General features: G+C 40.1%; 3 protein-coding genes across 7 annotated transcripts; 1 reads left to right on the top strand and 2 right to left on the bottom strand.

The window, feature by feature from the left end:
• The first annotated feature begins 23711 nt into the window (after window positions 1–23711).
• Window positions 23712–26708, top strand: LOC147856678 (uncharacterized). Of its 2 annotated transcripts, none has more exons than XM_087328614.1 (6): window positions 23712–24088; window positions 24212–24423; window positions 24522–24688; window positions 24765–24877; window positions 25590–25847; window positions 25936–26708. In XM_087328614.1, the coding sequence occupies exons 1-6, from the start codon at window positions 23744–23746 to the stop codon at window positions 26458–26460; spliced, it is 1620 nt and encodes a 539-aa protein (XP_087184740.1). In that variant the 5' UTR covers window positions 23712–23743; the 3' UTR covers window positions 26461–26708. The 2 variants fall into 2 exon arrangements, with proteins under 2 accessions (XP_087184740.1, XP_087184741.1); XM_087328615.1 differs by having other exon boundaries at window positions 24765–24881; window positions 25594–25847.
• Window positions 26709–27799: 1091 nt separating this feature from the next.
• LOC147856677 (uncharacterized) lies at window positions 27800–29753 on the bottom strand. The gene is made up of 2 exons (XM_087328109.1): window positions 29032–29753; window positions 27800–28651 (listed from the first exon to the last, which is right to left on the bottom strand). Exons 1-2 carry the CDS (start codon window positions 29720–29722, stop codon window positions 27852–27854), a joined length of 1491 nt encoding a protein of 496 aa, XP_087184235.1. The 5' UTR covers window positions 29723–29753; the 3' UTR covers window positions 27800–27851.
• A 15077-nt stretch (window positions 29754–44830) lies between these two features.
• LOC147856676 (calmodulin-binding transcription activator 3-like) lies at window positions 44831–56997 on the bottom strand. 4 transcript variants are annotated; one of them, XM_087328186.1, is made up of 12 exons: window positions 56879–56997; window positions 55132–55257; window positions 54517–54632; window positions 54321–54406; window positions 54170–54215; window positions 53379–54035; window positions 51770–52300; window positions 47828–48519; window positions 46936–47524; window positions 45751–46056; window positions 45202–45324; window positions 44831–45066 (listed from the first exon to the last, which is right to left on the bottom strand). In XM_087328186.1, exons 1-11 carry the CDS (start codon window positions 56916–56918, stop codon window positions 45220–45222), a joined length of 3294 nt encoding a protein of 1097 aa, XP_087184312.1. In that variant the 5' UTR covers window positions 56919–56997; the 3' UTR covers window positions 44831–45066; window positions 45202–45219. The 4 variants fall into 4 exon arrangements, with proteins under 4 accessions (XP_087184312.1, XP_087184313.1, XP_087184314.1 ...); XM_087328187.1 differs by having other exon boundaries at window positions 44831–45027; XM_087328188.1 differs by having other exon boundaries at window positions 44831–45324; window positions 51770–51924; window positions 52138–52300; window positions 56879–56996.
• Between the last annotated feature and the right edge of the window lie 3951 nt (window positions 56998–60948).

The following is a 60948-nucleotide window of genomic DNA, read 5'->3' as shown; positions in this document are numbered from 1 at the left end:
CACATCTAGTACGCCTTCCCAACCTCTGTCCCCTCTGGTCAGTCAAACATGAATGCCAAATCGGGGGTAATTGTTTACAAAATTCAGAATCATTATGTTTTTGGCAATCTCTTACCTAAGTCAAGAGAAACATCTTTCCATGCATTAAGAACAGATGGAGCAAATTTGTTTTCCTAGTTTGTGAAATAGCCAACTTGTTATGTTCCATAAAACTCCATAAAAAATTAGGCCTCCAATCCCCAGTAGTTTTGGGACAAAACGTTTGCAATTCATATAACAACAATTGTTTCTAAGGTTTTGATCATGGTAACAATCCCCGAATCACCAATTTTGCAAGAAAAGCTTTGGAATGTTGTAATGGATCAATAATCCCACTCCTCCCTGATCAAGTGGCTTAACAATCGTGGACCAAGAGACCTTTGCCCTAGCCTGACTTCCATCATTACCAAACCACAAACAACTCCGGATCAATCTTTGTAATTGTCCCATACATTATCTAGAAAAAGTCTAACATGACATAATATACCAGAGGCTAGACAACAGAACTTGATTAACTACTACCACTCTACTCGCAAATGATAGTTTAGCGTTACCCCCACGCAATAGTTAGTTTTCCTATTTTTCAATAGTAAAGAAGCAACCTGAATTTCTGAAGAAATATTGAAGCCTACTTGGCATCCCAAATATCTAACTACGGTGCCCTCGGAAATCCATCGAAATTTTGGATTAGGACTCCATTGTGGAATAGAATTTGATGACACCCAAAAACCCATTGATTTATTACAATTAATTGATGCACTTGAAGCCATAAAAAAGTTTGCACTTCTATGCACATTTTCTACGAATTATTAACTTGACCATCGAGATACAAACTTGTATCATCAGCAAATTCTACATTGAAATGTTTGTCCCATCAAGGGGCATTGCTATTCCTTATAATCCACAAACCAAACTCATCACTTTAGCAAAAAACAGAAATAAATATGGTGCAAGTGGACAACCTTGTCGTGCACTGCGGGAACTTTGAAACACATCACCTTTAACTCCTCTTGACAAAATAGAACTGCCAGCTAAATTGTACAAAGTAGACACTCTGATCACCCATTTCTCCGGAAAACCAAGTCTTACAAGAGTACCATGAAGGAACTCCCAATCAACACGATCATATGCTTTTTCAAAGTCAAGTAACAAAATAACTAAATCCTCTTTTTTCTTGCGAGCCAAGGCAATGGCTTCCCAAAAAAAGAGCAAATTATCCATTATACTTCTTTCCTGAATAAACTTGTTTGGGTGATATGAATCAAATCATGTAGCAAAGATTGCAATCTCAAAGACAATGTTTTTGCGAAGATTTTATGTATTATATTTGTAAAGAATCCAGAATGATTCTGTGCAGCGGAAGAGATATGTGTGTGTGTGTGTGCGTGTGAGAGAGAGAGAGAGAGAGAGAGAGAGAGAGAGAGAGAGAGGGAGGGAGGGAACACGATGTATACAAAAAACAAGAAAATTGTATTAACGAGAACAAGAATGAACCAATAGTTACAAAGAGAAGGAGAAGGTGCTTATGTAGCCATCTTCTCTCTATGTTCTCTCATTACAACCACCACTTGAAAAGGAGGTGGAGATTTAACTACCTACTAAATATGTGTCATAGGACTTAACTTCTATGAGACTTAGTTAATTGTTCAAGGAGGTGGGATGTTCACACGCTTGGGTATTTCCAAGGGTGTGTTCCCACACTAGGGAATTGAGTTTAATTCTCAACACGCTCCTTCAAATGCAACTTTCAGTCGCTGAATAGTTGGTTTGGAGTGGTCTTCGGGTTGACTCTGGCTTCGGCTTCAGATGGCTGGCTCACTCCTATGTTCGTTCTGCTCCGTTCGACGTCACGTCAGATGGCTCCTTATTCATACTCCCCCTCAAGCTCGGCTAGTCGGTAATAGAAAAACCTAGGTCCATTGTGAATTGCCGCAGCTTGTCAGCTCCCAAGACCTTCGTGAAGATGTTAGTTGTTTGCAAATTCGTGTTGATGTGTTGCAGGTCAACATCTCTGACCAGGACACACTCTCGGATGAAGTGATAATGTACCTCAATGTGCTTAGTTCGAGTGTGGAACACTGGGTGCGAGCTTGGTGGATGTTGCTCATGTTGTCGCAGTAGAGGAGAATCAAATCCTTGATGGGAACGCCCAGATATTTCAAGATTCGTTTCAACCAAACGGCTTCACATGCCGCAATTGCCATGTCCTTGTATTCGGCCTCTGTGCGCGACCGTACGACTGTCAGCTGCTTCTTACTGCTCCACGATATGGCTCCGCCACCGAAGGAGAAAACGAATCCTGATGTTGATCGTCTGTTGGCTTTATCGCCTACCTAGTCGGCATCAGTGTACCCTTCGAGTCGAATCGTCAGGGTGGCTAATTTGTAGAGGATGCTGAAATCCATTGTCCCACTTACATAGCGTAACACTCGCTTAGCATAGTCCAGGTGAATGTTCTGTGGTGTCTGCATAAACTGGCTAAGGAGGCCGACCAGGTAGTTGAGGTCAGGCGAGTAATGGTGAGATAAATAAGGCTCTCGACAAGTGAGTCGACTCACACTCTTATGTTCCAAAATCGGCATCTAGCCTTAGATTTTGATCAAGAGGGGTAGTGGTGGGCTTACACTCTATCATCCCAAACTTGTAAAGAAGATTGAGATTGTAGTGACGTTGGGAGATCACAATGCTGTTGTTGTGCCTTTCGGCGCCGGATCGTTGCGTGAGTCGGGTGGGAACCGTTGGGGTTTTGGACTAGGAGGAGGAGAATTTAAGGCTGATAACAATATGAATAGATTGAAGAAAGATATCATAGAAATTCATGAATCCCATGAATATAGTAAATTAGTTTAACTTAATATTTAAAATCATAGTAATAAATTGAAATAGTTTGGAATAGATTAGAATAGATTGAGAAAAGAGATCAAAACTTGTGAATCCCACAAGTATTATATTAATCAATATTTAGTTCGTAATAAAAAACCCAAGAATCAATCCCCCATCAACACATTTTCTCTTTTCCCCTCCTATAGTGACGGAAGAGGCCAAGTATATCTTCCACATGGAAAACATCATGCCTTTTTCTAAAGTTTTCATGCACACTAGATGTGCATGAATCGCTTTTCCTATTATGCATTTTCTTCTAATAATAGTGTTCATGAATGTGAGATGTGCATGAATAACTTTTTTGATCATGCGTTTTCTTCTAACTAAAGTTTTACGCCTTCTATGTGTAAAAGTAGTTTTTCCTAAAATATATACATAAAATAAGTTTTATATGTGGCATATCTACTTTTTTAATATTTATGATGTGTTAGTATAATAGTATACACAAATTATTAACATGGAGGTACAAGGTTCAAATCTTGCCCTATGCATGTAACATATGTTTTAATATTTCCTTCTTTTCCTCCATATTTATTCAATTGGTTATTTTATACGTTTTTTACGTAGTGTACGAATTACATTACGACACCGTCAAGAGTCCATATTACTTCTATACCCAGAAAGTAATGTAGCTTCTTCATGTCTTTCATTTCGAATCGGTCGGAGAGTAACTTTTTGATATGTTCGATATCTGCTAATTGCGCTCCTCTAATGACTAAGTCATCCACATATATTATGATAAATACCTGCCCTCTAGAGTCGCTCCAAATGAACAGAGAATTGTCGGACTTGGACATTTGGAAGCCGATTTGGTAAAGATTTGGGTTATCTTCGAATGCCATGCTCTCCGTGCTTGCTTGAGACCGTAGAGAGGCTTTTTGAGTCGGCAGACAACAGTCGAATGCGTACTCAACTTGAATTCGGGTGGTTGTATAACTCGCCTCGAAGAAATGCGTTCTTTACATCCGTTTGGTGGAGGTGCCAACCTTTGGCTATTGCAAGCATGATCACAGTTTGTATGGTAGTCATCTTTGCCACTAGGGCAAAGGTCTCGTCGTAATCGATCTCGTGTGTCTGCACATACCCTTTCGCCACAAGCCGGGCCTTATACCGATTGACGGTGCCGTTGGCATTGTGCTTCACCTTAAATATCCATAGACATCCGATTGCCTTTTGATGGGGAGGGAGGATTTTCCCTAGCAAGGACGATCGATCTTATTGCGCCGAACCGAGGTGCTAAGCCACTGAGGCATATCTGCACCATTTTATTGTCATCAATGTTGACATTGATCGACCCGAGGGAGTCACACAACTCCTTGATCTTCAAGGTGTAGTTGTCAATTGATATATCCCTCTATTGTATGCTATTTAACTCTTGATGAAGTTGAAGCTTTCGGGTAGTTGTGTTGGCTGCGAATATCTTTTTGAGGTTCCCCCACGCCTCTTTTGGTGTTTTGGCATCTCGAATGTAGCCGAGCATGCGATCATGAATGCATGATGCAAGGCAATACAACATGCGACTCGCTGCCTGCTCCCAAGCTGGGTGGTCGACATGTGCCAAGTTAGGTTGATTTTCTTGTGCTCCCTCGACATAACCCCAATATCCTTGGAGACAAGGTATTGGTGCATCTTGTACTCCCAAGATGCAAAATTGTTTCTGTCGAGTTTCTCGATAGGAAGAGCGCTTCATATTTCAGTATTTGTTAGAGCTAGCTACTAATGTAAGCATACGATAAGGATAATATAGATAGAAAAATAAGAGTGGAGAGAGAAAGAAGGGTGTTGATCCACCCGACTACCCTCGAGCAAAGGGATCGAGATGGACTCGAGCCTCAATCGACATCCCATACCACCGTTGTGGCCTCGAGTTGTACCTGGTACGGGTGCTTGCTACAAGAGTTGACCACCACAAGGACGGTGTCTCGACGTAGTCGATAAGGTATCAAATGAGGGTAGCTAGACCTCATATTTATAACCAGACCTAAGGCCCCCAGGCAAGTTCACACTTGGCCTAATGGGTTGTCCCAATCCGAAGTATTAAAAGTAATCCTTCCCTTCTTAAATACACTCTCGTTTAACCCTCACACTTTATCCACATGTATAGAACACTATGGTAAAACTTACCATGGGATATTATATGGTCATGCTCGTAACAATATTCATGTTGAGTCTTCTTCTCCTCTGTGATACGAATTGTGCAAGTTGTTGCTACAACGATCGACCGGTTCTTTGTGAATGTGGGCTTCGCCACAACACACACAGATGGGCTTGGATCAAGCTACCATGCGCTCTATTACCATGTAAAGAATCGTGAGTGATTCGTGTGTGAGAGAAAGAGAGAGAGAGAATACAATGTATACAGAAAACAATAAAATTGTATTAACGTGAACAAGAATGAACCAACAGTTACAAAGAGGAGGAAAAGGTGCTTATATAATCACCTTCTCTCTATGTTCTCTCACTACAACCACCACTTGAAAAGGAGGTGGAGACTTAACTACCTACTAAATACGTGTCATAAGACTTAACTTCCATGACACTTCGTTTATTGTACAAGGAGGTGGGATGTTCACATGCTTGGGTATTTTCCAAGGGTGTGCTCCCACACTAGGGAAGTTGAGTTTGATTCTCAACAGTATTTAACAAGTTATTGACCTCCATTTTCTAATATCATCTAATATACCTTCACTCTTAGGTATTAAATAAATCAAGCCAACTGCCATTCTATGAGGCATAGACCCAATATCAAAAATTATTTGATAAGCTTTCCTTAAGTCTACGCCAATATATTCTTGTTGAGAATCAAGCTCAACTTGGTCTAGTGTGTGAACTCGCCTTGAGAGTGAAGAGACACTCCAACGGTCAAGAGTCACCATTATGTCACCACTTTTTATTCTAGCATTTAGTATGAGTCATAAAATCATATTCTATGACACATAACTTATGAGCTTTCACATTCCCCATTCTCCATGAGTCTTGTAGTTAATGAAGAGAGAGGGTGACTACATAAAGCACCCTCCTCCCACCTTGTATTATGTTGAGTCTTTCTCCTTTGTCAATATACTTTTACCTTGCGTATTCTCTCTGTGTGTGTGTGTCTCTCTCTCTCTTACACACACACATAACTCACATCTCTTCCGCTTCACAAGAATCCATCTCTTGATTCTTTAGATGGTATCAGAGCGATTTGGTAGCTCGATCTAGCCCATTCGCCTCATCGTGATCGTGTGTTGTGCTCCACGCCGACGACCAAGAACCGACTCATTGCTATCGTAGCTTCCCTACATAGCTCACATTCGAAGAGAGAAGAAGAAGAAGAAGAATCGACATAATGAATACTCAAATGGGGAGCGCTCTCCCTACCGAGAAGTTGGATCGAAACAACTTCGCATCTTGGGAGTACAAGGTGCATCAATACCTTGTCGGACAAGGCTATTGGAGCTACATCAAAGGAGCGCATGAAGACCGACCTGCCGAAGCGGCTCCCGGATACGTGACATGGGAGCAAGCCGCAAGCCGCATGATGTATTGTTTGGCGACATGTGTTCATGACCACATGCTCGGTTACATTCGAGAAGCCAAGACGCCGAAGAAAGCGTGGGAAAATCTACGAAAGATTTTCGCCACCAACACGATCGCGAGAAAGCTTCAACTCCGTCAAGAGTTGAACAACATTCAACAAAGGGACATGTCCATCACGACATACACCTTGAAGATCAAGGAGCTTTGCGACTCGCCCGACTCAATAAGCGTAAGTATAGATGATGATGAGATGGTGCAAATATGCCACGGTGGCCTCGCACCACGGTTCGGCGCGATGCGAACTGCCGTGCTAACACGGGAGAAATCTCCCTCCTTCTTCGAGCTCCAATCAATGCTATTGGTAGAAGAAAACCACGTGCGTACAAGGAGCAATGAGTTGGAAGGCCACATGCTCTACACGCACTCTAATGGAGGAAGAGGACGCGGACGAGCGAGAGGCCGATTCGGCCAAGGACAAGGCGGACGAGGTCCGACCTACAACAACAACTCCCAATTTCGGCCGCAAAACGGAGGCCAACGAGGAACCTTTGCAAGAAGGGGGAGCTTCCACTCTGGCCCGAGCCGTCAAAACGCAACCGAATGTGGATATTGCGGAAAGCTTGGCCACCACGAAGAAGAGTGCCGAAAGAAGATGCGTGAATCGGCTTCCACAAGCCGACAACTCACGAATTATGCGCACAATTCCGACTACGAAGAGTATAGCGGAATGTACGGGCACAACTCCGACTACGAGGATCGTGGCGGAATGTACGCATACAACTCCGACCGTGGCGGAATGTTCATGATGAAACATAGAGCAAACTCTATGTCGGGCTCTACCTCAACTAGTGCCCTCAATCCGGAGGACGTATGGTTTGTTGACTCCGGAGCCTCAAACCATATGACATCCCACAAAGAATGGTTTCTCGAACTTCGAGAGCCAGAGCGACCCGGTTATGTTGAAACCGGAGATGACACTACGCACCCGATTCGGCACATCGGCAATGTTCCGTTCGGCGAAAGAGGTAAGCAAACATACATTAAAAATGTTTTGCATGTTCCCACCATCACGAAGAATTTGGTCTCGGTCGGCCAAATGGTTGAGCAAGGGATGCAAGTATGATTCAACCAAGAAGGGTGCTTCATCGAAAAAGAAGGCTGAATCATCGCACGCGGAAGAAGAGAGGGCCGGATGTTCATTCTCGATTCGCACGAGATGAAATCCGTCATGTTCGCGAAAAGCACGAAAGCCGAATCCGACATAGAGCTATGGCATAAGCGAATCGGCCACATCAATCTCAACAAACTCAAAGCAATGAAATCGAAAAGAGTCGTCATCGGACTCCCGACATTCAAAGAGAAGGAGATTGAAGGTGTATGCGAAGCGTGCCAATTCGGCAAGCAACACCGACACCCATTTCCGAAGGAGCGGAATGTGAGCAAAGGCGTACTCGACGTAATTCATTTCGATGTATGGGGTCCGGCTCAAACGGCAACATTCGGCGGATGCCGATATTACGTGCTCTTCATCGAGGACTTCTCTAGGCACACTTGGATCTATCCGATGCGGCAAAAGAGCGAAGTATTCAGACACTTCCAAACATTCAAGAATGAAGTCGAGAAAGCCACGGGCTGACATGTATGTTGTCTTCGATCGGATGGCGGCAAGGAGTACTTCTCGGATGATTTCACGGCGTATCTCCGAAAGGAAGGAATTCGGCGAGAATTCACTTGCCGACACACTCTGCAACAAAACGGAGTAGCCGAGCGCAAAAATCGGCACATTCTCGAAGTAGCGCGGGCCATGATGAACGAGAAGCATATGCCCAAGTCATATTGGGCTGAAGCTGCAAATACGGCCGTCTATCTAATGAACCGATGCACAACGTCTGGCGTGCACGAGGTCACTCTGCACGAAAAATACTTCGGAAAGAAGCCGGACTTATCGCACATCCGGATATTCGGCGCGATAGCGTACGTGCACATCCCCAACGAGAAGCGTCAAAAACTTGACCCGAAGTCGGAGAAATGTATCCTCGTAGGATACTCATTGGAGCAAAAGGAGTACAAGTGCTACAACCCTTCAACCCGAAAATCTCGAGTAAGTCGAGATGTCATTTTTGACGAGTCCGCATCCTGGTACGCACCAGAGACAACTCCGACTCCGACTCCGTTCGACCCGGAATCTGCCGACCAAGAGATCGAGGATGAAGATCGCCCTATGTGCATGATCGAAGAAAGTCCGATCACAACCCGACTGAGCGGACCACAAGAGCCGTTGAGCGATCAAAGCAAATCACGGCCTAGCCCGAAGATGGACAAAGACAAGGCGAAAATGGCGGAATACAAAGACGATCGCTTCGATGACGATGAGTCGACTCACTCACTTGACAGTGAGTTCAGTCGCTTCGATATTCCAATCAGAGCTAAGAAAGCCCTCATCTCTGCAAATGAAAAGCTCCATCACTCCACCCGTGAAAAGAATCCGGTCAGCCGATTCGGCTACAACGACTACATGGCATATCACTATGCCTTTATGATGAAGGTGGCGACAGTACGCAAGCCGGAAACATTCTCCGAAGCAGCCAAGGATCCGCGATGGATCAAAGCCATGAACAAGGAGATGCAGGCATTACGCAAGAACGAGACGTGGGATCTCGTTCCCATCTCACCACACAAAAAGGCGATCGGATGCAGATGGATCTACAAGGTGAAGTATAACGCCAATGGCTCCGTAAACCGCTACAAAGCTCGACTCGTAGCAAAAGGATAAGCTCAGACGCATGGCGTCTACTACGAAGAGACCTTTGCCCCGGTGGCAAAGATGACGACAGTGTGGACCGTAATTGTGATTGCCGCGGCGAAAGGGTGGCACCTCCATCAAATGGATGTCAAGAATGCCTTTCTACAAGGCAAATTAGAAGAGGAGGTGTACATGACCCAACCACCCGGGTTCAACTCAAGCACTCATCCAAAAGCCGTATGCCGACTCAAGAAGCCACTCTACGGCCTCAAGCAAGCACCGCGTGCTTGGCATTCGAAGATAACGCAATATCTTCATCAAATCGGCTTCCGTATGTCAAAATCGGACAACTCCCTCTACATACGAAGCGATTCCGCAAGTCCGATCGTCATCATTTTATATGTGGATGACCTAGTCATTGGAGGTGAGCATCTCGTCAAAATCAATAAGGTCAAAGCCCTCCTTTCCGACAAGTTCGAGATGACGGACATGAAGGAGCTCCACTACTTCCTCGGCATCGAGGTAATTCGGACTCCGGCTGGAATCATGATCTCTCAACGGCACTACATCCTCAACTTGTTATACAAGTTCGGGATGGTTGAGTGCAAATCCGTGGCAACCCCGCTCGATCGCAATCTCAAACTAGATGCGAACTCCAGCACCAAAGCGTGTGAGCCGACTCAGTATCGGCAACTCATCGGGAGTCTCATCTACCTCACGATCACACGACCCGATCTTAGTTATCCGGTCGGTCTCCTTAGCCAATTCATGCAAACACCGCGTGATACTCACTTGGATTACGCTAAGCGAGTTCTACGCTACGTGAGTGGCACAATGGATTGCGGCATCCTCTACAAGACCGCGATGCCAATACGACTCGAGGGATACACAGACACCGATTGGGCCGGCTACAAAGCTAGTAGAAGATCAACCTTCGGATTTGTTTTCTCCCTCGGTAGCGGAGCAATATCCTGGAGTAGCAAGAAGCAGCCTACCGTCGCTCTTTCGAGTACAGAGGCGGAATACAGGGGTGCAACCGTAGCTGCGTGTGAAGCCGTATGGCTCAAGAGGATTTCGAAGGATCTGGGCGTACCCATCAAGGATCCGACTTCCCTTTACTGCGACAACATGAGCACTATCTATCTGGCTCGGAACCTAGTGTTCCACGCGCGAACAAAGCACATCGAAGTACACTATCACTTCATCCGAGAGCGTGTTCTGGATGGCGATGTCAACCTACAACACATTAGCACCAATCTTCAAACGGCCGATATCTTCACGAAAGCCTTAGGAGCCGACAAGCTATGGCAATTCATGACCGATCTCGGATTGACGATCCCTGACCTGCCACGCTTGAGGGGGAGTACTGAAGACACTACGCAATAATGCGTATATTCCACAACCGCGCACTACACAATAATGCGTGGATTTCGCAACCACGCAACAAAGCCGCGAAGAAAGATGCAAGCCGAAGCATAGACTTCGTAACCACGCACAACGCAAGCTGGAGCACGGATTCCACAACTCTGCATAAATGCAAGTCGACACAAGTCGATGCGGACTCTAGAACGCGAGTTGGAGTGGATTTCGGATACCGTCTGAAACCGACCCAACTTGAGCTTGAGGGGGCGTATTGAGAATCAAGCTCAACTTGGTCTAGTGTGTGAACTCACCTTGAGAGTGAAGAGACACTCCAACGGTCAAGAGACACCATTATGTCACCACTTTGTATTCTAGCATTTAGTATGAGTCATAGAATCATATTCTATGACACATAACTTATGAGCTTTCACATTCCCCATGCTCCATGAGTCTTGTAGTTAATGAAGAGAGAGGGTGACTACATAAAGCACCCTCCTCCCACCTTGTATTATGTTGAGTCTTTCTCCTTTGTCAATATACTTTTACCTTGCGTATTCTCTGTGTGTGTGTCTCTCTCTCTCTCTTACACACACACATAACTCACATCTCTTCCGCTTCACAAGAATCCATCTCTTGATTCTTTACAATTCCCAATATTTGAGGAAAACATGTGCAATAATTCCATCCTCCCCTGGACAAGACATAAGACTCAAAGCTCTAAGTGCAGTATGTATTTCCATAATTTCAAATGGCTTAAGTAATACAACCTTCATTTTGTTTGTGACTTTAGGCTTAATTTTGTCCTACACGCGTTTCCTACTTGTCTGAACAAAATCGGTAACAACTCCAACGGACAACAATTTAGTGTAATAAGTGTTGGGAAAACTAGTCCCTCAGGATGGGAAGAAGAGCCGAATCGGTCAATGGTTAACTCAACCGAGGCCAAAAAATTGATTAATTGATTTGAATCGGTCGAAGCCGACTCGGGGCTATAATTGTAAATAGCCTCAATATGTGCCCTTAGTGAGCTATATTTGAAAATAGCTCATGTAGTATATATGAGTATAAATATACATAGGGCAAGTGGTTATTTGTAGAATTATCATTATTGTAAAAGATACAATTACAGTGAGTAGTTGTCTCTATAACTAGAGTGGCCGAGTGTGTGAGTAACTCCATAGCCATCTATGACGAAGAAGAGCTCAAGGTCGTTGCCTTGAAGCTTCTTGTTGTATTCCTCCCATCATAGTGGTTCTGTTCGGAGTTTGTGGACTCCAAGTGGTTTTTCCCTTTTCGGGTTTTCCACGTAAACATATTGTGTCTCTGTGCTTTCTCGTTTTGTGTATTCATTTTTTGTTCTTTCACTTTACTTGTGAGTGAGAATCAGTTGTGGCGGATCCCCTTTACATCAATAAGTAGTAGCAATTTGTACAAATTTTGACTCATCTTCTGTTAAGGAGCCATCTTCTCTCCTTAACTGTTTAATCCCTAGTGCCGACCATTTCAGTGCAACTTGGAAAAAAACATTTTGTTTACTCGGTCACCTACTTGTGTCCATTTTGAAACAGAAGCTTGAGATTGAAATGGTAAAATGTTGTCCTCAATATTTTGTAATTCCCATTCTTCATTATGTAAAGCATTTGCCATCCATTCACACAATGAATCCCTTTCTTGAAAATGTTGCGGTGATGTCAAGGCATGGTGCATACTGATAATTTTTTGTGTATACCTTTCCCTTTCCGCTTGTGCCCAAGAGATTAGGAAACTACTAATATGTAATATTGCCAAGGCCACATTATCTTCCACATTTCCGGTTTGCAATAGGGTTTGTCTCCATATATACATAGCTTGTTTAGGCTGAAGGAGTGTCAAGGCTTTATGAGAATTAATGCTCATGCCAATAATGGGTAAGGTTGAATATAGTCGATAGGCCTTCTTGTGTTATATTGAACCCAACATTTAGGGTTGATGTTTATAGTGTAACATTGTTAATTTGTTTTTTTAACATCTTGTGACTTTTTCTTTAGTGGTTCCATTAATTTCTACATAATAACTTTATTTTTCATAGCATCACTTACAAGTTCTAAGAGATCTTCCACACCTCATATTTTGAACCGTTCATTTATGTCAACTACCTAACCAAAGGAGAGAATTTTGTGCTTGTGATTCTTTTGTATCTTACATCCAAAATTCCAAGCAAAATATGGTAATCTATGGTTTGGCATATTCTTGACTTTTGTAATGTATTTAATACACTCTATGATGCCAATATCTCAATAGGTTGAACTCATGTTTCTAAGAGCATAACCTAGTAGAAGGTGATGGATTTAACACCCAATCGTCTCCTTAAAAGTATTTTTTGAATCTTCTCAATCTTATTCCATGCATTGAGAGGGATAATGTCTCCCACACTTCTACCCCATAAAGTAAGACGTGTGTTACCATGACATTAAATAACATTAATTTCACTTCCCATCCATAAATATCACTTTGGTTGCGTTAATTTTCCAACATATTATAACTTTTCCAACTAGCTTGAAACCTAGATTGAAGGCATATACCCCATTATTTGTGGCGGGAACATTGATACCAAGATGCTTAAAGCTTTGTAAAAATTGTACATGTTCTCCTGTATATGTAAGCATTGAGCATTAGTGATGTTGGATTGTTCACACTACCATCAACCATCATTTTTGTTTTATTCACATTTAGAGTTAGTCCACTACTTTGCAAAAACGCGCATGTTGGATATGGAAGTTGATGTTGCAGAAGGTTGAGGACTTGTTAATGACTCTAGCAAACAATACAAGTAGCAAACAAGATAGAATTATGCATTGTGACAAGATTCATGAAGATGAAAGACAGACAATTGCATAGAGAGAGAGAGATAGATTATATTATCGTCTTTGGAGGTCAAACATGACCTCTGAGACAAAAAAAATTACATTTTCACGTGATATGTGTGAAAGTGAATAATGACTCTCGGTGTTAAAGAACTTTACCAATGAATGTTGCAATCCGAGAATGCACATTGTGATTGTGAGAGAAATCCGCGCAAGGATTGGGCTTGGTCGAAGATGTGTTGAAAGCATGGTCAAATATGATCAAAGGCAGAGCATTGTATCGAAGTGTGATACTCAGACTCTCAAAATATTCACTTTCGAGAATATTCTTATTATTCACAACAAAAAAGTCATGAATAATGAAAAAAAACATTCATTTTGTTAAAATTTTCAAGTTAAAAATAAAGATAAATAGTCAAATAAATTGATTAAAATGTTAGATGTCAGTCAAAAAAATGCAGCAAATATTTCTATAAATATTCAACTCAAATGCATAAACGAGGCATTTTCAATGCCATCAATTCTACTAGAGAAGGATGGAAGAAAGTAAAAGAAAATGAACAAATAAGGAAAAATACGAGATAAGAAGAATTATTTTGTCTATTTATATCTATGAATTAGCAAAAACAAAGTTTTCTTCCCCCATGGAACATGTATCATATCCATTAGATTTGCATATTTAGAAGTGCACCCACAATATCTAAGAAGGGTTTAAAAACGCCAAGAGTGCAACGACACTTTGACCAACCCGTTCAATTCTCCTAACCCTTCATTGACAACAACATCAAAGTCGTCTTCATTAGTTCATGTCTCGGTGGTCCGTCTCTCATCTTCCACACCCTTCTTGTGGATTCTCACTTTACAAGTGTCACTGTTAACCGGTCGGCTACCAAGAATCCAAGAGTTGAATGGTCGGAGTCGGACAAGTGTGAAAGAGAATCGGAATCGACAATGTCAACAAGAGTCGGAAAGTCGAAAGGACAAAGACATGATCAAGATATGAAAAGGATGAGAAATTAATATAATGTATTTTGCAAGTATAAAATATAGTAAGTTAATTAGGACAATTTTGCTATATTTCTTGCTGAATAAGGCAAGTGTAATCTTGGAAGAGATACTCTCGGATCACCTATAAAAAGGGACTGAGAGCACTCTAATATCGTCGTACTATTTTGATTAATATAAGTTTTGGTAGTTAGATTTAGTTGATGTGTAGATAATTACTCTGTGTATTTTCCATATCGACTAGTGTGGTGTATGTTTGAGTTCAATCTCTATTATATAGATTTTATTATATGTAATAGTCAATCAAGTTCGTACTCTGATTACAGTAAATTTATTTGTTTATTACGGTTCTGAGTGATGGAATATCATAGTCGACAAACACCATCTTTCCAACTACAATCATCTTGATAGAACAGTTCGGTTATAGAACGTTCGACCCATTGTGTCTGTCGGTTACGACAATTGGCGGTCGGCAAGTCAACGCAATATTTTGGCACGCTCGGTACGACAGGTAGAGGAGAAGAATGAAGAAATGGGAAAGTTCGAAGAGCTGGTGGTGTATATTCGAATGCACGAGTAGCATTATTCCGACCAAATTGCTCAACTAGTGCTCGAGAAGTCAGAAACGCATATGCAGTATGAGCAACACAAGTCGAAGCTCGAAATGGAGAAAGAAGAAATAGCGAAGAAGTATATGGAGTTGGCTAAATATGAATAGAAGCGATTGGCATTGTTCGTGGCCAAAGCAAAATTAATGTTCGACCAAGGATCGGCAGAAGCTCGACTAGCCGAAATGCGCAAAGAATTGGCCACCATGCAGTACAAAGTAAGCATGGGAGAAGAAAAAGTGTGCCTGATTTTATCAGCACACAAGGCCTGAATGCAGAGGATGGTGGTCGAATCCTTGGACAAGGGCTGGAAGACGTGGTCGATGTCACAAACACACCAACCATGGACTATGACGGAGCACAAATGATGAGGCTACAATTGATAAGGCTACGAACATGGAACTGGAAGTGATGAGGCTAATAACTCAAGAAGTTGTAAGTGATGAGACTATGAATTTAGGAAGCTATGGATAGCATGAAGATAGAGATGAAGAAGAAAAGATGGAATGGAACAAGAATACTAGATTGATGTGTCAATGACTGGTGTTGAATACCTTGAAAGGGACCATGGAGGTTACAAGTATTTATACATGTTCCGAGATTGAATATCTCTAGAATATACTCGAGAAATATCTGTAGAATATATCCATCTAGAATATACCGTTCAATATTTCTAGAATATACTAACGATTAGAATATTCTGATTCTGAAATGTACTATATGCTAGACTATAGAATAATAAACCATTATATACAAATGCATGTTCATATCGAAATGGTTGAGCATGACATGTTGTTGACGTGAGGTCTGGTGTAGGTTCAATCCTCACCAACTAGGAAAGTGACCAATTGTGACCCCCATCGGAACTAGAAGGTGAGCAATTGAAATTGATCCTCGTCAAAAGAAAGTGAAGTGAAATGTAGACCAAAATGACAATGGAGTGCAAGCGAGCAATGATTCGATCCCCACCAAGAAAGTGAGCGGTTGTAACCCCCACAGGAACTGGGAAGGTGAGCGATCAAATCGATCCTCGCCAAAGGAAAGTGGAGTGAAACTTTGTGAAAGTAAACGTCCGGAAGTGTTCGACAAACCGGCTTAGCCGGATAACAACAGAAGATGAGAAGGAAAAACTTAACACACACACACACACACACACACACACAAAGAGTACGCGTACGCAGGAGAGAGGGAGCAAAACATAAACTCTATTAAAGAAAAAAACACTCTATAACTCTGTACATTGAATGTGCTTAGAGAGCACTTTTATACAGAAGTACTGACAAGTATTTCAATGCTCACATGAGCGACTGTCACCTAGGCTGGATCCATAGGCCTCTAACGGCCTACCGGTTTCAATCCGATCCAGCTCTTGGTTCCGGATATCATCCGGACACCGATCCGGTTCTCCGTTCTGGATACCGATCCAGCTCTAGCTTATTCAGCCGATCCGGATCCGGGTTGAGCTTGCTCTCTCAACAAACTTGAATCGAAATGAAAATGGAGTACAAACGAGCAATGATTTGATCCCCACCAGGAAAGTGTGCGATTGTAACCCCCACCAAAGTTGTAAAGGTGAGCGATCAAAATCAATTCGTTTGATAAAGACAATAAGTGGTGTTGAAAATGATGATGAGGAAGCATCTCTAAAACCAAGGATGTTGATGATTGTAACTCTGGAAGCAAGGATTGTGATGATGGTAACTCTAGAAGAAGGGGCGATGACGAAGACGAGTGATGCTTTTAGTTGGAAGGGATTCAAACCGTCATTGACACATCAATCTAGTCTTCTCCTTTCATGCCATATTGTCTCCTTGATCTTCATATTTGTCTTCATGCTCTAGAGTTAATCCTAGCTTCCTAAGTTCATAGTCTCATCACTCACAACTTCTAGAGTTCCTAGCCTTGCCACTTCTAGTTCCAAGTTCTTAGCTCGTCGCTCGTAGCCCCATCATCCGTCCTCCGCCTGAGTTTGCGGTTGGTGTGTCCGTAACAGTTGGCACTGGCAGCTGAATTGCAAGTACTCCGCATCGACAGGGAAAATAGAAAGCAACAAGGAGCTAGTTTCTTCAAGATGGACGAAACAACCATAACTACATTCCAGGAAGAGCTTGCTAAAGATTTATATGAGCTTGCCACAAGCCATTGGGAGGAGATTAAACGCCTCATGGAAGACTATGACGACGACCAGATAGCCACTACCATCCAACTAGACGCTTATGAGAGAGATCGTCGGCAGTAGACTACAGAATTAGGGGCAAACAATGACAATCAACCCTCTCTAGCCAAATCAGGCCACACAATACTAGTGAGCGACGTTGAGCGCAACATCGGGCTGGAGGAGGCGGAGGCAGAATCAACAAGAAGACTAGAAGAGGAGCAACATACAACCGATGCCAACGCTCGAGCAAAAGAAGAGTTGGCATTGTTCGACATTCTGAACGAAGATGCAAATGACGTCGACGAAGACACCGACAATGAGGAGATCCACGACCAAGAGGAACGGGTGGGGTTTGACCGTGCAAGGCATTGTCCCACGAGCGTGCCATGTGTTAGCCGGTCGGCTACCCAAAATCCAAGAGTCGAATGGTCGGATTCGGACAAGTGTGAAAGAGAGTCGGAGTCGGTAATAATAGGAGTCGACAATGTCAACAGGAATCGGAAGGCCAGAAGAACAAAGACAAAATCAGAATATGAAAAGGACGGAAATTAATACAATGTATTTTGCCAAGTATAAAATATAGTTAGTTAGGACAGTTTTGTTGTAGTTCTTGTTGAATAAGGCAAGTGTAATCTTGGAAGAGAGACTCTCGGATCACCTATAAAAAGGAACCGAGAGCATTGTAATATCGTCGTACTATTTTGATTAATATAAGTTTTGGTAGTTAGAGTTAGCTACTGTGTCGATAATTATTTTGTGTATTTTCCATATTGATTAGTGTAGTGTATGTTCGAGTTCAATCTCTACTATACATATTTTATTATATCTAGTAGTCGATCAAGTTCGTACTCTAATTACAATAAGTTTATTTGTTTATTACGGTTTTAAGTGATGGAATATCATAGTTGACATGCACCACCTTTCCAACCACAATCATCTTGATAGAACGGTGCAATTATAGAATGTTCGACCCATGGTGTCTATCGACTACAACTGTCGGTTGTTGGCAGGTTAACATCAACTTCCTTGTTTGTGTATTGGTTTATTAGTAACGGAACAAAAAGTATGAAAATTGCTATATTAAGTTACGTAAAATTGTTTCCTATTAAGTCTATTAATATACTTAATGTTACTATACATTAAGGTATATGTCAATAAAAAATAAAAAATTTAAAGATGTGTCTAAAAATCTTAGATGCTTCCAAGCTTAAGATGATTTGATGTGTTGCATAAAATTTATTGACATATCTAAATATTAGACGCTTACAAACTTAAGATGTTTCGATGTGCTGCATCTACCATACCTCTCTTAACAAAGTATTTGGATGTTGTTACTCTTCAGATTGGGGTATTTCTATTGAATTATTGTATTGGGTTTTTGGGGTCTCCCATGAGCGGTTTTGGTTTGAGTCTAGTTGGGGTGTGACTCATCTAGCTCCAATCTTGCTCTTTGATGCACTCCTCCCAAAGTATGCCCAAGGTTATAACTTGAGTGTAATTTCAATATTATTGTTACAATTCAAATTCGATCTTCAAGGTTCAACTGGGTTGGTTTTTTCACTTGCCTAATGTGTAGTCTACAATTGACATCATGTGCAATTCCTCCTGTTGGGACAACCACCATCAAGTTTCGCAACATGGAACACCTTCACTCGCATTGCCATATTTGAACTCGATGAAGTTGTGAGGATCTCCAACATCATTCTTAAGATTGTGGATTGACGCCCCACACATCTCAAAATTATTCCTTTGAATCACTTTGATAGACACTTTCTTTTCTCCTCCATAACATGCCTCCTTGTTCTTTTCCCAATTCTTCTCAAACATTTTTTCCCTTCTCCTTCATATTCTTTTCATGCTTCTTTTCTTTTTTGTCTATCCCGTTTCATCATCTTTCTTCTTTCTTATAAACTTTGTTGCTCTTTTCTCCTTTTTATTTGTCCTCAAATTTTTGTGCTCTATCTAAGCTTCTTTTCTTCTTCCTTCCTACCTTCTTGTTTCTTGTCTTCTTCCTTGTCTTTAATCTTCATTTTTTCTTTCTTGCTTTCTTCTTTTTCTTTAGCTTTTTCTTCTTTCATTCATTCCTACCTACTTGTTTCTTGATTTCATGAAAAAAAATTATCCTCATTTTCTTCGTGTTATTTTGTTTTCTTGCGTAGTTACGACAAGGGTCCTTGCCCCTTTAGCCATGACTTCACCTAGCTACAATGCAAAATATCGTTGCCAAAAAACTCAACCCAACTATAGTGCAACAAACCTTAAACCTCTCCCTTGGCTTCTATTTTATGGGTTATCTAAATTGGGTCCTCCTATGATGATGTGACAATGAGGACACCCTTGTCACTTGTTAGTTCACATGCCTTCAATGGTGGATAGACCTCTATCCGCTTCTATTGCTTATTCTCATAAATGTGTGTATTATGTCCATTTGATTTTGTTAAAAAACATATCCTTCCATTAGTTTAAAAAAACCATATCAGCTACAAAATACAAAATGATGGAAAGGAGATGATTATCCTTCCCCAACCCGTCTTGTGTAAGACAATAGCTAGCCATGAATCCTTCTTTTGATAGACTTTATTGAACATTTCCTCAATAGTTGAAACATACCATGAATTTGCATATGTTCAAACCAAATCAATCTTCCTCATCATGTTCATATTCAACATTTCCCGATACCACCTTTGGGTCATCACATGCATCCAATATACCTTTGTGTCCATTTGCTTTGCTCTCTCCCACTTCCTTATATTCATACCTCCTTACTTAGGCTCATTCTTTTGTAGCTTTCAATCCTATGTGTACCACAACTTCACAACCATGGTTGACCACTTAGTTCCTAACAATTTTTACATGGTCATCATGGAATCATATGTTCAACTAATGCTTATTAACCGAAAAGAGGTATGATCATGGAATCATGTCAATGAACTAACTTACTATTTATAAATTAAAATGGATTTCAAAACATAACTTGAACTTAAAGATGATAAGGAAAAAAGTTTAACCTATTGTGAGACCAAGTGGCTAGAAAAGGAGAATGTCCACATGAGCCCACACACATAAATATAATGACAAGTTTTGTTTTAATTTCTATGCACTCTTGGGTTGATATACATATATACAATGAAATTTGGATAAAAGATTCATCCACACACCATAACATTTTCATAATAATAATAGTTCCTTTAAGGACTTCAATAATCTTTAGTTTGGTGATAGGAAATCTACATGATAGATGACATATGATTTAGGTGGTCCCTTTTTTTACACTTTTTCATGGCTTTCAATCTTATTCCATACTTCAATTCTTAGGTTGAGTAGAATGCAAAAATGTTATGGAGAAAAAATCCTACATGTGCGACAAATTTGCCATAACCATTTCTAGAGGAATGTCCTAATATTGTTTGTTCAAGTGAGTGGTTATTCCATTGGCTCATGGCCAAATTACAATACCTTAGCGATTGAGAATGGGAAAGTATATAATAATGGGAAGCATATATGAGCTTGAAATTTGCTTGCCTTGTATAGACAATTTCATGCATGTACCATAATTCCACCATACCCACTTCTAAAAGAATTTCTTAAATTTGTGTTCTATATCAATGGATGATTGATTCTATTGGCTCATGAGCTAATTACAAAAGCTTGGGAGAAATAATTGAGAATGTGGAAGCCTGTATTTTGGGGAATTGGATGAGGTGTTAAATTTGAACATAATGTGTGATTCCCTAGACACGACAAATGTTAAAATTGGATGTGGGCTCGATAACTTTGTACATCTCCCAAAGATGTGGTTGTAACATAATCAAGTTTGCAAATGTACAAACACGCTCAATAAAGTGTTGTGGAAGAAAGTCGAGCAAAAAAAGGATGTATTCCCCCTTAGTGTGAAGCCCCCCCCCCCCTTCAACAAAGAGGAAGTAGAGTTATAACATGGAATAGGAATCAAATTCTAGCTTTATTTAACTTCGATTGTTAAACTCTATCCTCAAAAAGTTTAGGTTATTGTTGTAACTTGTGTTCATTGAAAATTGAGAATAGGCAATTATTGACAGAACACTAATACCTTCAAAAGTGATACCGAGTACTTTGGTTCTTCCCATGCATCGTCATTTGAATCTTCAAAGATAATATTAGGTATCATTCTCTTTTGGAGAATGAAATAAATACTTGTAGCTAAAATCCACTCCATAATATGCTTTGATGCCACATCCCAAGCTTTGGTTGTCATCCACATAAAGCCACTTTTAGGCTTAAATTTTATATGCACTATTCATAGATTCCATAGTTAGTTTATACTACCAAAATGGCACACGTTGTGATTACTATTAGCATTGATTATACATTGAACTTAGCTTATGAGTGCGCTTAGGAAAGAGCATGTAAAGCGATAAAAAAAGGTATCACATGTGAAAGAAACCTAAGGAAAACAAAAATGTAGACTAGCTTTATAGCTTTTCTATGTGAAAATAGTTACAACACGGAGAAACATGACACATTAGATGGAGCTTCTATTAAAGGAGTTAAAAAGTTTACGGTAATTTCTCTCAATTTCCCATTTATTTACGTGTGAAAGGAAACTCACTCAGTGAAGAAACAATGTGTCACAAAGAAAAAAATCTCGACAAATCCAATATTAGATCGATTTTCTGTTCATGACAATAAGGGCATGCATGCATGGACAAAATGAAGACATGGAAAGCATTACGGTGGCGGAAAAGTGTAGACACGGAAACAAATCAAGTGGCGATTTTTGTACAAAACTAACATGTCTTTGACACAAGATAGTGCATCAATTACGCGGGTATAAGATGGACGAGAATGACTAAAGTATGGACGGACACTAAGCAAGCTTCTGGGCAGACAAGCTCAAGACGTAGCCTTCGGGTGTTTTTCCTTAATACTAGTGAAGAAAATCGTTGAAGGAAAAAAGAGAAACATGTGGAATCGATTGTGGTACCGGATTGACAAAGTACATAGGAACGGACGAATCTAATAATGGGGGGCAAGCATCATAGGATGGATACATGGAGGCAAATCAAATGAATATATGGAAAGCAAGAGAGGGTAGATGAGAAGCACTGATCTTTGTTTGGGAGATTAAGAGGAGGGGATTGGAGGAGCTTTTCATTCATTCATTCATTGAGTGATAGTGATAGTGATAGAGATAGAGATAGAGATAGAGATAGATAGATGCCTTTGAACAAGAAGCAACAAAAAAGGAGGCCATTGAATCTGTTTACAACCAATTTGGAAAGGTTGTTATCATGCCATATGTATATCTTTCCTTCCTTCCTTCCTTCCTTCAACCTTTAAAGCAGATGAAAAGAAAAGAGCGTGGGTGAGAAAGAAAGAGAAATGAGACTCCGTCAATTCAACCCCATATATGCACATATATATATATATATATATAATTCTTCTAAACTGCGATCAGGTCATAGGGAGAGGGCATGGCATCATCCTCTGCTGCGACGACACTTTCCTCGATACGTTGCTTTCCTTGTTTGGACATGAAAGCAAATAAACGAAACAAAATCATGGTGGGCAGGGATGATCGGACTGCTCTGTTCTCCTCTGCTGCTTGTTACAAAACAAACTCTCGTTTCCCAGATCTCTTGATTTGGATTCTTTGATCCGATCCAAAACCAAGCTTGTTTGCAGATTGATTTTGTGATCTCGGTTCTTTGATTTTATCCATATTAACATCGCCCACTTCATTATCTTCATAAATCTGACGGGGCAAAATAATTGGCTTCTTTCTTATAGAGGTAAACCATACCCCTCATTTTACCATCAATCTTTTCGTGAAAATCTTAATGACGCATGTCTACTTAGGTGAAATGAAACTATACAGATGCTCTTTGCATGCCATTTGAGTTACCTTTTTCTAGCAAAATCAATCAATTTGATTATGTGTATGATTGTCCCCCCCCCCAATGCAATCTGCATAGAAACAGAAAATCCTAATGATGCACGTCTCCATAGGTTATGTAGCTTGTGTTAATTTTCCTTTTCTAGCTTAAATGAGTGATAAGATTCTATTGATGTCGTATTGTGTCATTGTATTCTTTTATAATCAAGGTACCTAAATGAGCACAAAATTATAGCTCTGGCAAGCCTTATTGGCCGTGCTGGAATATTGGAGTCAATTAAACCTAGATCTATGTCGTATAGCATCAAGACTGTAATGGCTGTCCACCGAGCTAATGAGCCTATTTCTGGTCTAATTGAGTTTTATGGATCAGATCAAACTATCTCTTGGAAAACATTTAGTAAACATACCTATGCATTCTTAACAGGGAAGGAATTTCTGACATTCTTAACTTATCACTTCTGAAGTCATTTTGGGTGCTTCATATTCTGAGCCATCTATAAAAGAAAGTATGACCTTCATGATGAGCCACTTGCATTCACTTTTGCACTTATATCCTTCCTTCAGAGAAATGCATCGAATTTTATTCCACTTGCATTTCCTACACTAAAATTGAATAGACAGATACATCAAAGCCATGGATAAGTGAACTTTTTATGTGAGAAACTTTCAGGACTAATATTTAAAGTGGTTGCCGGAGGGTTGATGGAAGAAGTGTCTGAATTCACGAAAGCAATAGCAGCGGTACGATCGATCAAAGATAACCACATCTTAAGTATTGGTGAATTTGAGCCCTACAAATATATTTGTGTTTCCCCTATTTATGATGAGAAATCTGGAAACATCCTGTATCGGACACATGTCGAGCTTGGAAGAACTTTCACTGCAGGAGAAAGAGAAGATGAGAAGGACATTGAAATAAAAAGACTCAAAGAAGAGTTGAATAGGCGGGATCTTGACATACAAAAACAACAGGCTAGGTTGAGAAGAATAAGGCCATCCGAATTTGAAGAGGAAAAAAGCATCGTGTCAGATAAATTTGTTGATAAGGTATCCATTATCATATAGCAGCTTTATATCCAAATTTTTTTCAGAGGTGTTGTTTAAGATGTGGCTGGAATATATAAATTAACACAATAAAAAATTCTGACATTTCACAATGATGATAAGCAGCAGTCAAAAGTAGATACAATTAAACGTAGGCTTTTCAGTGCAACTTCGGTCGATAATGTTGGTGGGTTGGAAAACAGCCCCAACGGTTCACAATGTTCAGCTCAGAGAAAAAATTTAGTTCCAACAGTACCTGTACAAGCTTTGCACGAAGATATAGTGTCAAGAAGAAGAGATGGTGGGGAGGACTCCTGCGCATTTCCTGATTTGGATAGGTCTGCTCTCAACTTGATCTTGTGCACATTCTATATTTACATAATGGTGGTTATTTCTAATGATGCATTATTTCTTTTGGGTGAATCACTTCATTTAGATCTGATCTATCATCAGAATGCTCCGCAATAACTACTAAGGTACAAGAAATTGTCAGTTTATGCTTCTCATCCATCCAACTATCTCCTGAAAACCTATGCAATAGATTTAAGTTGCATGGCATACAGAACAATGATTCATCCCAGATTGGCAATTTGGAAATAGAAGGTAAATATATAAACTAACTATTCTCTTACATGTACCTAGATTCTATGCTCATTGTCCTATCATTAATGTGGTGCAGATGCACTTTCCATTTTGGAGAAAACAATTATCAAGCTGAAGGAGATCTGTCAAGAACCTTGCAATCAAGGTTTTCCTAGCAAGAATATGAACCATCAAATAGATGGGGTGAAAGTAAGTGCTTTCTTGTATATTCTACACAGATTTTGTACTTCTGACATGCTTAAATTGTGATCGATGGTTTGCAAAAACAAATGTCAAACATAGTGACTAGTTATACTTACAAACCATTTCATTTTCAGATAATGAGGGATTGACAAATTTTTAACTCATTATCACATTTTACACTACCACAATGAATTGGCAACAGAGAAATAAACTGTACAAGTTGGATGGATGTAGTACATTTCTTTTACAAATCAGGGTCAAGAATTGCTCACTATTAAAGTTTGATTAATGTTCTTATTAAGGTAATAAATAAGATGGGAAAACCTTGTAGTCGTCCTGTGCTGCACATGAATTCCCGTGAAATGTCTTTCATTATTTGGCACCTCATTGGGGGGTGTGGGTGCCAGAAGGCTGTGTATTTGAAAAATTTACAGTAGGGGTGAACCAAAGCTTTTATCGTCCTTGTTCAGGTATTTTTCTGAAAGCTGAAGGACAGCCTTTTCTATCTTCAATGTTTCTGTGCCTTTCGGTGCTCTCCATGGCCTATTAGAGTCTTTCGAATATCACATCTTAATATTTTTCCTGCCATGTTTTACGCATATAACAAGGATAAAATGATACTTAAAATATTGTTGTGTTAGTGGTACTCACTGTAAGTGAAATCAGGAAACGAAAGTAACCAAGTTTAAATGATAGCTGAGCCATCATGATTCTGCAGGTAGGATTCCAAAATACAATCAATAGAATGATTCAAAAGCTTTATTGTGCCGAGCAGAAAATCACAGCATTAGAATCTTCTTGCATAGACAAAGGCAAGAAAATAGATGAGCTTGAAAACCGGATACAAGCTATGTTGAAAGACAAAGATACACTGGTGGAAAAGTATGAGATTGCATCCGCTGTTAGAGAGATGTGCAAGGAAGCCACCAAACAAAGGAGTGGGATTACTGAGATTCTTAGTTTGAATGAAGCGAAGGTAAAGTAAATGTCTTAATTTATTTCTTTTGGATTGATCACTTAACTTGGTTACAGACTCAGTAATGTTTTGTGGATTTTTTGCTCAGGTGACAAATGAATTCAAACCTACAAAGACAGAGAGCCCTTGCAGATGCGTCAAAGATTTGAAAATCAGGGATATCGGGCTATCACAAAGATTGTGTGGAAACATTATCCAGGAAGAGAATGAAAGTTTACGAAGCAAGAATGAAATTTTGAAGTTGAAATTATCGTGGGCTGAGTTTCAGCTATCACAACAAGAAGTTACATTGCAAAGGTTAATGTCTTATTTAGATTTATACGAAGAACATTCACCCAATGATTTTGAAGATCAGTCGAGATACATGATGACTGAGGATTTATATCATCCAAAGCACATAAAACGGTGTGTAGATGAATCGGAGGACAAATTACTGTCCAGAGAAGCCAAGAGTCCAAAATCGACCAGACACATGCTGATGAAAAAAAAATCGGCATACAGGAGGGATGAAGCATGCAAGTTCTTAGATGAACTCGAACTGAAGATGCACCATATGGAAATTGAAGTCTCAAAGCGCATCAAAGAAATCCGAGCAATCGCTGATGTATTCTAAGCTTTAGAGGAGGTCATAAAATCAAGGAATGTGGTGGCACTATTTATGGATTTGTTAGAATACCATGACAGCTTTATGACTCCAACAGCATCTGGTTTTGTAGTGGTGCTTCATCTTTTCTATTGTAATAGTTCCCACATTTTTATAAGATATATATCCTCCATCCCCCTTGTAACAGCTACAAAAGCAGAGACTAATAGTTAATTTGTTTTTTCCAGATTCGTGAATCCAAAACAATCGTTTCTATCTCAGTAGTCTGAATCAAAACTCTGTGTTTTTTTTTTGTGTTGAGGAAATGATAGTGGCCCAACTCCAGACAAGGTTTTTTGTGTGTTAGATGGACAAGATTTTCGTCACGTGAGTTGTCTGAGTAAGAACTCTTTTCAGTGTAGATGGGAGGAAAGTAGCCTGACTCCAGACAATCTTTTTGTATTTAAGGGACAAGCGATTGTAATCTGAGTTGTCTTTTTTGTGTTTTGGAAAGGACAGGGCTGAGTCCAGGACAGTCTTTTTTGTGTTAAAGTGAAGGACAGTGGTCTGAGTCCAAGCAGTATTTTTGAGATGACGGGACAGTTGTCTGCGTCAAGACAATCTTATTTTGGACTGTCAAATTGAGATGCAGGAGATAAAAAAAAAAAAATCAACAAAAAAAGGGAACTGTTTTCTGGTCCCTTAATTATGCAGTGACAGGTGAGTGGACATATTTAGCCGTTGGAAATTCAAAATTAGTTCCAAAACTAAATTGGCTCATTGCAGCTAAATTAAGGGACAATATGTGTAGGAAATGTTAGAGCTAAGCGTGGGTCTGATAGATTGTAGGCAAGGCGACTTACTACTGCAGAATATCCTTCGAGTGTTTTTCAGGCATATTCTTCGAGATCCCCAAAACCAAATTTGGAACGTTAATAATCTATACATGACAGTAAAATTCTTATATCAAACACTAATCATCGATATGTGGTGGGTGAGTCTCGCTAATTTAAGCGCTAAAAACAGTAGTATATTGTGCGACTTTGATCAAACATGAACCATCCAAAGTTGTGCAACGTTGATCAAAACTGCCCAATCGAACTGAAACGAAGCTTAGAAAGAAAGAAAAGAAATGAACCACATGGCTTTTACGTTAACAGACCTCATAATTTCCAGAATAAGTTCTGAATGTATAGAGAATTAAGGTAACAGATCTCATAGTTTCCAGAATAAGTTCTGATTGTATAGAGAATTAAGGTAACAGATCTCATAATTTCCAGAATAAGTTCTGAATGTATGGAGAGAATTAAGGTAACAAAACCCTTATGAGATCTGGATGATGTCCATCACAAGAATCCAAAAACAAGACGGTTTTACTTGTGATGAATACCAACCATCACCATCACCATCACCATATACAATCAGCAAGTATCATAGATAACAATAAAGCAAGGCAAAACGGCTTTGTTGTTGAAGACAACCAGCTCTTCTAGGTTGAATTCGCCTGCGTCTCCAGCTGCATAGGAGTCATAAGATCCACTGGATGAGAAATCAAGTGGCTGTTGGATGCTGTCAGAGCTACTAGAGGAGGAGGTCTTCACTCGGCCTGCAATAACTCGACATATAAGCATGGCATGCTTGGAACACTCAACTTCATCGTATGAAGACGAAGAAGAAGAGCAAGACGACGAAGAAGCATCTCGGGACACAATAGCAGCATTGTGTGCTTTTCCACTGCCTGAGGTTGTGGTGATACCACCACCTAACTGAGGGAATCCATGTCTCAATACATGGCAAACCCCGCACGAAGGTAATGTGCATAAAGCCGATGGTGACATAGAGGGCATGGAAGGGAAGGAAGGCAACAGTAGCCTTGGGGATGAAGGTGAAGGCCAGGCTCTACCCAGGTTGCATGCAATACTAGTGCCATAGAATCTGAGGAGCTCATTCCCATCTGCCATGCATCTCGAATTCCTTTTGGATATCTTATTGGACCCACCATTCCCACAACTGCTGTTCTTCTTCACCATGTCTCTGTACTTCTCGAACTCGGCCACTGTTTGTGAGGTGTGATGGACTTTGAAGATCTTCTCCAGCTTGCAAGACATGATGGCGGCTCTCGGAGACGACATCTCCGGTCTCCTCACTGGAACTGCCCAGCTTGATTGAAAGATTATCTCCACGATATTTCTGGCCGAATCACCCTCCTTCAGCTCCGTTACTGGAGACAAATAAATTAATACATTTGCACCAAAACCTTAGCAATAATCCACAGATACATATAGTCATAGCACGCTCTTTGAGCAGTAGTTGTATCTCATAAACACTAGTTATATCGCTCTTTGACCATATGGCTTAGTTTTTTATGATTACATCTGAATCCCTTTCCTGTAATTTTGGAATACAACTTTCTTGTAGAATAGACATAGATACTTGGCAGGAATACTAATTATATCTCAAATAGAACTCCTCACAGACCATGGGCCTCTGATCATTATCAATGGGCCTATGATATGAAAGCTAATTGAATTTACAACACCGCACACATGAATTGAATGAATGAATGAATGAATGAATGAAAGATAGGTGAATTAAACCGACCTGAATGATAAGTTAAGTGGTGATCCTCAAATGCTGAACGAGACCCCATCTCTTGGCCACAGCGAGTGCAGAGCATCCCAGAATGTGGGTACATCATAGAGCCACTGTGTGGGGCAGAGAGCATGGCATCCTCAGAAGGGGGGCACTGAAGGAGAAGATCATAGTGACCTGCGAGTGAAGGCGAGGAATAACTTATTACTCTCTCTGACCTACACCTCACGGAGCTAGGGCCATAGCTATGGCTATAACTGTGGCCATAACATTGAACTTGACAATGACTATCGACATAGCCTTGGCTATGAGCACGGCTTTGAGCGTAAGCCTGCTGATCGTGGATATGGCTTATCATGGTGTCCTGCATTTGAATGAGGGCTCGGAGCTGGAGAGGGCTTCCATTAGGGTATTGGACCTGCGCATTCTTCAGGCTGCCGCAAGAAGAGGTACTTAAGGCAGAGGAGGCAGGGCTGCTTCTTTCCTTCCTGTCCTTCTTCCTACTCGCGTTCTTGCATTCTTCATCTTCGTCATGGAGAGTTCCATGGCTTGAACTAATGTTCTTTTTCTTTTTCTTCTTCTTCTTCTTCTGGGTAGTGCACGCAGGTGACAGGGAGTGTGGCTCATGCACTGCCACTGTGCATTCTCTCTTGCAGGAAAGAACCTTTCTCCATGCCATCCATGAGTGTGGTGCTGGCATTTTCTGATCTTGCTCTCTCTCTCTCTCTCTCTCTCTCTCTCTCTCTCTCTCTCTCTCTCTCTCTCTCTCTCTCTCCCCAAGAGACTGGAGAGATTGTATAAGGGATTGATTTATTTAGGCTTGACAGAAATGGAACTGTTAACACAATTCAGAGTGTTTGTTGTTGTTTTTTTTTTTAGGGTTTTCAGGCGACTGCAACTAAACTGCGTGTGTCTTGGGTGGTTGGACAGGGATGAAGCTGTCTGTAGTTTAGTTTAGTTTGGGGCTTAGAGCTTTAAAAATACATAAGAGGAAACTCGATATAAGGATTTTTACAGAGGCGAAGAGAGAGGGAGATATGGATTAGCAAAGCTTCAGGCTTTGAATTGTGCACTAGCCATGCCGTTGAGAGAGGATGCCTGCAGAGCACAGACTCTTTTAAACCACAACACAAACAAAGAACGCACAAGCACAGACAGACAGGCAGAGAGAGAGAGAGAGAGTGATGGGGGGGAAGGGGTTATGAATTATGGTATGGATTATTATTAGTAATGAGGAGGAGGAAGAAGAGCTCTGCACATAACGCCATAGCCATTGAAGCTCCCTCTCTCTCTCTCTCTCTCTCTCTCTCTCTCTCTCTCTCTCTCCTTCTCTCTCTCTTCCGTTTTTGAGCTGCGTGTTCCTGGATTTTGAATCTCTTTAAATGTTTTTTATTTTATTTTGTATATTCATTCATTTATTTATTCATTTATTTATTTATTTATACATATAGAATGTCTTGCTGCATTTATTTATTTATTGATTTTAGCTCGTTTTATTTTTTTGTATATACATACATATGTATGTATTTCTCCCGAGTGTGTTTTTTTGTACATAAATACATACAAATATGTAGTACTCCGCCTGCATGTACATACATACATACATACATACATATATTCGTAGTCGTATTTGGTATTTGGTTTCTTCTTCCTTTTTACTCCAAATAGTAAAGGATATATACATACATACATACATAAATGAACTAATTACTAATTAATTATTTCGTTTTTTCCAGTCTTCTCTTTTTGCGTTATTTATTAAAAACGGGTGAGTGATTTATATGTAAGTTTGTTCTTTTATTATTTGATTTTATTTTGAAAAATTTACTTTACTTTTCGTCGGGACTTCATATATATATATATATATACATATATATAAAATTTATACACACACACACTCACTCATATTTATTTTGTGAACGAAAAAACGAACGAACGAATGAACGAATGAATAACAAACGAGGCTTTTGTTTCTCTCTCCCTGCTTTCTTTCCTTAATTTGTTAAATAAATTAAATACAAACTTTGGAAATAATGCACTTCTGCGTTACATACTTCCTGGCTCCTGCTATTCTGTATTTATGAAGCAGTGACTTACCACGTCCTTCATCACATTCATTCACTCGACCTCCCTTCTTCTTTTTTGTCTTTGTCTTTGTCTTTGTCTTTGTGTGTGTGTGTGAGCTTCTTCTAAAACTCCAATGACCAAGAAGAAGAAGAAGAAGAAGGAGAATGTGTGTGTGTGTGTGTTTTTTTTGGTTTTTTTTTTTTGGGGGGGGGGGGGGGGGTATGAGAGAGAGAGAGTACATATTTCGTTTCTTCTTCGTCTACATTGTCATTACTATTATTACCCAATGATTCATGTCCCTCTTTAAACGTTTATATGTCTACACAACTCTCACACACACACACAATCCATATCCACATTCCCACACATACACGCGCACATGTGCATGCAAGTATGTATGTGTGTAATGAGAGAAAGGAACAAGTTCCCTTGTGAATCATGTGAGCAATACATATCATTCATCTTGTAGTTGGTGCAACAAAATGAATCTCCCCGACTTTGAGATTTCCCCTAGCAAGGGTTCAAGAGGCTTTTGAGTGTTTCGAATATACCACACGTCTCTCAACTATCTATCCAAATATCCACACATTTCGTCCAACCAAGTTGAAGCCCCCACTTCGCACTCACATCCCTAGGGTCCTTACTCTTTTTGACTTACATATTTATTTGTTTTGTACCGTATTAGACATAGATAATGACTCTTGACCTCTATGGGACAAGTTACAATTTCTCATGTTTCGTTTCACGATGTTTATTAAATTTGTATGAACCTGTTTAACTCTCCAAGAGATTGACATAAACCTTCATCGTTGGTGCACGAACGATCACTCTCACCCCTAATTACTAATGACTATTTTGGTTGTAGATAGACGAGCATTACTCTCGAACTTCTCTCCTCATACCATCTCCAAATGGGTACGCATTTATATATTCCCTGTTCCGTACCTTATACCTTTAAGATCTTCATTTTCACTCCAACCATCTACTCTTGCTACATCCCCTCCACTTTATTTGGCATGTTCATACATTCCTCATAGAATGTCCAACTACTATAATTTGTATGACTTAGATCGTGATGATCCTTTTTTTTATGTGTGTTTAAGATTCTTACATATGAAGGATTGAAGAAAAAGTGCTGGTTGTGGGGGATTTTAAAGCTAGAGTTGGAAGTTATGAAAATGTGAAAGTTGATGATAGTGAAAGTTGATGATAAATTATAATGTTGTTGATTCAACACATAGCTCAAAAGATTGTATCATGTTAGATTATGGTAGGCTTCTCATATACATGCTTAATGGCACAAACATGACGATTACTCACGACGCATTTCCAATGTAAAATATTTTGACATGTGTCCTAGCCTTGGGGAGTGGAAGTGTAGTTGACTATGTGTTAGTGAAAGAATGTAATTAGAATTAGAATTGTTATCGTCCATAAAGAGGCCAATTTTGACCTATGGGACCAAAGTATACATGTGTTCTTGATACGTGTCTCCTTCCTAAGAAGGGGTATTCATACATTGAAGCACAAAGTCTCTATGTGTGAATAAAGCATACACATATGAGCTCAACCTTCTAGGTGGTGTCTTAAGTATGGCACTTAAGTTATCACTCCCTCTCAGTATGCCAACATATCTTGAACGAATTGCACTATATGTCGAGCATGTGAAGAGCACATGACATTCATCCTCTACCATGCCTTCATTGCATACTTTACATGTCTTCAAATTTGTTACATTTTGATACCATAATGCAACTTCAATACCTAACTTGTGATATTGAGTGAGAAGTAGTGTAAGGGCTCTATGAGCATTACTACTCCTATTGGTAACGAGATAAGGTTGGATACAATCAATAGGCATTCTTGCTTTATATTGAGACCAACATTCAAGCTTGACATTTGCAATGTAGTATTCTCTAGCTTTGTCTTCTTAGCATCTTCCCACTTCATCCGTAATGATTCCACCAACCTTTCCTAGAGAACACCTTCGATTACTCCTCCTAAGTAATCGGGTCAAGGAATCGTGGTTGTGTAAGAGACTAAGGTAGGGCGAAGTAGGGGCCGAAACGTTACACCCTTCTGCTATGGACACTCAAAGAATTGGCTACAACCGATTCGTACTCACGACTTACAAAACACACAATACAAGTAGAAATAGATTTGAAACGAGATATGCATAGAGATTAACCCAAAAAGTATAGGTATTTGATTACTTAATAGATAATACAATGATAGTACAAGACCTAGTATAATCGGTATCACTCACTCCCTCAATACAATTCTAGGGTTAGGCTTGGTCACTCTGGCTCAAAATAGGTATATATGTCTCTCCTCAGCTTTCGCCACTTCATGCTTTATATTGCTTCCTCTCCTCTTGGCATGCTCCAACTACTTCCTCCTGATCCTCGCCTTTGTTCTCAATTGCTTGTATTTCGGTTACTTTCCCCCTCAGCTGCTAGTGCTCGGCTCTTTACACCTTTTCACACTTGTCTTACGCTTCCACTTTCATACTTTTCCTTTAAGATCCTTTTCACACCTTGTACCTTTTGTCCCATGGATAACACTTTCAGCGCCCATGTGCTTATCTTTTGCTCCATAATAGTGCTATATAATTTGGCAATAGTTGAGCTCACCATTATTGTACGACAATTTGATACTTGATTCTTATCTCCGGCTTTAAATATTGGTTTAATTGAATTCATAAGCCAATCATTTGATACATCATCCATGGTGAATAAATTCAAAATTGTTCCATTCTAACTGAACTCAAATTGTACTTAATTCACACATTAATCGATGTATTAGAGTACAAAAGCAAGAGAGATACATTATGCAACTTTGCTATCATTAAAATGCTAATCTATGTGCATATGCAGTTAAGAATTATGTTATGAACCTCTCTCTCCCTTACTAAATATGCGAAAATAAATAGAGAGCAACTGAAGGATCACATTCTCAATGTAGGGTATCAATATTCTAGTTCACATGTAGTTGTACACGAAATCCTTAGTTTTCCATGTAATGTTTGGCTTAATGAATAATGCAAAGCTCATCTCAAAATGTAAAGATCAAGATAGTGTTGAGCGAAAAAGCTCAACATGGACAGGATCGGATGTATAAGCCAAGAGCTGGATCGGATGAAGACCGATTGGCTAGGCCCGGATCGGTGTCCGAACCGAAGAGCCAAATCCAGGAGCTGAATACCGTCCGGATGGATGTCATCTTTACTACCGGGGCAAAGATCTCGTCGAAATCCACTCCTTTCTTTTGTTGGAAGCCCTTCACCACAATTTGGGTCTTATACCTTGGTGGATTTCCGGCATCTCCCAATTTCAACTTGTACACCCACTTGTTCCGGAGTGCTCTCTTCCCTTTCGGCAACTCCATCAGTTCATATGTGTGGTTCTCATGCAGGGAATCCATCTCATCCTGCATGACACTCAACCACTTGCGGTTGTGGGTGTCTCGCTTAGCTTCTTCGAAGCTTTCTGGCTCCCCCTCATCGGTTAACAACACATGCTCTGCATCGGTTTTCAACTGGGTAGGTCCTTGTGTCCTCAAGCCGGTTTTCATTGGATGATATGGAGTTCATCACCTTCTTCTCCAACTCCCAATCAGGAATGGTCCTCTCTTCCATGAAGACTATGTCCCGACTCCGGAACACCTTCTTGTCAACCAGATCCCACACCCGGTAACCGAACTCATCATCGTCGTATCCAAGGAATATGCATGGCCAGGACTTCGGATCCAACTTTGCTCTCTTGTCCTTCGCCACATGCACGTAAGCGAGACATCCGAAAACCTTTAGATGCTGGTAGGATACATCTTTACCGGTCCATACTTTCTGCGATGAGTCTCCTTCCAAGGGTGTTGAGGGTGATCTGTTTATCACATAGGTCATCGTGATCAACGCCTCAGCCCAAAACGTCTTAGGTAACTTTGCATGTGCCAGCATGCTCCGAACTCTCTCCATCACGGTCCGGTTCATCCGTGCGGCCAACCCATTTAGTTTCGGCGTCTACGACACGGTAAATTCGAGTCGGATTCCCTTCGACTGACACTACTCCTCGAACTGCCCCATGTATTCTCCTCCGTTATCTGCTCGAACCGCCTTCAGCTTCAAGCTAGTTTATCTTTCTACTCTCGCGTGGAGCTCCTTGAAGACGGATAACACTTGATCCTTCGTCTTCAGTGGTGAGACCCATAGCTTCCGAATGTGGGCATCTATAAACGTCACGAAGTACTACACTCCGGCATAGCAATGGGCCCAGTTCAGTTTCGGTGCCTTGAAACCAAACCAAACCAAACCGTTAATTAAAATTTGAACATTTAAACCAAACCATTTTAAAAAAAGGTAAACTAAACCATTTAAACCAAACCGTTTAGGGAAAAGTTAAAACCAAACCAAACCATTTAATAAAAAGTTTAAACCTAACCACATTTAAGCCAAGCTAATTAAATAAATAATTAAATAAAAATACACAAAATTAAATAGCATTTATGTTTAAATAAATAAATAAGATTAATTGAGCCATTAGATTAAATAAACAATTAAGTTAAGTGAATTAAACCAATGAAAAACATTAATTAAACCATTGAATTACATAAACATTTAATGGATAAAAAAAGATAGCCCAAAAACCTATAAACCCTAGTTTCAAAACCAAACCAAACTGAAACCGAACCGTTTATTATTAATTAAAACCAAACCAAAACATTTAATTATTTTGGAACTTATAAACATTTAAATCATGGTTTAACGGTTCAGTTCGGTTTAAGCCGAAACCAGGCCCATTGCTACTCCAGCATGTGACTTCGTGTCCACTTGATACACATCGGTATGCACTAGCTCCAGTGGTGCATTCCGTCTCATCAGTCGTCTTGACCGGAAGGAGGTTTGGTTTTGCTTGCCGGCCAAACAATCGGTGCACTTCTCAAGATGCATATCTTTCACCTCTAGAATGAGGTTGTCTTCGGCAAGTCTTCTCATCCCCTTCTGGCTCATGTATGAGGTTTAGTCGAACCTTTGGAACGTGTCGGACATCCTTTAGCAACAGCTTGCATCCGGTTAATGTCGTCAACAACACATCTCCTATGCCGATAATTCGGTATGTCCCTTCATTCCCCATCCGGACACAACCATGATCACCGACCGTGTAGGATGAGAAGCATTTCCGACTCAGTGTCAGGTGGAACGATGCTCCGGAATCGACAACCCGCGTTGTCTCATCGCTGACAAGGTTTAACTCATTCTCCTCGGTAATGAGCATCAGTTCCTCTTCACTTGTCGCGATTGCCGACGTTCCTTTCCGATTCGGGCCTCTCCGGTCCAAACCGTTTCGATCTGAACTCTTCCTCGAATCGGTGGTGCCAGTTTCTTTCTCTTTCCGGAAATGCCGACAATTCTTCTAGAAGTGCCCCAGCTTCCCACAATAGAAGCAAGTAGGCCTCACCCCTGACTTCGACCTCGTCCCCGATTTGTCCCGGTTTTGGGGACTCCGATACCGGCCTCTTCCCCAGTTGTGGTCATCTTACGTGAGCAAGGCCTTCAGATCGGTTCTGAACTCCCGGTCCTTAGCCTCTTCATCTAGAAAGCTTGATTTTACCCTTGCTAGGGACAATTGCTTTTGTTCCGGCCTGGCGTTGCCCAACGTGACAACTAACGTCTCCCAACTATCTGGGAGGGAACCGAGCAGGAGTAATGCGAGTACCTCATTGGCGAGAGGTACTTCCAATGAGGTTGTTTGATGTATTAGCCCCTGGAAAGCATTCATGTGTTCCACCATACTGGAGTCGTCTTGGTACTAGAGCCTCACTAGCTTCCGAAATACCGAAACTTGATTAACGACATTCTTGTTCTGGAACATGATGTCGATCTTCTCCCAGAGTTCATGCGCCTTGCTCTCTTCATTGAAGTTGTTGTACAGGTTCATGTTAATGAAGCACCGGATGTATGTTGTGGTCTTCACGTGCATCACCTCCCACACTGTGGTGTTGATCTTATCTGGTCTCTTGTCCCTGAACTGAACTGGCAACCAAACATCTTTAACCACCAACATATCCCTCATCTTCGACTTCCACACTGAGTAGTTGGCGTTGGTGAGCTTGAACATGCCGTCGAACGATTCTTCCATTTCCTGTGTTGTTCGCTCTGATACCAGATTGTAGAGAACAACGCGGAATATTGCTCCGCCACAACCGACTCTTGAATTACTTCAATGAGAATGAAACATAGAAATGGGAAATAGAGAGTGAACGCACGTACACACCCGATTCGATAGAGAGTACATAGGATGTTTACATGAAAACCCTAATAGGGAAAAACCACGGGAGCCCATAGACTCCGAACTATCACCATATGAGAAAAGTGCAATCAAATACTTGGAGGCAACGACCTCGAGCTCTGTTTCTTCGCCAAGCGGCGGTTACAACATTGTTTGAACTAGAAAATCCGATATCACACGAGCCATCTATGAACATGCGAATTGAAGCTAACAAAGCTAGCTACAATATGGAATTGAAACAGAGATGATGAGAAAAGCAATGTTGTGCCACACTTGAGGAGGGCGTAGACAAGAGCGCGTGAGTAAATAAAAATGTTCATAGATGGCTCATGTGATATCGGATTTTCTAGTTCAAACATGTGAATCGAAGCTAACGAAGTATTCTATGATATGGAATTGAAAAATCATGATTTTGAAACTCAGGGCGACAGACATGAAGAGAAAAGAAATGTTGTGCCACACTTGAGGAGTGCATAGACAAGAGCGCGTGAGTAAATGAAAATGTTCATAGATGGCTTGTGTGATCGGATTTTCTAGTTCAAACATGTGAATTGAAGTTAACGAACCATTCTATGATATGGAATTGAAAAACAATGATTTTGAAACTCAACGCGAGAGACATGAAGAAAAAATCAATGTTGTGCCACATTTGAGGAGGGCGTAGACAAGAGCACGTGAGTAAATAAAAATGTTCATAGATGGCTCGTGTGATATCGGATTTTCTAGTTCAAACATGTGAATCGAAGCTAACGAAGTAGTCTATGATATGGAATTGAAAAATCATGATTTTGAAACTTAGGTCGATAGACATGAAAAGAAAAGAAATGTTGTGCCACACTTGAGGAGGGCGTAGACAAGAGCGCGTGAGTAAGTGAAAATGTTCATAGATGGCTCATGTGATATCGGATTTTCTAGGTCAAACATGCGAATCGAAGCTAACGAAGCAGTCTATGAACCGTCCTGTATGTCACTCGTTATATACAATAGTTATACATACAACAATATGACAACATTCATCACTACTTAGAGAGTGATTGCCCTAAGTCATATTTATAATTACATGAACTAAGGGCTATTTACAAATATAGCCTCAATAGGTTTACTCAAAACATATTTACAAATATGTCTTCTCTTCTAATTTTCACCGGGTCCACCTGATCCGGTTTCCGGATCTCTTCTGGTTCTCACCAGGTCCATCCGATCCAGTTTCCAGATCTCACCGGGTCCTCTTCATTCATAGCCGGATCCCATCCGGAGGGACCGATTTCCCAACACTAGTTGCGTGAACAGTATGACTTGATTCAGGGGGATTTGGACGAAGCAAAAATGGCAAGGGAAATTTTTTTGTTGAAATGGGGTGGTTCTCCTATGATGGTCAAATCTTCAACGAGGCTTAAATGAAACTACCAACCACCCAAGTGGTTGTTTTTGCCAATGGTTCCCAATAGTGGACAGGTGTTAAATATGTATAGTTGAGGTATAAGTAAGTTTCCATAGTTGTAGTACCCGGATAACTTTGTTACATAAAAGTAGGCGGGTTAAGGTGGTTGTAGATGAGGGGGTGGAGGTTTCGTCCAGAGTCGTGGATAGCAGGACATCGTGAGTTTTGTTGAATTTGTTGCTATTTTGGAGTTGTTATATACATTGATCCTTCTAAGGATAGTCCTTGTGGATCTTGTGTGTGTGTGTGTGTGTGTGTGTGAAGGAAGAAATGCATTGGAATATCAAGTTTATGATAGGTTTAAGGCTTTGGTTGAAGACATAACTAGAAGGATTTGGTGGCAATCAAAAGGGTCAAGGTTTTGAACCTCCTTATGTGCAACAATGGGGGAAAGGTGATCTATAATACACAAGATAAAAGAAGGACGTATAAAAATGAAATGAAGGGCAAGGACAAGTGATGAAGTATGCTACAAAACGAAGTTTCTATTTTGGTAAGAGGTCTCTTCAATCTTGAAAGCTATAAAAGGAGGAAGAGAGTTAGGATGGTCATTTTTGGATTCAAACATCCAGAGTTCATTAGCGAATAGATTATTTAAATAAAGAAAAGGTGTGAGATCCCTCCAACAACCAAGGTGACATGTCGTCGATCGAAGACTCATCACACCAACTCATGAATACTCTTTCCATTTTACTTCTTTCATCTTCTTAACCGCTCACACTCTATGTAACAAGGTTAATCATTGTAAAACATTGTTTAATATAGCTCGATTTTAGCCTTTAAGGAATTTATTGTAAGTTAAAGGAAATATTTTTACCTTCATGTATTATAATTTATGTACTTTATGAGGGGATTGTAGGGGTTTCCTTTTGATTCATGATTGATTTTTAAATATTTTTACAAGTTTCTTAGTTGGACATATCCGTGCATGGGTTGAGATTTACAAGTTTTCAAGAAAGTCATTTTCTCATGCACAAACAAACGTAGCCAAGCACCTATCTTGGAAAGGCATCAAGAAATGTGGTTCAAAGAACAAAATGGTTTGATAAGGAATGCCATCAAGCTTGATTGTGCCTTATTAGTTTGGATGTATTCAATGGTAAAAAAATAATATCGAAAGCATTTGTCTAAGTACATAAAACTTTTCAAAAAAAATGAAGAACATGAGAAGTGACTCATCAATTTCTCATAACACAAGCAAAAACACATATGTACATGTGATGAATTTTGGAGAAACCTAAAGGGAAAATGTGTTGACAGTTATGGTGCTTTAACTCTTATAGACTTATCTATGCATTATAGAACTTATATGGTGATAAGCACAAATGGTGATGCCACCGACCACCTTGTTGAACTAGGCAAGTGTTACAGACATGATTGTACCGTAGTGTTCTATACACGTGGATAAAGTGTGAGGGTTAAACGAGATTGTAAAGAACGGAAGGATTACTTTTAATCCTTGGGATTGAGACAACCCATTAAGGCCAAGTGTAAACTTGCTTGGGGACCTTAGGTTTGTCTATAAATATGAGGCCTAGCTACGTAACCCTCATTTGACACATTATCGACTACTTTGAGACTCTGGACTCTGTCCTCGTGGTGATCAACTCTTGAAATGAGCGTGTTAGTACCAGGTATGACTTGATGTTGTGGTGGTGGTATGGGACGCCGATTAAGGCTCAAGTCTGTCTCGATCCCTTCGCTCGTGGGTGGTCGAGTGGATCGACACCCTTCTCTCTCCTCATTTATCCTCACACTTTATCCACGTGTATAGAATACTATGATACAATCTTACCACAAGATATTATATGGTCATGCTCGTAACAACAAGACAAGGCTTGTGGTACCAATAGAGGCGAAAAGAGTAAAGATCTTCAAGTCACAAAAGAATGAGCCACACCTAGATGGTTTTGAGGAAGACGAAAACAAAGGTGAGCAAGAGTCAGAGGCTCAGGACAACAAAGGTGACAACATGGATGGAAACGGAAGTGAGGAAGACGAAGTTTGATGACCTTCGGCCCCATCATTCTTGGCACATACCAGATGATGAAAAGGTTTGGTGGGGTTGGATCTCATGATATGGTGGGTCCTAATGTAAAAATAAATAAAAAGGCGGAAAGTGGGACAATCACATTAAATGTAAATATGTATAAAGGACAATAAAAGTACTATAGGCTATAGATTAGTGACTAGAGTTATAGATTATACACAATGGGGTGTAGACTCTAGAGTTTGGATCTTAATCCGTATAAAAAAGGGGCTGCCATTTATGTGAAGCAGGTAGTCAAGCATTTAATGTTAAGCCTCGTCTCTATAAAAGGAAGAGTGGAGGGCTCATTTAAGGGTTTGACCATTTTGGGATTTTGGGCATTGAAGAGGCATGCATTTTGGCCTCTTAAAAGACGTTAATATATCTTTCTTTCTTTCTTTCTTTCTACTCTTGTTCTTCTTCATTGTTTGAGAGTTTTAGATTTGGAAAGAGAGTGAATCTGAAAATGACTAGGAGCACTTCTCTTTCGACTTCCTCTTCTTCTTATTATGTTGGAGCTCGACTACTAGTTGGAGAAGGGAGCATTAAGTGGCACAAGGAGACTACATTGAGAAAGAGGCGTTGTCGTCATAGAAAGTAGTCAAGCAGCTTGAATCTGCATTGAAGCCTGATTGCTCCTCATCATTATTCTTCTTGTTTAAACCATTGAAGGTCATTTTGTAAGAACCACCAAAATCATGGTATTTGGTCTTTATCAAGTGAATGTTCTGTCAATCGAGTGTAATCAACTTTAATCTCATGTTAAATTGTTCACATACCATTGTTGTGTGAGTGGGTGGGTGAGAGGAGGGAGGGAGGAAGGGGAAAACGTGGTGTCGTGAAGATTTTGGGCAACGGTGTGAAAATTGTGTGGAACTAACGAAATCACGAAGGTGCAATGTGCACGTGTGAAAGGGGTGAAGGCCACACGCATATACTAGCAAGTTGTAAATAGGATTGAAATGAGAATCATAAAAGAAAAGTTAGATAAAGTTAAACATGTGCACGTGTGATGTGCACTCAAACATTTGTAAATATAAAAATAAGACTAAAGCCTAGTAACATTTGAGTGCATACAAAGGGGTGCAAGCAAGTCTTGAACCTTGCACCTAGATAGGAAACAATTGACATACCATTAGGCTAAGATGTTTCTTTGAAGTTTATTTTCATCATTGTACTTTTCACATGTAAATTCTCATACATGAGAGCTTGGATAAGTGAGATGGTCATCATGCATCACATGTGATGCATGAACGCCAAATGGCAAACATGAATCGCATGCATTTCATGCTTTCCGTGCATTATATGCATGTCTTGTACCCTCACATGCATCATATGCATAGGGGCATCAAGAAATTAATAATAAGAAAACTACTTATCCTATTGGTTATGTATCTTCTCTCTCAAAATTGAATTCAAGGGGTCAATCTCTCTTTCTCAAATCTATCTCAGAATTGGAATCTCCGTCTCTCAATCCCTCTCTCTATCTTAAATACCTTCTCACTAAAGCTAATAAAAACTTCAAATCCTTCCGGTCCAGGACCCTTGTAGTCTTGCTTCATTTCGCGAACACGTGAGGATTTCCTCGATAGCGTTGGCTGATGCAAGGAGCCCACCAGAGTCGCTAGCCCACAACTTGATTGGTTTGAACCTTCGACTCATTGGAGCCTTCGATATATGCAAGCTTTTGGCTCACTCTAGCCTCAGTTGAAGTTGGACTCCAAGGTGCCCCACGCTATCCACTAAGCACAGTTTACATTATAAGGGGAAATTATGCAAGGACACCTACTAAAGGGTTTAAGGGTCTTTTCTCTAAGCATCACAACGTCCCCGGTTTAGGTCACCCACGTTCCCACTCAAGTACCACAAGCATGCGCATTTACACGACGGACGGCGTATTATGGCATTGGAAGACTTTTGCATAGCTCTAAAACAACAATATGGAGAGCTAAAATATGGATAAACCATATATTATGTACAATAATGAGACACTTGAGACTATGGAAAGCTTTATGTTTAAATGCCTTGAGCTTCAAGTTCCCTCGAATCAAAGATAGATCAATGCGCTATTCTTTGCTCAAAGGTGGGAAAGAGAGCATATTATGCATTTGAGAACACATGCAATGTTGGAAAATTTTAATGTTAGGTTCTCAAGAAATACATGTTTGCCACTTCGGTGACACCAATGATTCTCTATCGGGCGGAATTATAAGGCATTAACATTGGTAAATCCACTTAGGAAGAGTTTGAAAATGTTCAAAAGAATTTTCTTATAAAGTTTCTCCAAGTCAAGAAACAAACACCATACAAACTCCTACTTCTTGACCCGAGAACAATTCCCATTCAGATCATGGTTGTGGAAAGGATTGTGAAATACATGCTTAAGCTTTAAAAAACCCCTCAAATTGACTTCCTATAATCACATGGGAAGCAAGCAAAAAGGTCCAATAGACACACACACTCACACAAGCAAATTTTTGTGTTTTAGTTGATGCAAGGTGTAGAAAAATGGTTTCAAATATGGGATACAACATGTTTCATTATGAATCAATAAATTCCTTTGTGAACGAGGTTTTTTTGCAATTCCAATGTATCATGACATGGAAAAAAGGTGGAAACTCACGCTTCACATATTATATTACCTTAAACTAAGAAATAACACATAAATACATGTCAAAGCCCATCACATTGTTTGCCATCCAAACCATTGTTTCCTGTGACATTTCACATGCTCTATGAGACAAGTCACTAGGGTACAAGTGATGAGAGTAGTCGATTATGCACACTTTGCCCTAAATAAGTTCAAGAATCAATAGTATCACATTTTGGTTCATTTCCGTACAAATGATCACATCTTCGACTAAACCCACTCCTTGCATGAATTTCTTTCACAATCACAATGTGCACTTGTAATTGTGACATTCATTATTCAAGTTCTTGAAGATCAAGTATTTCATAAGCCATATTTGACCTTGGAAGGCAATATTAATATATGTTTGTTTCTCTTGCCTTATTGCCTTCATTTGTCCCCAGACCATAACTTTATAGAGGTGAGATGTTTATAGAGGGGTTTGGATGATCTTTTTGAGCTTTCAGGTAATGTTATACATTATGTAATGATTGAGGAAAGGTTGGTGGAATCATTAAGGATGAAGTGAGAAGATGATGAGAGGACAAAGCTAGAATACTACATTGCAAATGTCAACCCTAAATGTTGGTCTCAATATAAAGCAAGAATGCCTATTGATCGTATCCAACCTTATCTCATTACCAATATGAGTTTGTAGAGCCCTTACACTACTTTACACTCAATCTCACAAGTTAGGTATTGAAGTTGCATCATGGTATCAAAATGTAACTAATTTGAAGACATGCAATGTACGCAATGAAGGCATGGTAGAGGATGAATGTTACTTGCTCTTCAAATGCTCGACAAATAGTGCAATTCATTCAAGATATGCTGACATACTAAGAGGGAGTAATAATTTAAGTACCATACTTAAGACACCACCGAGAAGGTTGAGCTCATATGTGCATACTTTATTCACACATAGAGAAGGTTGCTTCAATGTATGAATACCCCTTCTTAGGAAGGAGACACATGTCAAGAACACATGTATACTCTGGTCCCATAGGTCAAATTTGGCCTCTTTATGGACGATAAAAATTCTAATTCTAAGATGGTTTGTCACACTTAACGTTTATCCTATGCAAGTTTTGATTAGATGTTTCACAAACAATTTTTAAACTAAAACTATCTAGAGGTTTTTTGCTCTACGTGAATGCATTAATTAATCATTGGCCAACATTTTCATGATTTCTTGGTCAATAATAACCAGCAACTAAACATATCATAATCAGTTTTTAGAGAGCTTAGTATTTTAAAACTCATTCTTAGAAATAGGCTCTCCAAATATTTTTGTATACTCTTAATTTCTGTTTGTATCCATTCTCAACACCGTGTAGACGTAAGGAGCACCAAATAGATTTTCAAAATAACTGGCCATAGCTGATTATTTTATCATTATATCTGCATATGTTTTCTTTCAAATTGAAAGAGATAAGAGTTTGCTATTTAATATTTAGCCTCCTAACTAGAAAAGAGAACACATTGTTTTACATATCGACCTTTGATTCCCCATATGAGAGGTTTGATTCAAGTGTGTTGGGTTCTCTATCAGTACCTAGAAGTTACACAGGCGGCAGTTTTTGTACAAGCCTTGCTGAGTTAAATAAAAACAACAAAAATCGATGAACTTATGTTGAATGACTCGGCACCAAGATTATAAATATAGTGGTTCCTGCTTTTATGAAAATCTATACATTGCAAAATAACTGAGAGGTTAGTAAATGCTCACTCTTGTTTTCAATAGGGCCTAGAAGAAGCCTTCAGAATATGTAGACATAGCAAAATCTTCCGAGCTTTGTTCCTCCTTTGAAGCATCATTGGCATCAACGATAGGACCACCTAGTATTTGCACCTGTAAATTGAAAATTTGAGGTATATATAAGATTATACGGAAGAATTTCATGGTGTCAAAGTAACAATAAGGAACCTCATGAAGTCATTAAGTGTAAATTGATCAATCTCACATTACCATACAACCAAATTCAAATCAAAACATGAGGCTAACCTTTCAACCTTTCAGAAGTAATTTTTGGTAGTAACGACTTGTCAAATTTCTTTTTCTAACTTGGGCGAATCAATCAGAGAAAATCACTATCTAATAATTAGATTTTTCTTGTCTCAACAAATAGTACTTGGTAAATCCTTCTTTCTTTGCTAAAACATTTGGGCAATTATATGATTTTCGAAGGTGTTTGCAGAAAAATCAGGCTACTATAACTATAGTTTTTTCTTGAAGTCTTATCACTCCATGAAATGGGGATCAATTAGGAAGTTTCACCTTTGTCTTTTGATAACCTTCAAGAAGCCTTCTGTACTGCTCACGAGCTTCTGGAGATCTGACCATCGAGTGAACCCTAGCAAGAGCCTTCTCCAACCCTGCCTCGGTTTGCTTCCTTCCTGCTTTCAGAAAGTCCTCATCTCCATCACAATTTGAACCCAGTTCCAAAGCTTTCAGCTTCACTGATTCGAACCCACGTAAGCCTCTGCCCTTTCTCCGCCATCGTAAGATTGCTTTCTCCACAATGCTCACTGACCATACAATCTTCTTGTACTGCTTACGGACTTGATGTCCTCGAAAATGGGCCTGAAAAAGTCCGAGGGCCATGGTTATAAACGAAAAAAGCTGAAGAAACTTTGACTTCTTGGGAGCTTATTATTGTCTTTTCATAAGATGCTAAAAACAGATCATGCAAACTAAAATCTGAAATATGAGCGCAGGACATCAAGATTAAAAAAGGGAAATCATATCAACATATCTATATAGGCAAAAGAGACCCAAAACTTATCACAATAAAATTCGCTTAATTTTCACCTGGGGAAATGAAACTAAACCCAGTAGGCATCAATATTAAAAGAGTAAAATCATATCAATATATATACGTGGGCAGAAGAAACCGAAACTTATCACAATAATAATCGGACTGATTTTCACCTTGGGAACAGAATCTGATACATCATTCAAACTAGACTAAAAGCCTACTTCGGATACTGAAAGATATAAGACACGCAGTTCAGGATACTTCAAATGCCAAGGTGTATCTATGAAAAAGAGGTTGCCACCAGCTAAATAATGGCACGCATTTCTTCCCTATATGTTGAATGGGGCCTTAAAAAAACGTGAGGATGGCTTAGCTTAGATCCGGACACATATGCCTCTCCATGTCCTTGGACATTAAAAGATTTCCCTGCTACATTGTTTAACGGTACAAAGGTCATTCCTTCGTACGGAGTTAATGGAAAGTAAACAAATAACAAAATTTAATGAACTGAAGTCTGATACTAACCAGATTTGCCACTCTACTAGCATGCTACATAATACTAGATTGGTCCAATCCTGTCATATGGCTAGAGGATGAAGTATAATATATTTGTTCATTTTTGAAGGAATTTAACTCTAAAAACTGTAGCGATGTACATTTTGATTAACCAAAACAACACGCTTTTGTTTAGTTCACTTTAGTACCTGAATCTTAACAACACGCTGGCGGAATAGAAGGAATTCTTGGCGCCCTTTCCAGCCACGATATTTTTGTTGTATACGAATGGCAGCAGAATGAGAAACTTCATCGGCGTCAAAGGTCAATCCACTCCTGTTTGATTTTTGTGCAGCTACAATGCACTTTGCTTCCTCATTAGAGATCCCATACTCATCCTTCTCAAGGGAATAGGACACCTGCTTTCTTTTAAATGACTGCACACGAAATGCAGATTGGATACGGGCTGCAGCTTGGGTAGCATTACGAGCGGCAGCAAGGGAGTCTTGCAAAGATAGTTGTTCTTGACTTTCTCCCGCACTCGGCTGTACGATGGACTTTTCAGACACAGTTTCTATTGTTTCATTGCTAAGCACGCTTCCATCCAATTTATTCTTCAAAGTAAGCAGTGAAAGATGGCTTGTAAGAGATGCCTCTGCAAGGTACCCTGCAATTCCCTTATGATGTTCAGTAGATGCAAGATCAGCTGGAGTCTGGCCTGCTGGGAATGTACTAGTGGGATCGGTTTTTGCACCTGGAGCTGCACCATTAGCTAGAAGAGCTACCACCATAGATTCCCTATCAACGGTCAGAGGGTCAATCAAAAACACAACTGACTATTCGCAGGTATCATAACTTGTTAAATCATAAGAAATATTCATGGTATCCAGATTCCATACACAACAGACGAAGGTATATTTTCATACACAAATACACGATACTAAAATCCCCTTCAACAATTGTAAGGGGTGTTCATGTTATCCATACAATGTAGACAAAGGAATACTGACATGCAGATGCACCATTATAAATTCATCTTCAAGAATTGCAGCCACAATTTTCTTCTATTTAAATTATTTTCCTATTGTGCATGCATTCTACCTGCCACAGTGTGCAGCCCAATGAAGAGCAGTCCATCCTCGCGAATCCCGAAAGTTAATATTCACTCCAGCGGCTAAGATGGGGACGATGATCCAAGTATACCCAAGTGCTGCTCCCATGTGCAAAACTCCCAACCCATTATCATCCAGCACAGCTGCACCTTTACCACCATCTTGAACTTTCTTCAATACCCATAACCGGAAGTTTTCCTTCAATAGTTTGTCAACGAATTGCACCTTTAAAATTCTAGCCGGAAAACTGGAATCTGTGAGTTGATCCTCCATTTTTTCCCATTCTTCAAACAAACTCAATGAGTTCAACGCAGTAGATAAATCCTTAGATATGTCCTCAGGTATTGTCCGCTGTGGTATTGTAATTCCGCAGGAGAGCATTCGTGCAAGACGAATTTGGAAAAGTATGTCCCTCTTATATGAAGATGTCCATTCAGATGAATTGACACTTGATTCTTTAGATTCATCACGATATTCGAATTCTTTCACTTCACTGCATGCAATCCCATCATTTCTTGTTATACACAAAGGAACCTTTCCAGGAACATGAGGAGGTGCAATGCACCTCAAAACCCCAGGTTGCAGAAACTCAACAGGAACTTCAACATCTCCAAACATACAGCACCATTTGGATTCTGAAATATTTTCCAAGGTATCACTAAAACTGCCAACAACCAGTACCTATCAAGAAAAAGAAATATATAAAAATCATCGATTACTTTTTGATGCAAGAACCTTGAAGATTTACAATGTAGAGTAAGAGAATAATACATTAACAAGTTGAAACAAACAAACAATATGGTTTGTGCTTCAATGCTTAAGAGCCCCGATATCTCTAACGATGGGAAAATGTCATGAACTGCAGGGATGAGTAGCTCAACATTTATGTCCTTTGATTACAAATACAGACTTGTTGTTTATTCATAAAAGACACTACAGTGACAAACATAGTGTTCTTCAGATTCCACTCCTTGATGGTACAAATGGCAATTTCTTTCTTCCAGAGGTATTCGTGCATATCTACCTACCTATCACACTGCGCAGCGCATAGGATAGGTGTGTGTCCATATAAGGTGGTCTGATGATGAATCCATACTCCAATGTGTGTAAAAAGTGTGTCTTGTAGTAGGCTATCTTCATACCAAGTGATATTTTGGGGTTGATCCATTTTATATTGTTTTCCAAGTTAATAATATCACTCTGGATCAATCTATTCTTTGCCACTTTGGTCATGAAGATGGGGACAGTCCAAGCTATATTGGAACGAAGATAGTGCATTTATGCTTATGCCATGTGACTTGAACCATTGTTGAATTTCAGCATACCAACAATGAAACTCTTCATGTTTAGCCAGTTGTCTTGATGACATAAGTGCCACCCTTGAGTACCTTCCTTTAGGGAGCTCCCAAAGACATTGGATACAAGTCACTAATCAAAATAATGCCTCGGTGATTATAGGGGCTGCTCCCATCTCTGCCCAAATTATATCATGGGGTACCGATGCTTTGCTCCTTATCATGCACACAATCATTGACACAAAAGCTCTCTCTAAATCTTTCCAATAATTTGCCTGGTTAAGACTCGGTAACCACATTTCTACAGTTCTACTCCATAGAGAAGAGTTCGTGTCACAAGTGTATCAAATATCCACAATTTAGTTCGTGGCTCTTGGAACTGCAAATGTGCACGTTGTATTTCGAGAGCACCAATGGCTGCATATCCCCGAGAAAGTCCGGCACAGGCAGCCTTCCTTAAGGAGAGCCTAGGCCCTGTAAATATCCACTCCTTATCATACGGGCAATCATTGACACTAAAGGTCCCTTTAAATCTTTCTAGTAATTTGCCTTGTCAAGACTCGGTTCCCACATTTCTACTCCAAAGAGATGAGTTGGTGTTACAATTGTATCAAACATCCACAGTTTAGTTCGTGGCTGCATATCCACAAGAAAGTTGGGCACAAGCAGCCTTCCATAAGGAGAACCTAGGCCCTATAAATATTACTCCTAACTATGGGAAGGAGCATGTGTATTCCAACTTTTCCTCTCCCAAGAAGAATTATGGTTCTAATCATTTTACCCATGCATGAGTGGTGTTAAATACCATCACTTTAGTTTTATCCATGTTTATAGCCAAACCTTTGTCTGTACAAAATACTTTTAAGGCCTTTATATGTCTCGGAGTCCCTTCGGAGAGTTAGAAACCAACACAATATCATTAGCATATGGTAATATTTGTATAGCTATACCCGCTAGGCATGCTCCTGAACCATCGAATCTCTTTATGTAATGTGATACCTCATTTATATAGAGACCGAAGAGAGTGGGCAAAAGCGGGCATCCTTGTCTCACTCCGATTGTGCTAGCCACCACCTCTAACAAACCAATGAGACACCACTTTTCCTGACACGGATTCATACAGTGCATAGATTCCCCATTGCATCTCTGTAGGGACACTAAGGGCTTCTAGTTGTTGCATAAGTCGAGCACGCCGCATAGTGTAAAGGCTTTTCAGAAATCCATAAAGAAGCAATAAATCCTCTTATTATGGGCTCTGCCCTCCTCGATACAGGCTCAGCGAGTCAATATGTGATCCAAAGTTGTGAACCCCTTCCGAAAGCCTGCCTGTCCAGCTGAACGGCAGTGATTTCACACAGCGCATATGCTCAATTCAGACTCTAGAATCGAGCTACATAGTTTAGCCAAGTAGTGACCAATCACGATTGTCCAATAGTTGCTTGGCATCATAGGGTCTCCACTCTTGAGGATTGGCACAATGGTATGTTCCGTCCATCTAGTAGGGAAACCTTCACGCATGGCTCTATTAAAGATGTGTGCTAGCAATGGAGCAAGATGTCACAGGCATAGATAAAGTGCTCACCAACCAATCAAGCATGATTCTAGGCCTTCTCAAATTGTAACCAATCAATGGCATTTCTTACATTTTGTGGAGTACAAAAGGTGGATTCATGTGGGCATGAGCCATGTGAGTGGGGAAGTGAAGGCTGCCCCCGCATATCAAATAGAACATTAGCATATCCATGCCACATCTGAGGTGAGGTCACTTGAGTTGTAGATTGCCTCTCATTAAACATTTTCCATGCTCTTTTACTTAATTTTCCTAGAAACAAGCGAAGCTATAATCTCTGCTTCTTCCTCACGAGGCGTTAGAAGGTTGCTCTTGCTTGTTTGTGTATAAATACCCCTAGTTATTTCACACTACAAGCTATCTCCTTGTATCACGACATTCCTCATCATACCAACTATTATGTATGACTACCACGTTTGGGGGCATTGGCCGCTGTGTGAGGATAGGCATTTGTGGCAGCTTTATGCAATGACTTTGACAATCCTTGTGTAACTTCTTGTAGGGGTGTGAAAGGGTCCAAATCTAGCATATCTATTATATACTACACAAATATACACATCAATTGTCTCTCGAATAAATTGGTAATTACCCAGCCCACTCTCCCTAGCATATACATCCCTTGGACATCCATCCTTCACCTCAAATCGTAGATATGCATGATCTGCTGCCAGGCCAATAGGTCTACCAGATATAGTGAACTCTCTTATTTCAGGTATAAGATATGGAGATCCCATTAGGTAATCGGCGGTGCTTTCACCTCCGTTTGGGTTCCAACATGTCAAAGCATCTGATCCAGGCCATTGTAACAATCCATTATATATTATAAATCCATGTGCACTTCCCAAGGCAAAGAAATAGACTATTAGTGTTAATTTTCCCCTAGGAAGCAGTTACAATTTACTCCTGCTGAAACTAATATCTCTAGCCCTCAATCCTTCAAATTTCTGTGACTGGGATACACTGACTCAAACTCTGCTGTTATAATTTTTAATCCACATAAAAGTTACATCAAATAACTACGTAAATTCCTGAATAAATATCCCCATTAAAAATACGTGATTCTCACCTTGGTATCACAGTTTGATGACACATAAGTAGGTGAAACATCTGAGATGCTAAAACACTTGTGTCGTGAAAAGGATTTTGATCTGGTATCTACTTGCATCTGTTGAGTCAAAGCAGGGTCATCTTCAACAAGAGCACTTGCCCAACATGTTATATCTGAAGGAAATGGTAGCATAGTATCAATATCTGCCCCAATGTCCTGGTTCATCCATCTACCAAAGCTATCATATTTTTTGAAAGCATCATGGTCGATATGCTGAGTAGGAATGTCAGCTTGAAAGTCTCTGAATACATTTACATATGACTGTGAACTATCTTTATTATCAGAAGAAGCATCAAACTTGCTAAGGCTCTGCTGATCACCATTACTCTGCTCCATATTTTGATATTTTTGAGGAAATTGATGACGAGATTGGTAGAGCTCATTAGGCACATCAGCCTCAAAGCTACTGAACATGACACTTGCATTGTGCCCACCATCATCCACTGGAGCCACTACAGTATTCCAGGTACAGTGATCTCCATTAACCACCTGGTATTTACAAGAGAGACTGATCCCATTAGAATAAACCATGCTAATTTATATCATTCTATGAAGCGATCATATTAAGGCTGCTCTCAATCAAAAATGCAAACTATGTTGTTGGTCATCATTCAAGATCACTAAACAATCTGTTGAGAATGCAGAGAGACAATAGCGCCCCCATCCACACACAGGTCTAAATCCCATAGTTTGATTCTAATATTTCAATGATTCTTCCGATTTGTATATTTTAGTTTAGCTCATTGAAGCAAAAATAAAAAATCGGTTAAAGAAAATATTAATAATTGCCTCTAGCAGCTTAACAAATCTCACAAAATACACCCTTGAAGAAGATTCTTCCAGGTCTAACCACATGGAGTAAGGCCTCGAAAGATGATTCATCTTCCTCCGAAACTTAAGAAATATCAGAAGCAATAAAAACATATTTATTATACAAACCATTCAGCAATCTCAACATTCATTATTTTGTGAAAAAGTCACCATTTGAATGTATTATGCTAGTATCACATTCATATGTCCAAGATTATGTTCGATATATTTCTTGTACAGGGAGCACAAAACGAACAAACCCCCTACTGATCTCAGAAGAACATATTCTACACTTTCAGCAAAGTGTAACCATCAAGACAAGAAGGGAGCACTAAATCCCCTAACAACATCTAGGGAACATGGTGGATATCGCTATTTCCCCCTTACCCAAGGCAAGTCTATCAAGGGATAATGATCTCAGAAGGACATTTCTACATTTTTCAGCAAAGTGTAACCATCAAGACAAGAAAGGAGCTCTAAACCTCCTACTGACAACGTTCAGGGAACATGGCGGATATAACTATTTCCTCCTTACCCAAGGTGAGTCTATCAAGGGAAACCTTGAAGCAAAAAATAAGGAACCAGATTATCTACATGTCAGATCTGTCATCTCTTTATATTCCCAACCCGCGGGGTTCATCCCAATAAACACTGAGGTCATGTGCAACAATGCATCTCTACTACATAGTGTATACTAAATTATGCATCTTACAAGTCTATTTTTGAAACTAATATTGTTGCAAATATTTCAGCTTACATCTGGGAATGCTTCTGGATGAGGTTGCAACTGCCTAAGTTCCACTGTATTCTGGTGAACTACTCCTGTTCCTTCATTAAGGGCTCCTTTAGGAAAGCCCTCAAGCCCATACGTACCAGTTGCAGTACTTGCACAACCATTGTTTTTTCTTAGAACTTCAGACCATTCTTGCATATCAAATCCATCAGGTGATACAGCACCATCCTCTTGTTTCACATGAGCTCCCTGTATACTATCCACTCTTGAAACTAATAGATCGACTTCTGTGCCAGGCCTAGCTGTAATATTGTAGGGAGAAAAAAGTTTTTCTTTATAATTACTGCTAGATTGATTTCCAATTACAACAGATGAGGATGACTGAGGAATCCTGGCATTGGTTACAACCCTTGTCATACCATGACAATCACTTGGTTCTCTGGCTCGCAATTGATCTGTATCATCACTGGATTCAGGCCCATCACAATCTGGTGAATAAGTTGGACCATTCCAATCTGTACTAGTATTGGGACTTGATGAACGTGGCGAAACAAGCGGAGAAGTTTGAGGGGATGTGCCTGAGATTGTTCGGGAATTTCCAACAAATGAACCGGAATTTCCTGTAGATGGACTCTTGACAATTGAGAAACTATTTGGAGAACGTGTACCACTTCTGCTCCCCTGTAATTACAAAATGCTGAATGTTAAGAAAAACATCACAATAACCACATTGAAAGATATAATTACAATACTCATAATGTAAATCAATACAGAGGCAGATCAATAAAGACACTTGCAGATAAGTATTTAAATACCTCTTTGACCTCTCGATAGTGCACCAGAACTATGTGTTCATTTGTACTGAAATTACATCAGAAAGAGCAAAACCATGTCAATAACGGTTGTCCAAAACTTATCGAACACGTCTGCAAGCAAAAGTGGCCAACTCTATATCAAGAAGCTTACTCTAGCATCCAATAGCTCCGTCTTTGGAAATTTTCATTATTTTCTCCGTGCGCATAGTAGCAATGTAGCACTTCAACACTTCCTGCCTGAATATTTCAGTAATACTTGATTTCAGAATTAATCTTCAGAAAGACAGCATTAATCAGAATTATTTATAAAGTGACCTTTAGCAGCATGTCTCAGACAAACAACTCACCTTTAACCTTTCATGAGCCTCTCGAACAGTTTTCCCATCCTTCTTCTTTCGCCAATTATGGCCATCTTTCCGAAAATACCTTAAAGCTTTGCGATCAAAGAGAAAAAGTGACCCACCTACAAAGAAACAAAACATGAAATGCAATTTAGAAATTTTAATGTCAGAAGGAATCAATGCAATTAGAAATAAGGGAGAAGAAACAATTATTGTATTCCTGTTTTAAGCACATTGTGTCAACACCTCAAAGGATCATAAAACTGTGTGACATGAATCATTTACCAGGTACATTATCTCATATATGATTTTACTCCTTACAAAATGCAGAGATATACATGCAATATTAATATGAACTAGTAATTTGTCTTGCATAGAGTATTGGGAAGTTAAGGGCAACTCTTGCATGGAACTTAGAAATAATAACCAAAGGAACATTGTTGGCCCCATGTACACAGATAAAAAATTATAGAAGTGAAAATACCTACACTTCCAAATTTAACGAGCCAAGTTGAGCTCATAATAAAAGAAAGTGGATATTGTAGTAAAAGTGCTGCAAATTTGAGGGAGCAAAGTGGATTTGAAGAATTCACTATTCAGAGAACAGAAAATGTTACTAACTTTGCGGTTTGTGTGGGGGGTCTGGTGTGAGCTTGAACTTGCAATAATTGCGCAATATCTCACAAACTTCAGGAGGACGAAGCCATCGATGTTGTGCCTCCTGGAGTATCTGACACAATGTAGCTTCTGCAAGATCACAAAGAATAATTGCATAAGTCATAACGCTCCAATTGTTTTCATTTATAGAGATATTAACGCTGAACTATGTCCTGTCCTGTTGACTTAATCACTACTCATGTCTACAAAAGCATATGAAGTAAATAACTACTCATGTCTCATTCCATTAAAGATTTGAGCAGAAGTCATATATCATGAATTGCAATATCCTTGATGTAATAGTGGTTTGAAACCGCCAGAAGTCGTATCAGATCTGCGCTTGCTGTTGTCTGTAAGTTATACAGCAAATTTCTTTGATGCTAGTTGCTGAATGGTCAGCTTAGCCAGCCAGCTCCTTCTGATATCCCACCAATAACATCTTGGTAATAGGCTACTTATAAGATTCTGCATCACGAAGCTATGCATGTGTCTATTGGAGATGTTGCATGACGGTGTTAAGACAACGATGACCACTCGACACTAGAAAAATGGTTTCCCGCAACAAAGTCTTGAACATAAATACCATATAGTTGTGGCAAAAGTGTGGCTCATGTCACACTTCCATTTTCAATCAGTCATCAATAAGATTTCAATAACAATGCCGATCAGGTTGATTCATGATGACTCATCCAATATACTTTTGGCAAATCAAGATGTAACAATAGCAATCACAAAGTTGGAAGAAGTAGACACATTATTTACATTGAAGGCCTCCACCAAAACCACTTCTTACCATAATCATCATCAAAGTCATTTGTTACACTTCAAGTGACAGAATAAGAGATAACACCTCAGAGAGCCAATGTGCCATTCAGATGAGCAGAATCTAAATACATTGTTGGCCCAATTTATTTGTTCTGTAGTGGGTGTGGCAAGCGACCCATCCCACGAGGAAGTTTTGGGTATCCTGCTCAAACCCTACACCTCTTACACATCAGATGACAGTTTTTCCAAAAAGATATCATAGTCTAAATCAAACACTTCTGCTACTTACATGGAGGCTCAAGTTCCTTGAATTTGGGCCAAATAGCAGTAACAGGTGGTAGGTAATTTCTGTTTCTACCTTGGAAGAAACTGAGCAAACAAATTACTTCCATATGCATAGTAAACAGCATTTCAGCATGTATGTTTACTTGTTATGCGCAAATCGGGTAACTAGGACATACAAGTCATTAGTTAGGAATAGCACATTTGGCATATCGTATGGGCATGTCACGGGATCAAATATATAAAGAGGTGGTCTTCCTTGAAATATGTAGAATCATAAATGGGATAGGGCTGATTGGCTTCAGCTGGGGGTTATAGTCAGGGGGGTAGATCCTCTAGCTTCTGTTTTCTCTTTACTGTTCAAGGTCAGTTATTTGATTAGTCACGTGATTACAAGTGAGTGATATTCTCCAACATTTGCGGGAAGGCAGCTACATGTTCAACACCCTCAGCTAGAACTATGTTTGCTACAGTGCTTGATTAGTACAGACTTATGAAAAGCTTTTATTACTCAAATACATATGATTAGGGAAAATTATCTCCAAATCATTGCAGAGCTCTGAGAACATATGGTTACTTGAGATTGGGCTAGTCAAATATGTATTAGCACTTTCTGAAAATGGATTATCACCTGTATTATTACCCGGAGATGAAAAACACTAACCTGGATGGGTGGGCAACCCTCCATAACGGCCATGGTCCATCGCTAGCTACACCATATATGTATATATATATGTACACAGCCAACCACCGTTGCCAACTTGAGGAGACGCGAAATCTGACAGAGTCTTACAATATGTATGTACGTATATATTTATATCTTAATGATAATTATAATAATACACACTACACTACACTGCAAGAGTAAACTGGGGGCGATAACTAGGGTTTCCTAAAAAAGGGCTGAAGCATGCGGCTGCAGATCGTACAAGTGAAAGGGGGGAGGAGAGAGTACATATATGTATGTATGTATGTATGTATTTGTTGACTGAGCAAAAAAGAAGTCAACAAACGAACAGAGCACAGCACAGAAGAGGGAGAGGAAAGGGAGAGGGGACGACAAAAGAGAGAGAGAGAGAGAGAGAGAGAGAGAGAGAGAGAGAGAGAGAGAGAGTGTGTGTGTGTGTGTGTGTGTGTGTGTGTGTGTGTGTGTGTGTGTGTGTGTGTTTTGTGTGATCATCGATCAAAGTCGAAGAAGAGGCAAAATGAAAAGCCCTGATATCTTCGGGCGGATGGGCAGCAAAATCGTGGAAAATCAGAGGAGACGTCAAAGACCGAGCCATCGGCACCAACACCAACACTAGAAGCATTGGCACCAAAAAGAGAAGAGAAGCAGAGAGCAGAACCGAGCCTGCCCTTTTTTAACTACGGCCAATGTTTATAACCCAACTCGTATCCCAAACCTGTATTTCTAACTTAGCTTTTGTCAATACTAACCCAACCCCCATTTTTTCGAACTCGGCATTGGTATCTAACTTGGTGGTGACCCATATATACAATTTGATGCGTGGGAGGAGAAATTTGAACTTTGAACTTTTATTTCTGTGGTGAGCGACGGCAAGGAAAACAAAGAAGTTGATTGTGTTCCGACACATAAGCAAATTGAAAGCCTATCATACCGACAATTTATGGTTACACATGGCATTATCCCCTTCCTACTCATGAGACATGGTCCCCCGCCTAACAACGAAATATATATGCAAAAGATTGGTATATACATGGTCTTTGTGTCCTTACAAATATCACTTTAAGTGAACACTTTCCTTAAATTATTCAATCACCTTGATAGGGAAAAAAACAAACACCACCTATTATCCAAAACATTCTTCTACTCTTTCATTTGGTCATGAAATGGAGGATATTAGCAACTCCACAAAAAGGATGATATACATGATAAAAGGCCAAAAACCAAGAGAAGAGGAACGACGGAGAAGAAAATTAGGTTGAGTATTTTGCAGCAATGTTTTATTGGTAGTCAGTCTTAAGGATGCATGCAAGAGCATATGCAGTATGCAAGCTATGGTCTGTGCCAAATAAAATCATTTTGTTAAATCAATTACTCAAGAAGGCGGCTCACTTGAAGAAGCTCGAGATATATTTGGTGTAGTGTGTAATGTTTTGGTTGACATGTATGCCAAAAGTGGCTCATTTGTATAAAGCTTGGGATATTTTCATAGTCATTGTGTTCATGATGTTGTGACATGGAACACACTGATTGTTGTTTATAGTCAGCTTGTGCATGGTGAAGATGCCCTGCAATGCTTGTGGAAACACGAGGTTCAATAAGAATGGCAAAGATTTCCACAATGATGTTGTTATGAAGGGTTTCAATACAAATTCATTCATTTGCGACATTTTAGTCCATCATGCTCTTCATTGTTACAACATGGGGTAGGCTTCTTGCTCAATTTGAGCATACATTATACATATTTAACATATACAACTTTATAGAAATTTTGAGCGGTGATGAAATTTTGAATATAAATATGCGCGGTATTGGAATGTATGTGGTCTTTTGAATTCTTATGCATGTACAAATGGAAGAAGAATAAAGGGCACCAATCTCTTAAAGGTGTGTTATATATGTGATATTTGAAAATTATGATAATTGTTATCTTTTATATACATATGTGGATCTTTGGAATTTACAAAATTGTTGGAAGTAGATATGCGAAAGCATATGACAAACCGGCTCAGCCGAATACCAACAGAATGTAGAGAGAAGAAGGTCTAACAGAGAATGCACGGGAGAGACAAAGAGAGTAGAACCTAAAACTCAATTAAATAATAATAATACTTTGTGTGTGTACATAGAATGTGCTCAAAGAGCACTTTTATACAAGTCCATAAAGGACTAACAAAAGTACTGACAAGTACTTCAATGCTTATATGAAGGACCGACACTGACTCCCAAAACTATTCTCACGTACTAAGCTAGATCGGTAGGCCTCTAACGGCCTACCGGTTTCAATCTGATCCGGCTCTTGGTTCTGGATACCATTCAGATGCCGATCTGGATCCGGTTAAGCTTGCTCGCTCAACACTCCCCCTCAAGCTCAACTTGAGGTCAGATCGTGGTGTTAGTGTCTATAGTAGCCGGTCCTTTCCTTCGACTCTTGACGGCGTTCTCCCGCCTTGCTCGCGCTCCTCGTCCAGTCTGGTTCCGGTTCTCGCTTCCCGTATTAGTGTCGACTTCCGCTACCTTCTTGTCCGCTTGGCCTTTAGTTGATCCGGCTCCTCCGAATCAAATTGTTGAACCGAATAGGCTTCCTCCGATTCATTCCAGCTCTTGTCCGAATTGCTTGCCTCCGATTCATTCTGGCTCTTGTCCAAGTTGGTAGTCTCCAACTCGTCTTCCGTTTCCCGGCCCTTCACCACATCGGACTACGTCCGGGTCTTGGCCTTCTTCTGGTCGGCTCTGTTCTTCTTGAGTTTGTCGGCATTGCCGCTTGCTCTGACTTGTTCAGATGTCCTAACTCCTTCGGTCGGCTTGGCTTCCTTTTTTTGCTCATCTCCCCCTTTGGTTCTTTCTTCCTCTCCAACTCCTTGTTCGGTGCCATCCGGTCTCCCCCTCAAGTGCGACACGTCGAGATGTTGTAAACCAAGCATCTCCGAAAAGTGTTGCAACTTGTCTAATCTGAGCGGCTTGGTGAAGCTGTCAACAACTTGTCGATCCGTATGAACATACTGAAGGTCAACATCACTGCTCAGAACCCGCTCACGCACAAAGTGATAGTGCACTTCTATGTGCTTTGTTCGAGCATTGAAGACGGGGTTCTTTGCGAGCTATATGTTGTTGACGTTGTTGCAGTAGATCAGGATCAGGGTCGGTACCTCAATCCAAAGGTCTCGCAGCAGTCACCAAAGCTAGATGGCTTCACATGTGGCAATGGTAGCGCCCCGGTATTCGGCCTCAGTGCTTGATTGAGCCACTGTTGGCTGCTCCACACAACAACCGCGCTACCAAGAGAAAACATGTAACTGGAGGTAGATCGGCAATCCGATGCATTGGTATATCCGACTAGCTTCTCGGCTATACCATGTTGGAATAACAGTCCCCAGTCGTTCGTGCCACTCACATATCACATTAGTCGATGCGCGCACTGAAGGTGCTTCGCGGTCGGCTTCTGCATAAACTGGTTGATCACTCCAACCGGATAACTGATGTTGGGTCGGGTGATTGTCAAGTAGATAAGGCTTCTGACAATTTGTTGGAACCATTTCTTATTGCAAGCCGATCCGGAGTCGAGATGTAGCTTCAAGTTCCAGTCCAGGGGTGTGGAGATCGGTCCACATTCTGTCACCGAACTTGTACAACATATTCAACACATAATGGTGTTGTGAAGGTAATATGTCGTCGAGGGTCCAGATCACCTCAATACCAAGAAAATAATGAAGGTCCCCTAGGTCCTTCATTTCAAAAGCGTCCGACAACTAGGGCTTCACACGATCGATTTCATCGAGTCTGGGTCAATGATGACTAGATCATCTACATATAGTAGGATACAAACCGGACTGTCCAAACCTTTCTGGATGAACAATGAAGAGTCGGACTTTGAGGCCACAAACCCCATCTTACGCAACTGGTGCATGATTTTCGCATTCCAAGCTCAGGGGGCTTGCTTCAGACCATAAAATGACTTTTTGAGTCGACACACTACCGACTTGTTCAACTCCGATTGAAAACTGGGGGATTGGATCATATAGACTTTTTCTTCAAGGTCACCTTAAAGA

This window comes from Azolla caroliniana, unplaced genomic scaffold (genome assembly GCF_043228905.1).
Source record: "Azolla caroliniana isolate FFs.n. ecotype wild unplaced genomic scaffold, voAzoCaro1.0.p SCAF_12, whole genome shotgun sequence".
In the NCBI taxonomy this organism is placed as follows: domain Eukaryota; kingdom Viridiplantae; phylum Streptophyta; class Polypodiopsida; order Salviniales; family Salviniaceae; genus Azolla; species Azolla caroliniana.
The sequence above is the reverse complement of the archived record's forward strand: the minus strand, read 5'-3'. Positions and strand labels throughout refer to the sequence as shown.

Excerpts from the sequence above, each read along its gene's own strand:
- LOC147856678 (XM_087328614.1), top strand. The coding sequence starts at position 23,744 with ATGGAAGAAGTGTCTGAATTCACGAAAGCAATAGCAGCGGTACGATCG. Across the intron at positions 24,689-24,764 it reads TGGCAATTTGGAAATAGAAG|ATGCACTTTCCATTTTGGAG; the intron begins GTAAATATATAA and ends AATGTGGTGCAG. Across the intron at positions 24,878-25,589 it reads ATCAAATAGATGGGGTGAAA|GTAGGATTCCAAAATACAAT; the intron begins GTAAGTGCTTTC and ends ATGATTCTGCAG.
- LOC147856677 (XM_087328109.1), bottom strand. The coding sequence starts at position 29,722 with ATGCCAGCACCACACTCATGGATGGCATGGAGAAAGGTTCTTTCCTGC. Across the intron at positions 28,652-29,031 it reads CCACTTAACTTATCATTCAG|TAACGGAGCTGAAGGAGGGT; the intron begins GTCGGTTTAATT and ends ATTTGTCTCCAG.
- LOC147856676 (XM_087328185.1), bottom strand. The coding sequence starts at position 56,918 with ATGGACCATGGCCGTTATGGAGGGTTGCCCACCCATCCAG. Across the intron at positions 48,520-51,769 it reads CATCAAACTGTGATACCAAG|GTACTGGTTGTTGGCAGTTT; the intron begins GTGAGAATCACG and ends TTTTCTTGATAG. Across the intron at positions 45,325-45,750 it reads AAGGTTATCAAAAGACAAAG|GTGCAAATACTAGGTGGTCC; the intron begins GTGAAACTTCCT and ends TTCAATTTACAG.